General features: G+C 41.9%; 5 protein-coding genes and 1 non-coding gene across 7 annotated transcripts; 5 read left to right on the forward strand and 1 right to left on the reverse strand.

Moving 5' to 3' along the window:
- Positions 1-1,324: 1,324 nt before the first annotated feature.
- LOC105094515 (olfactory receptor 8A1) lies at positions 1,325-2,287 on the forward strand. The gene has a single exon (XM_010986567.3). It carries the CDS (start codon positions 1,328-1,330, stop codon positions 2,285-2,287), a length of 960 nt encoding a protein of 319 aa, XP_010984869.3. The 5' UTR covers positions 1,325-1,327.
- A 9,235-nt stretch (positions 2,288-11,522) lies between these two features.
- Positions 11,523-12,462, reverse strand: LOC105094477 (olfactory receptor 8B12). The gene has a single exon (XM_010986515.3). It carries the CDS (start codon positions 12,457-12,459, stop codon positions 11,527-11,529), a length of 933 nt encoding a protein of 310 aa, XP_010984817.3. The 5' UTR covers positions 12,460-12,462; the 3' UTR covers positions 11,523-11,526.
- Positions 12,463-20,751: 8,289 nt separating this feature from the next.
- Positions 20,752-21,705, forward strand: LOC105094474 (olfactory receptor 8A1). Its single transcript, XM_010986514.2, has one exon. It carries the CDS (start codon positions 20,776-20,778, stop codon positions 21,703-21,705), a length of 930 nt encoding a protein of 309 aa, XP_010984816.1. The 5' UTR covers positions 20,752-20,775.
- Positions 21,706-33,628: 11,923 nt separating this feature from the next.
- Positions 33,629-33,735, forward strand: LOC116150266 (U6 spliceosomal RNA). Its single transcript, XR_004133982.1, has one exon. It is a non-coding gene; the product is annotated as a U6 spliceosomal RNA (small nuclear RNA).
- A 6,592-nt stretch (positions 33,736-40,327) lies between these two features.
- PANX3 (pannexin 3) lies at positions 40,328-47,435 on the forward strand. The gene is made up of 4 exons (XM_010986513.3): positions 40,328-40,576; positions 41,835-41,977; positions 44,928-45,142; positions 46,796-47,435. The coding sequence occupies exons 1-4, from the start codon at positions 40,396-40,398 to the stop codon at positions 47,433-47,435; spliced, it is 1,179 nt and encodes a 392-aa protein (XP_010984815.3). The 5' UTR covers positions 40,328-40,395.
- Positions 47,436-51,439: 4,004 nt separating this feature from the next.
- TBRG1 (transforming growth factor beta regulator 1) lies at positions 51,440-60,556 on the forward strand. Of its 2 annotated transcripts, none has more exons than XM_010986511.3 (9): positions 51,440-51,822; positions 53,503-53,573; positions 54,215-54,447; positions 55,025-55,161; positions 55,452-55,598; positions 58,477-58,574; positions 58,855-58,965; positions 59,378-59,520; positions 59,996-60,333. In XM_010986511.3, the coding sequence occupies exons 1-9, from the start codon at positions 51,673-51,675 to the stop codon at positions 60,037-60,039; spliced, it is 1,134 nt and encodes a 377-aa protein (XP_010984813.1). In that variant the 5' UTR covers positions 51,440-51,672; the 3' UTR covers positions 60,040-60,333. The 2 variants fall into 2 exon arrangements, with proteins under 2 accessions (XP_010984813.1, XP_010984812.1); XM_010986510.3 differs by having other exon boundaries at positions 51,443-51,822; positions 60,195-60,556.
- The last annotated feature ends 880 nt before the right edge of the window (positions 60,557-61,436 follow it).

Raw genomic sequence — 61,436 nt, forward strand, 5'->3', positions numbered from 1 at the left:
TTTCTCATTGGATAGAAAAGAGAAATAAAGAAAAATCATCACAAGAAGATGTGACTCCCAGTGACAGGAGTTGCTTCTCAAGACCCATTTAAACTGCTGTTTTGAATTAGATAAACCAAGATTCCTTCCAGGGACTCTCCTGGGCATCTACATGTAATTACCATCAGCTAAAAATCTTCTCTTCATTGATCATAGGTTGACTCTAAAACTAGACAAACAGTAGGTAGTAATTTGGAAATCAACAGCATAGAAATAGCAAAATGGTGAAACAATAAGAGAGATGTGATTATTATAGAGGATACACTGGGTATGAGGAGAGTAAGTGGCCAAGGATCAACTGACAGCTAAGGACACCGAGATTTAAGGACATGCAAAGAAAGGGATAAGGGAAAATGCCCATTTCTTACTCAAATCATTTTGCTCTTGATCTGTAGGTTGCATTGTACTTTGTTTCTGCTTCTACCTACTCCTAATCTTGATCCAACCTGAACTTTCCCCAAGTCCTTTCAACACAGTGAAGAGAAATAAATCTCAAATTGTTTCTCAGGAGCTGTATTTCACTCAGCATAAACTGCACTCCACGCCAGTGTTTCAAGCTACAAAATTATTCTGGTTCCAATAAACACAAAACTTAAAAAATAGAATCTTAACTACCTTTAGCTGAACTTTGCCACCTGCCTGGAAACAGAGCTCAGTGCCCCCAAAATGCCAGTAAATCAGAAGTACCATACGTACAAACCTGACATCATTATTTTTTAAATGTCACCAGGTAGTCATTGTGTGTAATCAGAACTAAGAATAGCTATCCTAGGACCTCAGGTTCAGTGAAAAAAAAATTTACTAATGAAAATTTACATTTGTAGAGCAGCTGAATATTTGGAAAGTATTTCCATGGATATTATTCCATTTTTTTTTTAACTTTGGAAAATGATATTATAACTCCATGTAATTCTCAAATGTGAATATTGATATGTCACTCAGTCACTGGCAGAGCTCACAATTGTCTGAATCCTAGAAAACATTAGAAGGAGTGAAGAGATAAACAATCAGGAAAAAGTGAGTTCAAGATCACTCACTCAGGAACAGAGGCTGATACCCAGCCTTACCAGAAAAGCTCACGCATTCATTCCTTGATGTCTGCTCTGCCAGTGCTCAAGTCTCTCATTTGAAATGACATAGTACAGTGAATATAGTCAGCCCTCTGTGTCCTCAATCTGCCGTTGGTTAAATTCCGGGGTGGAAAAGCTGCTGATACCCAGGGCTGACTGTATATAACCTTTCATAGGCTCTTCTGTCTTATCTCCACAGGGCTCCCAAACAGAGGAGAATGGCTGCAGAAAATCACTCTGCAGTGACAGAGTTCATTCTTGGAGGTTTAACAAATCGGCCAGAGCTCCAGCTCCCCCTCTTCCTCCTCTTCCTTGGGATCTACTCAGTCACCATGATAGGGAATCTGGGTGTGATAACGCTGATTTGTCTGAATGCTCAGCTTCACACCCCCATGTACTTCTTCCTCAGCAATCTGTCGTTCGTGGATCTCTGCTACTCCTCTGTCATTACCCCAAAAATGCTGGTGAACTTTGTGTCAGAGAAGAACACCATCTCCTATGCAGGGTGCATGTCCCAGCTCTACTTCTTCCTTGTGTTTGTCATTGCTGAGTGTTACATGCTGACAGTGATGGCTTATGATCGCTATGTCGCCATCTGCAGACCTTTGCTTTACAACATTATCATGACTCATGGAGTCTGCTCCCCGCTGGTGGCTGTGGTCTACGCAATGGGGCTCATTGGCTCAACCATAGAGACAGTCCTCATGTTGAAACTGCCCTATTGTGAGCACTTCATCAGTTATTACTTCTGTGACGTCGTCTCACTCCTGAAGCTCTCCTGCTCCAGCACCTATGACATTGAGGTGACAACTTTCTTTTTGGCTGGATTCAACATTGTGGTCACCAGCTTAACAATCTTTGTTTCCTATGCCTTCATCCTGTCCAGCACCCTCGGCATCCACTCCACAAAGGGAAGGTCCAAAGCCTTCAGCACCTGCAGCTCCCATCTTGCAGCTGTGGGATTGTTTTATGGATCTACCATGTTCCTGTACTTAAAACCCTCTGCAGACAATTCCCTGGCCCAGGAGACTGTGGTCTCTCTGTTCTACACCACAGTGATCCCCATGCTGAACCCTCTAATCTACAGTTTGAGGAATAAGGAGGTAAAGGCTGCCATGCAGAAAACCCTAAGGAGAAGATTCTTTGGTTGCAAATGTCATTATTCTTTCTCAGGTTGAAAATTGGGATAGAAATATAGGGGAGAAGCCCTTTACAAGCTTACACGCACATGAATAGAAAACAGCCCCTTCTCAGCATGACCTGTTGAATGCATTTACTCATTTTTCCCTCTTCCCTTTCTCCCTTTCACATCTTTCATGTCTTAGAGCTTGAATCTTGCTGGTTTCAAGTTCATGGTTTTTTTTTTTTTCCCTTTTGTGATCAATTGTTTGTTTGGATATCCTTTGCTCTCTGGTAAACATGTATCTATCTTGATTGCAACATAAATTTAGAACTTTCAGCAATGAATTTAAGACAGCTGTCCATTGATTTACCATCTTCTATAGAGAAATATTACCCAAACTAATAGTTAAGTTGCACTTGAGAGAACACAGACAAATGGAGATGAGTTCAAAAGTCACAGGAAGTCACAAAGTCTTTCTCACCCAGATGTATGCCTTTATTCTCTCTCTTATTATGCTGTTACTATCTCATTTGTGCTAAGATTATTTAAATGGCCCCTTCACCAATTATTGCCATCATCATCATTAGGTTTTTGTGCGGCCATAGGTTTCAACTCCTCTGGGTAGATACCAAGGACCACAATTACTGGATTATATTGTAAGAGTATGTTTAGTTTTGTCAGAAACTGCCAAACTGTCTTCCAAAGTGGCTGTGCTATTTTCCATTCTCATCAGCAATGAATAAGATTGCTATTGCTCTGAATCCTCACCAGCACATAGTGTTATCAATGTTCTTGATTTGGTCATTCTAATACATGTGTACTAGTATCTCATTGTTGTTTTAATCTGCATTTCCCTAATGCCACATGATATGGGGCATCTTTTCATATGCTCATTTGCCATCTGTCTATCTTCTTTGGTGATGTGTCTGTTAAGATTGTTCCTTTCCTCTTTTTCCCATTTTTTAATTGAAATATATTTGACATATAACATTTTGTAAACTGAAAATCTACACATGTTAATTTAATTTATTTATATATCTTTAATATGATTGCCACTGTAGCAATAATTAGTACTTCTATCAGGTCGTATAGTTGTCCAGTCTTTTCAGTGATTGAAATAATTGAGTTGTAATCTCTTAGCAAATTTGAAGACTATAATATAGTATTGTTGTTAATATTCAACATACTGTGCATCAGACTTATAGGAATTATTTACTACTCATTGCAAAATTGTACCTTTAATAACATCTGTCCTATATCCTCACACCCATCCTCCAGTAACCACCATTTTATTCTGTTTTTAGAGTTTGGCTTTTTTAGATTCTACCTGTAAGAGAGATCATGCTGTTTTTGTCTTTCTCTGGCGACTTATCCTCAAGATCCATCCAGAGTGTATCTACTTTGCGTGACAGTTCTTCATCAGATATGTCTTTTGCAAATGTTTTCTAGTAGACTGTGGCCTGTCCTTTCATTCTCTTGACAGTGTCCTTCTACAGAGTAGAAATTTTTAACTTTATTGAAGTCCAGCTTATCAATTCTTTCTTTCATAAACTGTGCTTTTGTTCTACCTAAAAAGTCATTTCCACACCCAAGGTCATCTAGATTTTTTCATTATCTTCTAGGAGTTTTATCATTTTTCATTTTACATTTAAGTCACTGATACATTTTAAGTTCATTTTTGTAAGCCGTGTAAGCTCTAGTCTAATTTATTTGTTTGTATGCTGATGTCCAGCACTGTTTTTTGATAGCACTATCTTTGCTTAATTTTTTTTTTTTTTGGCCACTTTGTCAAAGACCAGTTGGCTATATTTATGTGGGTCTATTTCTGGGAACTCTGTTCTGTTCCATTGATCTACTTGCCTGTCCTTTCACCAATACTATACTGTCTTGATTACTGTGGCTTTGTAGTAAGTCTTGATGTCAAGTAGTGTCAATTCTCCAACTTTCAATTTAGTTCTACTTCTTCAATATATGTTGGATATTCTGAGTCTTTTACCTCTGCATATAAATTTTAGGTCAGTTTGTCTATATCCACAAAATAACCTGGTTGAACTTTGGTTGGAATTGTATTGAGTCCATAGATTAAGTTCAAAAGAACCGAAGAAATCTTGACAATATTGAATCTTCCAGTCCACAAACATGGAATAGCTCCATTTATTTAGTTCTTCCTTAACTTATTTCATGAATTTTGTAGTTTTCCTCATGCAGATCTTCTACATATTTTTTTTTTCAATTTATACTTAACTATTTCATTTGGGGGGAATGCTGATGTAAATGGGATTGTGTTTGTAATTTCAAATTCTACTTCATCTTTGCTGATATAGGAAAGTGCTTGACTTTTGTATGTTTACCTTAGATCCTTCAACCTTGCTGTAGTCACTTATGAGTTCCAGCAGTTTTCTTGTTGATTCTTTCAGATTTTCTGCATACACTGTTATGCTATCTGTGAACAAAGACAGTTTTATTTCTTCCTCCCCCATCTGTATACCTTTTATTTCCTTTTCTTGTCTTACTGCATTACTAGGACCAGTACTATATTGAAAAGCACTCATGAGATGGAATCCTTGCCTTGTTTCTGATCTTAGTGTGACAGCTTCAAGTTTCTTACTGTTAAGTATGATGTTAGCCTTAGGTTATATGTAGATGTTCCTTTTCAAACAGAGGAAGTTCCTCCCTAGTCTTAGTTTATTGAGAGTTTTTATCCTGAATGGGTTTTGGACTTTGTCAGATGCTTTTTCTGCGTCCATTGATATGATTATATGATTTTTCTTCTTTAGTCTGTTTATGTGGTTATTATATTAATTAATTTTTGAATATTGAACCAGCCTTGCATAACTGGAAAAATCCCACTTAGTAATGGTGTATAATTTTTCTATATGTTGTTGGATTCTATTTGCTAATACTTTGTTGAGAATTTTTGCATCTATGTTCATGAGAGATATTAGTCTCTGTACTATAGTTTTTGTTTGTTTTTCTTGTACTGTCTTTGTCTACTTTTAGTATTAGGGTAATGCTGGCCTCATAGAATGTGCTAAGAAGTAATCACTCTTCCTCTGTCTTCTTAGAGAAATTACAGAGAATTGGTATAATTTTTTTAAATATTTGGTAGAATTCACCATTGAACCCATGTAAGCCTGGACAGGATGGCCAGAGTGGGCTGGAGTTGGGCATTTCCTTTTCTCCACATTGGAGGGCTACACCCAGCTGGCGCTTTCCCCTATGATGCCTGCCAGGAAGCCTTCATAATTGCCTATGGTCGGGCCTGAAACATCATGCATAGGTTTTGGCCTGGAGCAAGACTCCTCAGCTTCCAGGGCCCATGCAAGCCTCTTCTCTGGCTCCATCCTTCCGACAGCAGGCTACACTGTTGGTGCATTTACTCCAAGGGGTGGTCAGGAAGAAGCTGTATGCAAAGGATGTGGATGGCAACTGGGTATATGGACTGGAGGTATTTATACTTTGCAAATGTGTCGGCCCCTCACACTGTAAGGGGGGTAGGAGTGACAGGCAGAAGGAGTAGGCTGTGGCCCACGGGCAGGCACCTGGGAACCAGGGTGGCTCTCCCTGTGCTACCACCTTTTTGTCACAGAACTTTAAACATCTTAGGACCCTCTGTTTTAATCAGGCCTTCCAGAGTTGTGAAAGTAGTTTGTCAAGGTAAGAGGTAGGAACATATTTTATTTAAAACTATATTAGGTTTATTTTTTATTTACTTTTTATTGTGGTAAAAAAGCACATAACATAAAATTTCCCATCTTAACTATTTCAAATACATAGTTCAGGGATGTTAACTATGTGCACATTGTTGTGAAACAGAGCGACTGTATTCATAATTGCGCAAAACAATTTGGAAGCAACCAAAATGTCCTTCAAGTGGTGAATGGATACACAAACTGATCTATCCATATAATAGACTATTATGCAGTGCTAAAAAGAAATAAGCTATCAAGCCATGAATAGACATGGAGGAAACTTAAATGCATATTACTATGTGAAGGAAGCCAGCTCTGTGACAATGTGGAAAAGGCAAAACTATGGATCATTAGAGAGATCAGTGGTTGCCATGGGTTCTAGGGAAGAGAGGAATCAACAGGTGGAGCACGGAGGATTTTTAGGACAGTGAAACTACTCTGCATGACATTGTAAGGGTGTATAGATGTCATTATACATTTGTCCAAACCTACAGAATGCACCACACCAAGAGTGAACTCTAATACAATCAATGGACTTTGGGTGAAAATGATGTATCAATGTAGGCTCATTAGTTATAACAAATGTACAATGGGGGATGTTGATAATGGGGGAGGCGATGCCTGTGAGGGGGCTAGAGATATGTGGGAAATCTCTGTACCTTCATCTCAGTTTTACTATGAGCCTAAAACTGCTCCAAAGAAAAAGAATGTCTTTTTTAAAAAATAGTTTTTTATATTCACAGTTCCCAGGAGAAGGGAGCACGCCACACTATGAAGGCCACATAGGGAAGCACCAGGATTGGTCATGAGGCAGAAAGAGGGGGAAACTGGACATGAGATTCTACTGTGTTTTCTGCAAGAAAGAATGGGCAGGAAGCATAAGCAGGTTTAGGGTTTGGATAATTTGAATAATTTCAGCTGGTTCTGGGACACAGGGGTTTTCCCCCAGTTGCCTGGATTTGGGATAATTTGGACAAGTGGATAGTGGCCCAGAGTTTGAGAGCTGGATGAATAGGGTTGTTAAGGGTATGGACCCTGGAGTGGTTGGTTTGCATTTGCAGCTACACTTATAGGCTGAGGGAGTCCATCACTGCTAAACCTGCTTTATAAGAAATGCTAAAGGGAGTTCTTCAAGCTGACAAGAAGTCACTAATTAGTAACATGAAAACATGAAAATCTACAAGGTAAGTATATAGTCGAATTCAGAATACTCTTATACTGTAATATGGTGATGTCTTAACCACTTTAATATAAAGGTTAAAGAACAAGATTATTAAAATAGCTATAGCTGCGATAACTGTTAATGGATACACAGATGAAATGAAGTAAATTATGACATCAAAAAGTTATAGAGGGGAGAGTAAAAGGGTAGAGTTTTTGTATGCAATTGAACTTTAGTTGCTGTCAGTGTGAAATAGACTGTTGTAGCTGTAAAATATTTTATGTAGGCCTTGTGGTAGCCTCACAAAGCAAAAAACAGAAAAGACACACAAAAGATAAGTAGAAGGGAATCAAAGCAATACCACGGAGGAAAATTATCCAAAAAGGAAGGTAACAAGGGAGGAGGAAAGGTACAAAAGAACTACCAAACAGCCAGAGAACAATAAGCTAGCATCAATAAGCCCTTACCTGTCAGTAATTACTCTTAATGTAAATGAATTAAATTCCCCAATCAAAAGGCAGAGTGGCTGGATGGATACAAAAACAAAACCCAACTATATGCCACCTACAAGAGACTCACTTCAGTTTTAAGGACATACATGGGCTCAAAGTGAAAGAATGGAAAAGGATATTTCATGCAAGAGGAAGTCAAAAGAGAGCAAGAGTATCTATACTTATATCTAATAAAATAGACTTTAAGTTAAAAATGGTCACAGGGGACCAAAAAAGGGTCATTATGTGATGGTAAAGGGCCAATTCATCAAGAAGGCGTGATAATCACGTAGGCACTAAACATTGGAGCATCTGAATATGTTAATGAAATACTAACAGATCTGAAGGAAATCGTTGACAACAACCCAGAAAGAATACAGGGTTATGATACCCCGCTTCCAACAAGGGGTAGATCCCCCCCAGAAAGAAAATCAATAAGGAAATGTTGAACTTGAACTATGCTTTAGACCAAATCAACCTAACAGATGGAATATACCGTCGCACAATACACATTCTTCTCAAGTGCACACAGAACATTTTCCACGATACATCATATGACAGGTCATACACGAGTATTAGGAAATTTAAAAAGACTGAAATCATACCAAGCATCTTTTCCATCTACATTGGTGTGAGACTAGAAATCAAATAACAAGAGGGAAGCTGGGAAACTCGCAAATAAGTGGAAATTAGACACACTCCTGAAAAATTGATGGGTCAAGGAAGAAAATTTTTTAAAAATCTGGAGACAAACAAAATAGAAGCACAAAATACCAAAACTTACGGGCTACAGCAAAAGCAGTTCTATGAGGGAAAAGTTCTATGAGGGAAATTTATAGTGATAAATACCTACATTAAGAAAAAAAGATAATGAAAAAGAATATGAAAAGAATATACGTATGTATATGTATGGCTGAAACATTATGCTGTATACCACAAATTGACACAACATTGTAAACTGACTATACTCCAATTTAAAAAAAAAAAGTGACAGGGGGAGGGTATAGCTCAGTGTGTGCTTAGCATGTATGAAGTCCTGGGTTCAATCCCCAGTACCTCCATTAATAAATTAATAAATAAATAAACCTCCCACCAAATAAAAGCTTAAAAAGTTAAAAATAAATAAATAAGAAAAAAGTTGTAAAATAAACAAGGTAACTTTACACCGAACTAGAAAAAGAACAATCAAGTACAGAGTTAGCAAAAGGAAAGAAATAATGAAGATCAGAGCAGAAATAAATGAAGTGGAAACCAGAAAAATCAATAGTAAAGATCAATAAAACCAGGATATGGTTTTTGAAAAGATAAATAAAATGAAAAATGAGACATTACAGCTGATACCACTTTAGAAATACAAAAGATTATATTCCATGAACAATTATATACCAACAAATTAGATAACCTAGAAGGAATGGATAAATTCATAGAAATATACGACTTACCAAGAGTAAATCATGAATAAACAGAAAATCTGAATAGATCAATAGCAAGTACAGAGGATCTATCAGGAACCAAGTCTGCCAGCAAAGAAAGGCCCAGGACCAGATGGCTTCCCTGGTGCGTTCTACCAGACATTTAAAAAAGAATTAGCTGACTCTTTGATGTCACATAGGTGATAAGTTTTTTTTGTCAAGAGGTCATGATTTTGGGGGAAATGATAGAATTAAAGAAACTTATGAAGGAAAAGCTAAAGAGTAAAAAGTGCTTTGAGGTATCGACATTAGGATTATCCAAGTTAGGATGATCGAAGAACAAAGAGAAGAGAGAGGGCTGGAGCTCTCAACCACCTGTCAACTTAGCAAAAATATATCTGAGACAAGAATGATTGAAAAACATATTTCTAAAACACGTGGGTCAAAGAAGAAGAAATTATAGGGAAATTTGGAAACACTTTGAAATGAGAAAAATGATGAAAATAAAATAAGAATCTCTCCGATTGCAGCAACACGGATGCTCCTGGGGAAGGTCGTTCTAAGTGAAGTCAGCCAGAAAGAGAAGGAAAAATACCACATGAGATCGCTCATATGTGGAATCTAAAAAAAACTTAAAAATGAATGTAAATACCAAACAGAAACAGACTCAGAGACATAGAATACAAACTTGTGGTTGCCAAGGGGGCGGGAGGTGGGAAGGGACAGACTGGGATTTCAAAATTTGAGGATACTGACAGGCATATGCAGAATAGAGAAACAAGATTATACTGTACAGCACAGGGAAATATATACAAGATCTTGTGGTAGCTCACAGTGAAAAAAAAATGTGACAATGAATATATGTATGTTCATGTATAATTGAAAAATTGTGCTCTATACTGGAATTTGACACAACATTGTAAGATGACTATCACTCAATAAAAATGTTTAAAAAAAAAAGAATCTCTCCTAAACAAAAATTTTAACACAAAGTGATAATTATAGCATTACTTACAGTAATAAAACATTGGAGATCTTGACACAATTTTAATTTTCAGCAATAGGAAAAACTTAAGTAAAATGACTTACCTACAAGATGAAATCAATGAAAAAGTATAATTCAAAAAATATTTATTGATAAGTAAGTGCTCACATCCCACATGTCCCACAGGTCTCCTGAATTCAGTTCTTTTTCCTTATTCCATACTGACTTAAAGCAAAATTTTCCCCCCAATATTTTCAGTTTTGTAACTTCACCCGCTTTGATCTGTGTCACACTAAGTGGCAAAACTAGATACTGATCCAAAGTTTTCTTTTTCCCGGAAGAAGAGAACTTTCCCAAAGAAAAGCTCATATGACAAAGCGGCTCCCCAGCACTTAACATGTTAGTGCGTTTCCAAAGAACCTCCATTTATTACTAACAAGTCATTGAGATCGAAGCACTCTGATGTATCCTACACCTTTTTACCCAACGTGGTGGATGTATAAACCAGTCAAGGTGAATTTTCTCTTTCCCACAAATGCTTGTATCTTCTCATGAAGATCAGTGCAATCTGCAATGCCTTAAAATTCTGTGGAAATGGCCTCTTCTGTGTGGCTTGGTACTACCTTTATAACTAATTAGATCCCCCAAATTATTTACTCTTCCTTAAGAACTTACAGACCATTAGTTGATTATCCTGAACCACAGATTTCTCCATCATAGCTAAAACACCCAAACTAACCCTTTGGAAAAAAATTCTAAATTCTGACTCCCTTAGTCTTGAAATAATGTATAAAACTTTCCACTCAGCATCTTTATAACCCTTAACCCTACAGAAATTCTAATTCACTAGACTGGGTCCCTTGGCTTCCACCCATAACTTCAGGAATTACCATGCTTTATCTGCTATCTGGGACCTACATTCTTGCCACCCATACACCACAATCTTAACACAACTGTCTTTCATTTGGCCAAGATCAAGTTCAGTAAATTTTTTGTCCCCTACTCTCTTAGAAAAAAAAGATGTTATATTCAAGAATCATTTATTATAAAGTTACATTAAATTACTATAAATAGAATCAGACTTTAATATGCAAATGTAGCATATTTTCAAATTGAAATCTGCAAGGGCAGTAACAAAATGAAACAAGAAAACATGGCATAAAGCAAAATCAAGTAGATTGGAATTCAAGGGCCTGGATTCCGACCCTAGTTGTGGCACCAGTTAGTTGTGTGGCCCTGGAAAACATACATAATATTTCTAAGTCTATGGTATTTATTAAATCAGATTTGATTAAATGATTGATAAAGCTCATTCAAGATTGACTGATCTATGATTGTAGAAAAACTTGCATAAAATAATCTTGGAATGTTAAGTCAAGGAGGGTCAAGGGACAGGGAAAATAGATCTTCACTAAAGACTCATCCAAACATAAAGGCTTATAATTCTCTTTCTGTACAAGAGACCGGAAAACTGGAACTTGCATCCTTTATTAAAAACACACACACTAGCAAACAACACATTGCATCTCCTTCTTCAAATAGTACTCTTTTCTCAAGAAAATATTTTCCTTCCCAAGGTTTTCCTCAGGGCAACTTTGACATCCTTGTTCCTCAAACTGTAGATCAATGGGTTTAACATGGGCACCACAATGGTATAGAACAGGGAGGACACTTTCCCTTGGTCAAGGGGCAAAACAGAAGGTGGCTTGAGATACATGAAAGCCCCAGAACCAAAGAAAAGAGAAACCACAATTATGTGGGAGCTGCACGTACTGAAAGCTTTGGACCTGCCCTCAGTGGAGGGAATGTGGAGAATGCTGCAGAGGATGAGAGCATAAGAGATGAAGATGGTGCCAATGGGCATTCCAATGTCAATGGCCACAACTATGAAGACCACCAGCTCGTGCACATAAGTGCTGTTGCAGGAGAGCTCAAGGAGGGGAAGGATATCACACATGAAATGATTGACAAGGTTGTTGGCACAGAAGGTCAGACTTGCTAGGCTTCCCATGTGGGCCATGGCCCCTGAAAACCCCATCACATAAACACCCAACAAAAGGAGTAAACAGACCTTAGGAGACATGGTGACCGTGTACACCAGTGGGTTACAGATGGCAACATAGCGATCATATGCCATCGCGGACAGGACGAAGGACTCAGAGATAACAAAGAAGCAGAAGAAAAAGAGCTGAGTCATACACCCTGAGTGCAAGATGATGTTCTTGTCTGAGACAAAACTCATCAGCATTTTGGGGGTGATGGTAGTGGAGTAACAGAAATCTATTAGGGAGAGGTTGAAGAGGAAAAAGTACATGGGGGTGTGCAGGCGAGAGTTCAACCCAATCAGCGTTATCAAGCCCAGGTTCCCCACCACGGTGACCACATAGAAACCTAGAAACAGGAAGAAGAGGGGCGTCTGGAGTTGTGGCTGGTCTGTTAAGCCTGCGAGGATGAACTCTGTCACAGAGGAGTTCTTGGCTGCCATTGTCCTCTGGGGACGGTTCGGGGAAGGGCAGAAAAGAGAAGAGAATGACTTAGAGAGATGGAAACACCACCAGCAGCCTCCCAGCATCCTCCCCCACTCTTGAGAATGGACTCCATCTCCACAGAGAGATTTTAACTTTAATATGGAGGGAAGGTTTTCACTCTTTAATGTGTGTCTATCTTCCTAGCCCAAGTGACTTTAACTTCCAGAGAACAGTAAGAGGCTAAACTTTTTGCCTCCAGTGTGAGAACTCTGCTTCTAGAGAAAGCAGTAATTTATTCATATTCCAATTCATTCAAAAATAAGACAGCTGTCTTTTAAATATTTGTCTGTTCATTTTTTGTGTCCTTCTCTCTCCTGCCCCTGCCTCAGTTGCTGAAACCTGGGCCTCTTCCCTGGAGAGACCCTGACTGGAGAAGACACTGTGACTTCTCAGAGCTCCTACCTCTAGGTCACTGCTATCAAATCAAGAAGGTTAGATCACACTTTTCCAAGATCTTCCAGCTCTAGTGGCTTTAGTGTTAATGATAAATGTTTTTAAGCAAGCACTTGTTTAAGTGGTTATTATATGAGACTGTGTACTAAGAGCTATGTGACAATATTATTATCCCCATTTTTGCAGATGAGACAACTGAGTTGAGTAACTAGCAGAGATCCCCAAACTACCAAGTTGCAGCCAGAAGATGAAGTCGGGCAGTCTGACTCTCACAGTTTGCACTTGTAACCAACATGTTACATGACTGACTGGTCAGGCAGGCACTTACCTTCCTTTAGTTAAGAGCTGTAATGCTGTGTTCTACTGTCTCTTGTCCACAGTTGTCCTGGGAAGGAAAATGACCATAGTGAATAGAAGATGACAGCTTTGAGCTCAGAACTCTCTTTTCCCAGTCTGGTTCAAAGAATCAGAACTTCTAATTTATCTTGCATCTCTTTCTGCATTGAAGAGCGTGATTTCCAGTTGTTGATTTGCCCAAAAGCCCTTCTAGCTACACAGAAGGAGACAGTGTCTTTTCCTGACCAGTGGATAACAGGAGAATAGAGTTTTATTAGGGTTACAGATCTCAGTGACTTGTTTATTAAGACAGAAACTCCCTCAAGACCATTTCCTCAGGAAATGTTTGTTTATACCATGGTATTTCCCAAAGGACACTCAATAATGTATTCATATTTCAATTCATTCCAGGAATAATTGCACTGTGACAAAAATATGACAAAAGAGGCAAGATATACAAGGGAGAAAAGACAGTCTCTTCAAAAAGTGGTTTTGGTGAAACTGGGCAACTACATGTAAAAGAATGAAATTAGAACATTTTCTAACACTATAAACAAAAATAAACTCACAGTGGACTGAAGACCTAAATGTAAGACTGGAAAACATAAAATTCCTAGAGGAAAACATAGACAAAACACTCTTTGATATAAATTGTAGCAATATTCTTTTGGATCTGTCTCCTAAAGCAAATAAAAGCAAAGATAAACAAATGGGACCTAATTAAACTTAAAAGCTTTTGTACTGCAAAGGAAACCATCAACAAAACAAAAAGACAACCTGCTCAATGGGAAAAAAATATTTGCAAATGATATGACTGATAAGAGTTTATATCCAAAATATATAAACAGCTTATACAACTCAATATCAAGAAAACAAATAAACCCAATTTAAAAATGGGCAGAACTGAATATACATTGTTCCAAAGAGGACATGGAGATGGACAACAGGCACATGAAAAGATGCTCAACATTGCTAATCATCAAGGAAATTCAAGTCAAAACCACAATGAAATATTACCTGACACCTGTCAGAATGGCTGTCATCAAAAAGAACACAAATAAATACGTTGGTGAGGATGTGGAGAAAAGGGAACTCTCCTACACTGTTGATGGGAATGTAAATTGGTGCAGCCACTGTGAAGAACAGTATGAAGATTTTTCATAAAACTAAAAATAAAACTACCACATGACCCAGCAATTCTACTCCTGGGTGTAGATCCAAAAAAAAAAAAAAAAACCCTCAAAAATGCTTATTTGAAAAGATACATGCACTCCAATGTTCAGAGCAGCATTATTTACAATTGCTGTCATTGTAAATACAGCAGTTGTAAATAATGATATGTAAATCATTTTGCATATCTGTAAATAAATATGGAAGCACCTAAGTGTCCATCAACAGGTAAATGGATAAAGATGTAGTATATATATATATATATATATATATATATATATATATATATATATATATATATATATATACAATGGAATACCACTCAGCCATAAAAAATGAAATTTTGCCATTTGCAGCAACATGGATGAACTTGGAGGGTACTTTGCTAAGTGAAATATATCAGAAAGATAAAGACAAATACTGTATGATATCACTGATATGTGGAATCTAAAAGATACAACCAACTAGTGAGTATAACAAAATAGAAGCAGATACACACGTATTGAGCCCAAACTAGTAGTTACCAGTGAGGAGAGGGGAAGGTGAAGGGCAATATAGAAGCAAGGAATTAAGAGATATGGACCAGTATGTATAAAATAAACAAACAACAGGATATATTGCACAGAGACTATAACCAATATTTTATAATAACTATAAATGGAGTATAACGTTTAAAAATTGTGAATCACTATTGTACACCTGTAACATCTAATGTTGTACATCAACCATATCTCAATTAGAAAAGGAAAAAAATAAAAAATATTTTTTTAAAAAAATAAAAAAGAAACAGATTTAAAAAAAAGAAATACAATTGCAGGTGGCTTTGTCAACCTTGACAGAAATAAAATATAAAACCTTCAAAAAAGATAATTATGCTGTTTACCTTAAACTTATACAGTGCTTTATGTCAATTACAGCTCAATGAAACTAGAAGGAAAGAAAAAAGACTCCAAGAATTACATAAAGTTACAGTAATCAAAACAGTGTAACAGTGAAATAAGGGCCAGTAAATAATGAGGCAGCACATCTAGAAGTAGACCCATATGAATAAGGTCGGTTGATTTTATACTGTTGACACATGTAATACCAAGGTTAATCTTGAAAAGAAACAAGAAATTAGTCTGGAAAATTGCACCAGGAATACACAAAGTAGAGTTTAGAATCCTAAGCCTAACGGCAATTATTAGCCAGTGAGTAACCTCTAATAGTCTTTGAATAAGAGAGAACATTCATTGATCCATTCAACAAACATTAATTGAGAAACTACACGTCTGGCACTGTTCTAGGAACTGCAGATAAAGCACAAGACAGAGCTCATGGAGCTTTTACTCTAGTAGGGAAAAGACACACAATAAATAATTAACTTATGTAATATTTAAGAAGATAATAAGAGCTATAAAAAAACACAGCAAGGGATGTGGGTTGTATGTTTAAATAGGACGGTAGATTGGGTGAAGGTGACATTTGAGCAAAGACTTAAAAGACTGTGGTGTGCTGTTAATATATCAGCTACTCTTAATGGACCAGTGAATTATTGTCCTCTGCTTCAGGCAAACAGCTTCACCATAATCTCTGGCTCTAACATAGGATGTTTTGTACCTAGTGACAGGTTAAAGAGACGGAAAGACCTTTCTGATCTTTTTATAATATCACAGGTCACACAGTGAAGGTCACTGTCCACACACATTTCTGGTCTTTAAATAGCTTGCACCAGCTGCTTCAAATTCCCTTTTCAAATCAGTTCTCAGAAAGGGATCTGAAAATATCCTTTGTACATAGACTAATTGAGCCGGTATGTGGTTACCTACATGCAAAATTCTTCCTTAAGTCATTTATGGTATTTTTACCAAAGACGGAAAACCTCTAGTTGGAGAAACTCAGGCCTCAGTGAACAGGTGGGTAAGCTATGTTTTTTATCAGGGCTTCTCATGAGAAGTTTATGCAATCACCACAAAGGCAGAACCCTTATCAAGTCCAGCTGTAATCACTGCACCAGTCACTATGTTTATGTGTGTGCACTTATCAGTGTCTGCTTGCTTAGCTACCTCTGTGAGACATTTTCGGTCAATGCTCCACAATCATGGTGTTTTATTTGTGGATTTACCCTTAGAATCTTGCTGTGTCCTGCAGTGACTCTAATGAATCCCAAAACCTAATCTTAATCCCACTACAAATAAGTTATAGATGGGGGAAAATAATTAACTGTCGTAAACTCTCCTACGGACCCGCAGGCAAACAAGACCTCAGGGACTCATTAAAACTTGAGTTTTCTCTAGGAGCCTTACAGCTCTCTCGTCTGTATGACGCAGGACCAGGAAAACTTCCTCTGAGTTGATGTCACTTCAGAGACAATTGCTGTGAAAATTTTATTGTAAATGCATTTCACCCATGGCTTCTCCAAAGTCAGGTTTACAGATGTCTTGCTCCAGCACAAACAGAAAAGAGTACAAAAAAAGAAATATTTTGACTATATATTTTGGTACAGAACCTTCCCCTTTCCAAAATCTGAATCTCTTATTTTTGGTTTCTTTGCTTTAGTTACTTCTAGCACATGTCTAATATATGTACATTGATACATTATATACATATATGTGTGTGTGTATATATATATAAAATATGTAATGTAAATGGATGTCTGATACATAAGCATGTATACAATGTCTTTACATCCATGTTTTAGGGTTGTGGTAGATCATCAGATAGCACTAGTATGAGACTGGGTGAATTGTTTATCACTACACCTGAGAGAAACACAAGAACAGGCATAAATTCCAACAAGAAGAGGCATAGATCCTGGCTGGAGAGAAAAGAAGGTGGCTGATAGGTCTTCATTTGAAATGGTCTCAAGTCCTAAGAAAGTGAATAAAATTAAGGTCACTAAACAGAATTCAGATGGGACAGCATTCCATTTAATGTTCAATTTGCCTTTAATTTGTACATTTTTTAGTATTTAAAACTCTAAATTTAGGGCCAAAAACATCTGGTTCATGCCTTAGAGGAGCTTACTGTCTAACAGAGGCAGCTCTCATTTGCCTCTTGTTCCTTTTCCTCTCTCCCCATATTTCACCTTTCCCAACATCCTATGTCCTGCTTTTTCTTCTTTAAGTGCTTAGTGAAGTCATCTGTTCAGCAACCTCCTCCGTAAGGGTGGCTCTCAAGCTTGTGATGTTAGTTCTCATCTTTCCATTAATTCTCGTCTCTCCAGGTGATTATGCCTAGTGGGGAATAACTGATGATGAGTAACAACCATAAAGGCAGTGACTGATGATGATGGTCGTGGTAATGATGGAGGTGGTTGTGGTGGTGATGGTCATGGTGGTGGTCCTGGTGATGATGATGGTGATGATGATGGAGGCATTAGACTCTATGTGTCCCAAGCTGCAAACTGACTCTGGATAGTAAAGGAAAATTAACACACCTGGGAGACAAAATGTGATTCACAGCACAGATGTAAACCAAGACTCTAATTGCTCCTTACTAAGAACTCCAGTCTCTGAAGTGCCGCGTCCCGGGAGAAGTTCTGCTCACATATATAAGTACATAAACAGACCCCCAAGTCTCCCAATCTCAGTGACACATTTTTTATGAAGGTGCCGGCTCCTTTGAGTAAATTTAGGACTAGATATAAATCTACGGTCCTCTCACTTCCTGATATTTATTTCCTGACTGTTGAAACCAAGACAACCCTAAAATTTCCAGAAGGCCGTGTTCCATTTTTTCTCAGCACAGGTACTTAATTACAATTTAAAGCAATTGTATGACAAAAATATTTCCTCTATGAATTCCTATTTCTAATGCAGGCTGTTTTCAACCATATGCTTACTTCATCTCTGAGTGGTTTTGTGTGTGTGTGTGTGTGTGTGTGCTGTGTTCTTATCCACAGCAAGCCTAGCCTCTGAGGGACTGGTAGAACTAGAGATAATAATTGTAGTAACTGATATCAGATACGTCTGTCATGTTTCCCTATTTTATACAATTAGATAATTATGGGAGTAAATATTTCAATCAGTGCTGTCTAGGATTTTCCCATCTGCACTGTACAAAGGGAATGGTGTTCACTCTGTACTGCTCTGCAAAGCACTTTTATGTCTGCTAATGGTATATTCAAGGTGGATTTTCTATGTTTCTTATTATTTTGAGAGGTGGAAATTGAGTAGAAGGGCATATATAAGGTATTTCTAACCTACTGTTGTTACCTAGAAGAAATTTTTCTCCTTTGTAATAAGAGAAAATAATATTCAAAAAAATCTTAGCTACTTGTGATAGCAGTTATTATGAGGTCAACAATTAACCACCAATAATTTAACATGTAAAGTTTACAATGCAATGCGTATTTTCTTGTCTTCAAACCACATCCTAAGGATTTAAAGACTCTTACCCCTAGAAAAAGAAATATAATTAGTACTAGAGTTATAATTATAGGAATAAAATGTAAAATGCTACATTAAAAAATTTTTTTAACTACATAAATTCTTATACACATGTAAATATAAAGATGCATTGAAAAATCTATATGGATAATCATGACCATTGTTAGTCTCCAAGGAGCAGAAAAATGGTATTTTATTTGGAATTGTTTGTATTCCTGATTTTCAATAATGTACATATACTACCATGGTAATTTTTTAAATGCATCTGAAATTAGCAATAAAATCTACTCTTCTGTGTCCAAAAATTCAATAAATTAAGTTTACTGAATAATAATAAAGTGCTACACACAAGATAACCTACAGTAAAACAGCATAGCTTAGTGGAAACAAAGCAGACTGCTGGTCAGAAAGTCCTGGGTTTTAGACCCAGTTCTGTGTCTTGCTAGTTTTATGACTTTGGGTAACTTATTTAACTTTTAGAACTTCAATTTCCTAGAGAATAGGAAAATAATAAGCATTTCTCTTTCTTTACATGCTATGCACAAACTGAGACACTAAAGCACATTCAATCTCAACATTGCTTAGACCTGTAGGTGTGCAGATGTCCAAGGCTACACACCTGGGGCCAAGGGAAGCAGCTCATGATCAGAAGAAAGCAGTTGATAGTTAGGAGGCCTTGGGCAAGTCACTTAGCATCTGGCACTTCAGTTTTCTCGGTATGAAAATGGAAATAAAAATTCTACTCTAGATGCATTTCTCCTCACACCAGATTCTTCTAGGGGTTGTTAATGAGCTTGACCTGTGAAGAGCATGATACCAAAGTTAGTATCTGTATATGAAAGCAAATAAAATAGTGCAAATTTAAAGTTTTTAGCTTAAGAAATACATGTCAAGAAGGGATATCTATAAGTGTCATATCCAGCAATGACTCTCCACACTTCTTAGGTACAAGTCTACGATTTGAGTACTTTATCATTAAGGAGATAATGGAGCCATGGTTTGATATTATGATCTGAAAAGAAAAACAATAGTAACAATAAAAGTAGCTATTGAGTACTTACTCTGGACTTAGTATGTGCCGGGGCCCAGGCTTCACGACAGACAGATTAAATCAAAGACCCTGTGGAAACTTGATAAATGATCCAGGTGATTATAGTAGGCAGCCAATGTTGAGAGCCACTGCCTTAGGGCCTAAGTCCAGTACAAAACTAAGAACAAATTCCGGACACCTCATAACAACTCACATGTTTATAGGAATTGAGTTCTTGAAAAAGTTTTTGTAAATATGCAGTATCTCCTATTATTTTTACAACCACCTTTGGAATTGATATTACTAATTGCTTCATCGTTCAGATACAGAAGTTGACCTGTAACTCAATGATACTGTTAATAACTACCTTATCGCCCTGGCACAGCATCAATCTGAGATAAATACTCGTATGTTCACATTTAGTGAATAATTAGAACTTGAATAGACCACAGGGAAATTTCATTTCTGATGCAAAATACATCTCCAACTACAAAATGTGAATTATCCTGCTTATTACCTATAGGATTGAGGTTCTCAAACTTGAGCATGCATTATCATCACCTGGAGACAGCACTAAACACAGATTGCTGGGCCCTGTCCCCAGAACTTCTGAATTGGTAGGTCTGGGGTGAGTCCTGAGAATTTGAATACCTAATGTCTTCAAGTGATGCCCATGATGCTGGTCCAGGGACTTCACGTTAAGGACCACTGCTCTAGGATATTTGAGAAACATGAAAATGATAAAAGTTCCAGATCATTCCTCTTTTTCTTCTCATCTCCGGATCTTTGAAATGCCCAGGGTGTGGTCTCTTCCCAAAACAAACAGCAGGAAGTGGAGAGCATCCATCAGGAAGGATCCCAGGACCACTCAGCTGGCCTCAGATGCTGAAAACTAGCTTCACCAAGCAGTACAAGATGCAGCCTTTCACGGAGTTCTTCTCTACCCTCTTCACAGGGCTCCCCACCAGAGGAGAATGGCTGCAGAAAATCACTCTGCAGTGACAGAGTTCATTCTTGGAGGTTTAACAAATCGGCCAGAGCTCCAGCTCCCCCTCTTCCTCCTCTTCCTTGGGATCTACTTGGTCACCGTGATAGGGAACATGGGCATGATAACACTGATTTGTCTGAATGCTCAGCTTCACACCCCCATGTACTTCTTCCTCAGCAGTCTGTCGCTCGTGGATCTCTGCTACTCCTCTGTCATTACCCCGAAAATGCTGGTGAACTTTGTGTCAGAGAAGAACACCATCTCCTATGCAGGGTGCATGTCCCAGCTCTACTTCTTCCTTGTGTTTGTCATTGCTGAGTGTTACATGCTGACAGCGATGGCTTATGATCGCTATGTCGCCATCTGCAGACCTTTGCTTTACAACAACATCATGTCTCATCGAGTCTGCTCCCTGCTGGTGTCTGGGGTCTGTGCCATGGGGCTCATTGGCTCAACCACAGAGACTGTCCTCATGTTGAAACTGCCCTATTGTGAGCTCCTAATCAGTCATTACTTCTGTGACATCCTTCCCCTCATGAAGCTCTCCTGCTCCAGCACCTATGACATTGAGATGACAGTCTTCTTATTGGCTGGATTCAACATTGTGGTCACCAGCTTAACAGTCCTTATTTCCTATGCCTTCATCCTGTCCAGCATCCTCCGCATCAGCACCACACAGGGAAAGTCCAAAGCCTTCAACACCTGCAGCTCCCACCTTGCAGCAGTGGGGATGTTCTATGGAACTACCGCCTTCATGTACTTGAAACCCTCCACGGCCAGTTCCCTGGCCCAGGAGAACGTGGCCTCCGTGTTCTACACCACAGTGATCCCCATGCTCAACCCCCTGATCTACAGCTTGAGGAACAAGGAGGTCAAGGCTGCCATGCAGAAGACTCTGAGGGGAAAAATGTTGTGATGCAAACGTTATTATCCTTTCTCAATTTTAAAAATAAGTTGTCATAAATACCAGAGGGAAACTCTCTGAATGCTTGCCCTTCGGAGATGGGAAACAATCCCCTCTCTACCTGGCTGGGTGACTGCCTCCTTCCTCCTTCCCTCTCCTTCCCTCCTACTCTCTACTCCCATTTCTGTCTGAAACCCGCTGATTTTGAGTTCATGTATTTTCTCATTTGGGATCCATTCTCTATCCTGAGCCCTTTGGTGACTGTACTACCTTATTTGTAATTTAACATAAATTTAAACTTTCACGGACTCTATGGAGAACAAAGTAATGGTTACCAGTAGGCAGAGGGAAGTAGGGAGGGACAAGATAGGGGTAGGGAATTAAGAGGTACAAATTCCTATGTATAAAATAAATAAAAATGAGATATAGTGTACAGCACAAGGAAATATGACTTACTTTACAACAACTTTAAATGGAGTAAATTGTAAAAATATTGCATCACTGTTGTACACTTAAAACTAATATAATATTATAAGTTAACTATAATTCAATTAAGAAAAATTTAAACTTTCAGCATTGAGTTTGAAAGTTATTCATTGTTTTACTACTCTCTATAGAGAATGCGTTACTCAACCCAGTTCCTACTTCTTTGCACTCGGGGGTACACAGGGCAGAGAGGGTCACGTCACCCAGAGGTGACACCAAGGGCCTTTCTCATCTAGACCTTTTCCTCTCCTCTCTTTCAGTCCTCTCTTCTTATTCCTGCCCAAGAACAGCTACCTGATCCCTTGATGTGATTTCCTTAGTAACAGTGATAATAACACCAGCCACTAACATGGTTTTGGATTCTTGCTCTGAGCCAGGCCGCTCTTCTAACTGCTTTTTGTGCATTATTTCAGTTACACCTCACAACAGAGCGGTACTGTGGAAACTTGGTTTAGTAAACAAACAACTGGACCCTGGGATTGAGCATCACCTGGAAAGTTGATAGAAATGCAAATTTGAGGTTCCTGCTCCAAGTCTACGGAGTTACCGGGTGGGGCCCAGCAATCTGTGTTTTAATGGGTCCCCTGGCGATTCTGATGTTTACTGAAGCCTGAGACCCACCTCACTTCCACCTTTCAAATCTCACACAAAAGCATTTCATTAGTGGAAACATTCACATCCATGGCTCCAGCTGCAAGGGAACCTGGGTTATGTCATTTGTAGCTTTTTAACCTGAGTGGAAGGAGACTGGAATGGGCGCTGAGACAGCCACTCCCAAGTGTCTCCTCTACCTATTTTTTCCTGAGCCCTTTCCAGCAAGAGATAAGGTCTACCACCACGGGTCCCCTCTACTTAGAAGAAAAGGCAGGGAAATCTCTTTCTTATCTAAAGGTGAGGAAACCATAAAGCCAAATAAACTGGTGTATTTATTCTGTCAAAAACTAGGGCTCTTATTCAGCAAAGGACACCAGGGATAGAGTTAATAGAAACAACACAGGATGGAAGAAGATTTCTAACTAGCATATTTTAGAAACTTCAGCAGCAACAGAGAAAATGGGCTTGGTATACGGAACAGTTGACAGAAGAGAAAACCTGAAGTGCCACTGAGCACAGGAAGAGATGCTCAAACCAATGACTACTCAGAGAAGTGCAAGATAAAGAAAGGTGTTTCTGTACACCCACCACCAGGTAACTAAATAGGTAAATTGAAGTGGAGACGTGGCCTCAGTTAGGAGCAAAGGATTAGCTATAGGAAATCTAGCTAAGAGCTGCAGTGCTGTGTGAGAAAAGAAAGATCATGAGACATAAAACTCAATATTACTTATGTATATTTCACTTACATGGACACAAACCGAAAAGAAAGCACATTTATAGAGGAAAAAAAACCATTATTAATAAAACACATATTGAACAGGTTAGAACGGTTACCCAGAGAGATAAAATGCATGGAAGGAGGGAGTGTGAAGAAGGGAAACAAATAAAAATTCCTTTTCCTGTTCCACTCCCAGTTGCATGCCATCAACTCACTCAAGGCCCTGGATCAGAGCTCCCATTGAACCGCTGGGTAGGGAGACAGGCCAGCTTACTTTTAATATTGCAGGGCCGGGAGATTCTCTAAATATTTAGAAGTTAAAAATTATGCTTACAAAACATTAAATATTTTCTTCTTCTTACCCTGATGAGTGTATCTTTACAACTAGCTGCAAGGCCACGTTCAAATTTAGAAATCTCAAAATTCTAAGAGTCTTATGCCAGAACATATAACAAACTGGCGGTTACCAGTGGAGAGAGGGAAGAGGGGAGGAGGATAGAGGCATAGGGGATTAAGAGGTACAAACTATTATGTTTAAAATAGGCTAAAAGGATATATTGAATGACACAGGGAATATGGCCAATATTTTGTAATAACTGTGAATGGAGTATAACCTTTAAAAATTATGATCACTGTTTTGTACACCCCTAACATATAATGTTATACATCAACTATACTTCAATAAAAATATAAAATAAAATAAAATAAAATAAAATAAATACAATACAGGAAGGCTCTCTCTGGTCCCCAGCCCCCTGCCCACAGCCACAGCCTGGCCTGTCCACTTCCCACTCTGCCATCTGTCCCAGTCCATCCATACCCCTGAACACAACCACTCCCTGGCCATCCTTTGGTCTGGGAACAAACAGCCAGCTGTGTGGTCTCACTCTGGGGTGTTGGACTTTGGGAAGAGCCTTAGAAGCAGGTGCAGTGTATCTGGGCATGGAATTCTGTATCCCAACACTGAAGTCAAGTCCAGAAGGAGGTGTAAAGCCCTTGCCTGTGCACATCCCCTTGGATCCATTCACCCCCTGGGGAGGGATACAGCCAGAGAAGGGCCAAGGACAAGTACCTGTCACCAAGTCAGAGAAGGTTACAATGACTACTGTGCAGAGAGGTGACCTTGCCTGTGTGTTGGCCCATAGCTGCTGCTTCTCCCCACCACTGGCCAGTCCCGCAGTTGAGGTGAGATGTGTGTATCCCTCATATTACAGTTTACAAAGCATCTTTTTTATAGTGAATTCTGATTTATATGCAGAAGACCATTCTTTGAGGGAAAGTCACATTAAAGTTGAGACAAATTTTATTTCAGCTTTGTCAGGATATTTTTTCCCTTTTTATCAGTGTTTTTCATAAAAAAGGAAATCTATGTGAGTGCGTATTTCATGCTTCTCATTCATTTTTTTGCATTTGTTGTTCCTGAAACACTCCTTATTACAAATAGAAGAAATGGAGCTAAGTGACCTGTCCAAAGTGTGGAATAAATGAAGGCCACCAAGTGAGGACAAGCAACGTCTATTTATCCAGAGCTTGCTTGATCCAGCCACCATCACTCACCTTTGGCAGAGACTCGCAAGCAGGCAGGGAATGGGAAAGCTTTGTAGTGAAGAAAGGGGAAGGCGTCATGTGTGCTCTGATTGGAGGTTATTGGCACGGGGAAGCTGGAGGGGGGCTAACGACAAGCAGGGCATCCTTTGTGATAGGTTTGGTTTGGGAGCATATTTAGCTTTTCCTGATTGGACCCAAGTTGGAAGCAGAGGTTTAAAAAAAAAAAAATTGGGAAGCTGGCAGGCAGTGACCAAGTCCTGCCCATTCTGGGCTGATTCTTGCAGAGACTGTAGTTTGGCTTCCCAAGCTGGTTGCTACAGGTTGTGGGTAAAAATTCTATTTTTACACATCGTCTGGCCATTACGTGTTTGTATATGCAGTTTCTCAAAAGTCACACAGTGAGAAGCTGGTACTATCATCCTTGATCTTTTGATTGCAGGTTTCAAAATTCATGCCTTTTCCACTTCTGTACCCCTCCACGCATTCCAGAGTTTTCAGAGGAGTTCATGTAGTTTAAACCACTTGGAAAAAGTCCAGGGTGGGGCGCGGGAAGGGTAGCCTTGAGCATCGTTAAACACCACAGCAGTTTTGGAATAGGAACCACAGTCCTTCATCAGGAAGAGGAATAAAATGCAGGTGTAACAACCCCAGGCAGAGTCTCGGGGCTCCATTCTCATTCCAAACCACAAAATGAGGGACTTCCTCACAGTTAAACAATTTTCACACCAATTGCATAGGGTCTCTAGCCCTATAGGCTGGCTTTCCCCATCACTATACTAAAAATTTCTCATTTGGGAGTGTTTTGCACAAAAGAATGGTGCTCAGTTGGCCCAGGGACGGCTCAGGGTAAGCAGCCTGGCACCAGTCCCAGCTGAAGTTCTATTCTCCTCCAGCAAAGACCAGCTCAAAGCCAACCAGGCCAAGCCTCCCTCTAATTAGGAGGGGCCTGGCCAGTTATTTAGAGAAGCATCTCCTGCCCCTAGCATAGATGACTGCTCAGAGCCAGCTGCCCAAAGCCTTTGTGTCCTCAAGGGATCCTGGAACCCCTTCTGCTGCCTGCCACCCCACCCCCATGCTCAGCAGATCCTGTTGAACATGCAGCTGCAGAGCACATACCCTTGGAAGCCCTGGTGCCTGACAGAGGCTCACGTTCACAGCTGGGAGCTTCCCCCTGCCGCAGGAGCTCCTGGCCAGGAGTCCCCTCCAGTGTGGCTGCACTATGTGGTCCCCACCACCCTACTCCTCTCCCTGCATGGGATTTGGAGTAAGGCAACTCCAAATGTGAATCATATGCTGACCAGCTTTCATTTGGGACAGGCCTGGAAGTCATGAAACAAGCTGATGAAGGATGTGCTTTCTCGGTCTGGACTTTGAGAAGTAGACAAGTGCAAGTATGACAAGGATAATGAGGGTGAAGGATGAAACCATCCCTGGTTATAACAGAAGCTAGCCAGATGGAGCGCCCGAGGGACAGGAGGGGAGGAGGGCACCCAGGCTGGGGAGCTCGCGTTCATATCCCGAGATGGGTCTAAGGCCCCTGGGCTGTCTTCCTGGTAAAGTGGAAACGGCCCTTCCCTCTCCCTTCCACATAATACTCATGTATTTATACTTGTTTTTCCCTTCCAGGCTCTTTTATTTGGTGTATTAAAGGGAAAAAATGTACACACGGTCCAGATTCCAGAGATTATTATTCTTCCAGGGAGTGACATCCTTGGGGAAAGGGGAGGGGAAGTCTGTAGGCCATTTACCTCGCAAGAGCCCCATTTTAAAGACGATAAACCAAACATTAATGCTCTAATGTCAGCAAAGCAACTATAAACATGTTTGCAACATAGATATCTAGTATCTATATAGCAGCTCAAATTTTACCGGTAAGGGAAGGGTGTAGCTCAGTGGTAGAGCGCATAACTAGCATGCATGAGGTTCTGAGTTCAAGCCCCAGTACCTCCATTAAATAAATAGATGAATAAACCAAATTACCTCCCCCCCCAAAAAATTTTTTACTGGGAAGTGTTTTAAAATAATTTAATACATCCCCAAAATTATTTCCAAAACCACTAAAGCTAATGACTTCATTGTTGTTTAAATGTTTAACATGTGGCATAGTTAGCATGTATATTTTAAATACTCACTGTTATAGTGGAGGCCTATGTTTCACGTGCATGCACAGACACACACACATACACACACACACACACACCCCTTTGGTTGTCTGTTGAGGTGCTTTATGTAATCAGTACAAGGAGTAGCCCCTTTTATAAAACTTATTTTATGTTTTTATGTTTTTAAATGAGCATAGTTTATAATATGTGGTGTGTCTTTACTTTCATGACAGATAATTAGCCATGCCTTTATCTTATATTCAGTCTTCACTCAGAAACCATGTCCTATTTTTTGACATCGTTGCTATGGAAACACACAATCAGGTTTATGATGTGCTAAGACTCATTGCCCTGAGTCCTGAGTGATAAGCAGGTGACCGGCAGAGGGATTTCCAGGCAGAGAAAACAACATTAAAAAAAAAAACATGGAAATACAGAAAAACCCAACTATGTTTAGGGAAAGGTTGGCAATATTAAGGCTAAATCACTGAGACTAAGTCATCTGAAGAGTGAAATAGGAGAGCTTCAGGGAAGAGTGGTGTGACTGGTAATTTTATGTGTTGGTTGGCTGAGTCATGTTAGGTGGAAGTATGGATTTGTTATCGTGTTTATATGAAGACTAAGTATGGTTTAAGGAGATGTATATGGAGGCCTAGCTGACAAAGGGTAGACCATGACAGTTAATTTTATGTGTCAGCTTGGCTAGGCTGTGGTGTCCAGTTGTTTGTTCAAACACTAATTCCAGTTCTGTGAAAAATGTCTTTGGTAACTTGATAGGGATTGCATTGAATCTGTATATTGCCTTGGGTGGTATAGCCATTTTAACAATATTGATTCTTCTCATCCAAAAACATAGTGTATCTGTCCATCTGTGTCATCTTCAATTTCTATCAGCAGCATCTCAGTTCTCAGAGTACAGGTTCTTTGCCCCCTTAGGTAGGTTTGCTCCTAGGTATTTTATTATTTTTTTAAATTATTCTTTACTTTTTCATTTTTGGGGGGTGGGGAGGGGATTAAGTTTATTTTTTTTAAGGGAGGTACTGGGGAATGAACCTAGGACCTCGTGCACGTGCTCTACCGCTGAACTATATACACTCCCCGCCGGCATTTTATTCTTTTGATGTTATGGTAAATGGGATTGTTTCTTTAACTTCTTTTTCTGGTATTTCATTGTGAGTGCATAGAAATGCAACTGATCCCTGCATATTACTTTTATATCCTGCAACTTTACCAGATTCACTGATGAGCTCTAAGGAAAGACAGTCTCTTCAGTAAGTGGTGCTGGGAAAACTGAGCGGCTACACATAAAAGAATGAAACTAGAACATTTTCTAACACCATGTACAAAAATAAACTCAAGATGGATTAAAGACCTAAATGTAGGACCAGGTACTATAAAACTCCTAGAGGAAAACATAGGCAAAACACTCTTTGACATAAATCGCAGCAATATTTTTTTGAACCAACTCCTAGAGTAATGGAAATAAAAGCAAATAGAAACAAATGGGACCTAGTACGACAATAAAGTGATTTTTTTCCTCTACAGATATTATATATATTTTAAGTATCTAGATGTTCCATTTAAACAATATCTTCTATTTCTTTTGGCATGTTTATTTTTTCTTTAAATTATTGAGCATATTGAGTGTATTTATAATAACTAATTGTAAAGCTCTTACCTGCCAATTCCACCATCGCTGTCATTTCCAGAATGTTTCTGTTTACTTATATTCCTGCTGGTTACAGGCTACATTTTTCTGCTTCTTCCATACCTAGTAATTTTTGATTGGATGTGGACATTATTTTAAAATTTTTAAAAATGTTGTTGAATGCTGGATTTTATTGTATTCCTTTAAAGTGTGCTGCACAAAGCTATATCATAATTAAATTGCTGAATACCAGTCATAAAGAGAACGTTTTAAAAACAACCAAAGGGGGAAAAGCACATTACATAGAGAGGAACAAAATAAGAATGACTATAGACTTCTCATCAGAAATGATGCAAGCAAAAGATAATGGAACAGCATCTTTTAAGGGAAGAAAAATATTGTCAGCCTAGAATTCTGTCTTCAATGGAAATATCTTTCAAAATTGAAGATGAAATAAAGGCTTCTACATACAAACAAAAGCTTGGAAAATCTGCTGCCAGATGACTGTACTACAGGAAATGTTAAGGGAAGCTCTCCAGGCAGAAGGAAAAAAGATACCAGATGGAAAATTAAGGAGCCCCTAAAATTGTAAAAAGTAAACTTAAAGATACCATGTAAGTGTAAACTTACATGGGAGCACCTAAAATAGTAAAATGTGTGGGTAAATATAAAAGATGTTTTTCTCAACTTTTAAGGAAAGATGGTAGAAAAAAAGTATGGGCTATAATTTTAAGTAGAGTGGTGAGAAAAAGCTTCATTCTGAAGGTAATTTTTGTACCACGGCCAGAGTTACGCTCAGCAATGTCAGCTATTCTAATGTGCGCTTGGGTAAACACAGCCCAGTGAAACATCCCTCAAAGGCAATGCATTTTTATCATGTGCTTCAGCAACCCTTCCTTAACCCAAAGCGCTGGCTCTAAGGGAGAAAATGTTAGGTATGGTGAGAGGTTAGAGGCGCTAAAGACCTTTCTGAGCATTTTAAGAAATCATAAATCATATAATGAAGGTACCTATGCACACCTGATTCTGTTCTCCAAACACCCAGCCCTGGCTCCTTTAAATTCCATGCATTGTATAACTGACTTCAGGAAGGGTTTCTGATGGAGTGATTCCTTCCAGGACTAATAAAGCTGGTATGTGATCACTTGTACTCCACATTCCTTATTAAGGACACTTTTATTTTAATGAGGATAGACTTTTTAGCCAAAGCAATAAATCTCACTTTGGGGAAATTCAAGCCTCAGCGACTGGGTGGGTTAGACATATTTTTAGTCAGAGTTAAGTGCAAGCGTCCCCTTGGAGAAATTATGAAATCATAACACAAAAGCCAAAACCCATCTTATTCAAGACCTGTTTATGTTTATATGTACACACTTGTCAACGATTGCTTATCTTTCTTTGTAGCCAGTATTCAATGAAGACTCAGAAGTAATAGAGCTTCATTTATAGATTTTTCCACTTAGAATTTTGCTGCATCCTTCAATATCGTTAATAAATCCCATTCCTTGTCCTCAATCCCACTGCACAAAATTTACATTAGAGAAAAATAGTGCTTGCTTCAGCAGCCCATATACTACAAATAGAGAAAAGCAATTCATTATCACAAACTTCAAATAAGCCCCAGAAGGCAGTCTCCTTGGGACTCAAGAGCAAATAAGACCTCGGGGATTCATTAAAAGTTGACTTTTCTCTAAGAACCTTTGAGGTTTCTTGTCTGGATGATGCAACTTCAGGGAAAGTTCCTCTAAGTTGATGTCACTTCGGAGACGGTTGCCATGGAAGCATCATTTCCAATGCATTTCAAAGCTGTTAGAGCAACCCCCTTTTTTGTGTTTTTCCAAATTTTATTTTTACTTTTTATTGAGGTAAAATTCACATATCATGAAATTTGAGGTAAAATTCACGTATCATAAAATTATCACCATGTTAAGGTGTACATCCTGTGGGTTTTACTACATTCACAATGCTATGCAACCATCAGCACTAAATCCAGAACATTACATTGTCTCAAAAACAAACCGCATATCCATAAGCAGTCACTCCCTGTTTTTCTCTTACCCTCAGCCCCTGGCAACTGCTAATGGGCTTTCTGTCTCTACTGATTTGCCACTTCTGGTCATTTCATATAAATGGAATCATACAACATGCAGCCTTTTGCGTCTGGGTTCTTTCACTCAACATAAAGTTTTCAAGGTTTGTTCATGTTATAGTATGTATCAGTACATCTTTTCTAAGAGATGAGTAATATTCCATTGTATGGATGTGCTATACATTTTATTTATCCATACATCAGTTGATGGCCATTTAGGTTGTTTCCACGTGGGGGCTATTATAAATAACGCTGCCTGCAGGTCGGCCAGAGGTGAGAGCTTAGGGTCTTCTCAGGTCTTTTCTGAGCGTGTGCCCAGCCCTAGCCATGTGTGTGGTCTTCTAGGGTCTCAGGAATCTGCGGGATCTTTTCAAAGTTATTTCCAAAAACATCACATTCCCTAGCCTTTCCTCCCAAGATTTTTGGTTAACCTATTGTTTTCGCTAACTGCCCCAGGTGGTAGTGACTAAATACATTTGCGTTGAAACATTTTCCACAAATGGCCTCCTCCCTCCGTGGCCCCATCAGCCCTGGGAGAGGCCCAGGTTAGGGGAAATAGAGGGAAGCCCTTTGATGGTCTTTCAGAGAGCCGTAGACGGGTCAAAACAAACCACCACAATTTTTGAAAAATAAAGTCTGTCATGCTCCCTCCGGAACTGGTACTTATACCAAGGGTACAGGCTGTTGTCTTCAAGGCCAGCACTGAGCTGGGAGCAGAAGATGTATCCAGGATAAGTTAAAATGCCACAAAACTCTCTTACCAAGACTTAGGGGTTTTTTCTTGATTATGTTCCCCTGGTTGCTACAAGTATTCGGTTAATATCCAGAGTTCCAAGAAAGTTGATTTTGAAAGTTTTTGCCAGTTTACTCCTTGCATTTGTGGATGAAAGGCCTTTGGAAGTTCCCTACTCTACCATTTTTCCCGACATCACTCTAGACTCACCCCCTTTAATATCTCATATGTCCCAGTGGAGTGACAAATTATATGGCCCTGCCCAGCACTGGGAAAATAAACCTTGGAATCAGTCTGATCTCAGTGCCAATCCTGGCTTTGCCACTTCCTAGGTGGATGACAGTGGGTAAATCTGTTTAACCTCTTTCTGAACTTCAAATCTCTTATATTAAAGTGGGAATAATAAACACAACTCAAGAGTTGTAGTTACGACTGAAGGGTACCATTTCTGGCACCATAATTTAAGGTATCAAGCTTATAATGCAATGTGGATTTCCCTGTCTTAACCACTGCAATCTGAAGCCTAAAGAAGCATGGTTGGGCAGGTATTGTTAGAAAGTATGTGTGCAGTGGGAGGGGAATTATATGGAACTGTGTGTTTTAAAAAGCAACCCAGCAAAGCAAGTTGTAAACAGTATGTATAGTATGATCCCGTTTCAGAAAGAAAAAGGCATATGTATCCAGACAAAATATCTGGAAGGAGAGACATTAAGTAGTTAAAAACATAGAGGAGATATGGTGTTTTTAATTTCTCATTTTTCCTTACCTACTTATATTTTCTCATTTGCTTCATACACATACATTGCTTTTGAAATCTTAAAAAAAATGCTTATGAAATACAGTGATAAGATCTCGTTTATCCCCCAGAAATTCAGTAAACCTATTTTACTTAAAAAAAAAATAATAAAGTCCTATACAAAAGTAAGTTATAGCAAAACAGCATGTTATAGAAAGGACAGGATGGGCTGGCATTAGAAGTCCTGGGTTCTAGGTCATGCCCAGGTCTGCCCCTTGCTAGCTCTGTGACCTTAGGAAACCTGAGTGACTTCTTGAGCTTCAGTTTCCTAGAAGATGAAAACAATAATGCAGCATTCCTCTTTTCCCCTGTGCTGTGCTGATGGTAAGCCATCGCTAGTAAAGCATATGCCTGAGAGACACAGGCTACAGATGTAAAGGGCTACAAACTAGAGCAGTGATTCTCAAATGTTAATGTACGTTGGAATCACCCAGAAAAGCTGTTAAGACTCAGAGTGCTTGGCCGTCTCTCCCGAGTTCTCAGGAGGTCTGGGGTGGGGCTCAAAGATTTATATTGTAAGTTCCCAGGCAGTGCTTCTGATGCTGACCTGGGGACCACATGTTGGGAACCTCTGAACAAGAGGCAAGGATGCAAACACATTCTTCAGGTTCAAGTTCCAAGTCACCTCTCCCAGTTCCTGTGACTTTCAACAAATCTCTTCATCTGTCTGCACATGAGTTCCTTCACCAAAAGAAAAAACGTATTACAATTCCTGCTAATAAATACCATCTGCCCCTAAGATTTTTATGAGGATTAAAAGATTTAAACTTGTGAAAAGAATGCATAAACTCTACTGAATTATGCAAATAGCATTAATTATATAAGTTAGGCAACTAACGTAGCTAGAATTTAAATTATCTTTATTTTAAGAAATACATCTCAGACACAGAGATGTCTGTCAGTTTAGATTCCCAACAGTAGAGAGCCACACTTCTGGAAAGCATGTTTGAAACTTGAATCCTTTGCCACTGTGGATGGAAATAATGGTTCCTTGGTTAAGTACCGTGACGTGAACATGTAAGTAATAAGAATAATAAATACAAGAGTTACAATTTGTTGAATACTTACTATTTACCAGGTACTGTAGTAATTTAAACCTCACAATCCTATGAAGTAACTGCTGTAATAATTCCCAATTTGTAGCTGAAAAAAGCTTAGGCTTCAAATGGCCAAATCATTTGCTCCAGGGTCACACAGCAAAGATCAGAAGCAGGGTTTCTAGCACTCACTTCGGCAGCACACGTACTGAAACTGGAAGGACACAGGGAAGATTAGCGTGGCCCCCGTGCAAGGATGACATGCATGTTCGTGAAGTGTTCCATATTTTTGGGGAGTTCGAGATTTGCAGATACTAACTAATATATATAGAATAGATAAACAGTAAGTTCCTGCTGTGTGGCACAGGGAATTATATTCAGTATCTTGTGGTAGCTTGTGGTGAAGAAGAATATTAAAGTGAATATGTGTGTGTTCATGTATGGCTGGAGCTTTCTGCTGTGCACCAGACATTGACACAACACCGCAAACTGACTATACTTCAATAAAATGTATCTACAAAAAAAAAAAAAAAAAGAAGTAGGGTTTCTAAATAATGTGCTTACACTGCTATTTGTTGATTTGTCTAATTTAGACATTATTCATTGATTCAGGGCCTGGAATAGTAGCTAACTCATAATAGCTGTTCCATCACTGTTTGCTCGGGGAATTACTGGCAATTCGATCTGATTGGGATTGAGTTCTCTTACATTCCCCCCACGCCGAGGTCTCCTCTCCTACCCTCCCAGTACGAGTACATCACAGTTTTCATTTCTCCACACTTAGTGTTTACTGTACTAAGATGACATTTCCTGACTTGCTCCATTTTATTCTTCCCCAGAGTAAATATTGTCCCCGTAGTTTTCTATGTGCCTCTTCTTAATATTTCCACACCCTCCCATGTCAGGGGTAGAATGTGAGATGAGAAGAGGAAGTCAAGGACAGGCAGACTTCTTGGGATCCCAACCCAAAGGGCACAGAGCATCTGGCTCCCCCACTTACATCATTCTCTTTTGATCTGTGTGTGTCGTAGTCTATTTCTAGTTCCACCTACTTCTGACCTGACCTAACCTGAATTTTCTTGAGCTCCTCTGAGCACAAGAGGAGCAACAGAGCTCATCTTTTTTTCTTAGTTCCCTCATTTTACTCAAAATAAACTACATTCCAAGCCTAATTTGACCAACTTTTTAAGCTACAAAATTATTCTGATTCCCCAACTTTTCAAGCTACAAAACTCTCAGCTGCTATAATCTGATCTTTCTTTAGTAGAATAATGCCTTCAGTGTAGAGTCAGAGATGCTGGCTTTTCAGCAACCACAGGACTTAAGCCCAATTACCAATTTGTTGGATTCAATTTTATATGCAAAGCAAACCTAGTTATTGGCATAAATAACACAAAGTGCTATTCCTATTTCTTTTCATCTTTTATTTTCAACACGTACGCCCACAAGAAAACTGTATACAGTTCTTCACAAATACATAACTGTGATGGCATGCGTGTTTTTGTCCGTGTGTATAATTCCTTGTTCTTTATTCTTTTCCTCCTTTTTGGCTACCTCAGGCCCATGCTACAGACGGGCCACATGCAGGCACCTAAAACACAGTTTCTTCATGGTCTTCTTTTACATCTGTGTGCGTCAAAATTCAGTTAGTCCATTAGTCCATTCATACTGATACGCGTGGCCTGTCAGGGTGCAGACTGCGTTCCCGTTTGGGATGGTTTCTCAGCCAGCGCCCCGTGGTGCTCTCGCCCCAACCACTGCCCTCTGATTTAGCTGGTAACTAACCTCCCCAAAGCAGGAAGATACCTGCTGAGTTACATCACAGAGCTTCAAGTCCAGGGAGAAACTAAGGTCAGTTTCCAGATGCCTAGTGACAATTCACATTTCTATAGCGACTGAGCATTTGGAAAAATATTTCCATGTGCATTATCCCGTTTTGTGCTTACAAGACAACTTAGGAGTTGATATTTTTGCTTCTCATTCCGTAGATAAGGACATGACTTGTCTTTCAGTAAATGGTGTAACCACACCACGCTGGACTGCCCGGATCTGGGATAATGTCAGCTTCACATGATAGTGTGCTGGTGGATATTTTGGAATTGGCTATAGGATACGGGAGATTAAATTTCTGAAGCAAAATTCATGTCCACAGCCAAGAAATAAAACAGAGATTTTTATCTCTAAATATATGAAGAAGTTGTAGGCAGTAAAAACTCCAGAGTTTGCCTGTTTCCTCTAACCATGGTGGTCTCTGAAACAGCGCCCACCTGGTCTGACTTCTAACAAACAAGCAGTGGTGAGATGAGCAGAACACAGGAAGCAGTTCAGTGTGGGGTGATGTCGTACCGGCCTTATCACAGGCCTCCCACCTGGAAGAGAATGGCTGCAGGAAGTCACCCTGCAGCGACAGATTTCATTCCCAGGGAGTCAAGCAGGCAGCCAGGGCTCCAGCTCCCCGTCTTCCAGGGACCAGGGAAGTCAGTCTTGAGATTGCTCTAACGTTTCTCAATTCTCAGCTTCACACTCCACTGTACTACTTTCATCAGAAAGTCATCATTTGTGAATCTCTGCTCTATCATTACCCCTAAAATGCTGATGAACTTCATATCAGAGAAGATGATCATCTCTGAGGACGGCTTGTCCCAGCTGTACTTCTTGCTTGCATTTGTCATTGCTGAGGGTTGCATGCGGACCCATGAAATACTAAACATCATGCAGCCTCCAGGAAAGTTTACATTCGTGCAAGAATGAGAGTTAAAGACCAAACAGTGCTCAATATTAGTGTGAAAAGAGTTTTGACCTTGCAGACCCACTAAAAGGGCTTCAGGGACTCTCAGGGATTCCTGGACCACATTTTGAGAACCCCCGCTTAACGTCCGACAGACTAAGAAAAAGTTTTAAGTTGGATGGTGCTAACTGTTGGTGAAGATGTGGGAGTATGGGAACCTTTGTGCATCACAGCCATTCTGGAAGCAACACGATACCACGTAAGACAAGTTAAATATATGCTGCCCTGTGATCCAGAAATTCTAGTCCTTGATTTACACCCCAATCGGATTCTTTTGTAGGGCCCTAAGGGGAAATGTGCATTCTTTGTGGTCAAGGACTACAGGCAAAATGAATGCTTATCAACAGGCAAGCAAGTAGATAAAATGAAATATTTTGCAGCAATAGAAACGTGATCTGTGTACAGGGCAACATGGATGAACTTTCGAAGCACAATGCTAAGTTAAAAAAAAAAAAGGTAAAAAGCAATAAGACATAAGACATACTTAGGTATATTAAAATTATAATGCACAGACTTACGGGCAAAGTGCAGCATGTCATAGCAGGCAAATTCTCCTGCAACAGCAAATAGAAAAGGCTGTATTTGTTACAAAAACGATGTTCTGTAGCTGTCAGGAATTTGTGGAAGAAATGGAGACAAAATGAATTAAAATTCCACAGAAGAGAGAACCATTTGAGGGGTAAGAAGACAATCTCCAGGAATTTTTCCCCTGGAGGAATTTTTTGCTTCTGGTCGCCAACTCACTGTTGGTCTCGGTCCAGGTGGAGGGCCTCTGTTAGGGAAAAATAAACCATCGAAGCTCTCAGTGGTTGTTACAAGGGTGGAGTGACAACTGGAAATTTGACAGACTTCAAATGCATGCCCAGTCTTCCCTACAGGACAGTTACTGAGTGCTGGGGCTGTGTGGACTAGACTAAAACTTCCAAAATGTAAAGTGAAATCTCCTACACTGTGTGGTAATTAGGAAATGAATACACTACAAAGGGAGGGGTCCTGCATTAAAGTCACTGACAGACTCAATGAACCAGTCTCCCCTTCAAAGCGTTTGCCAGATTGAGAAGCTAAATGCAGCGAAAGGCTAATGTGCTAAACTGAAATCCTCTGAAGAGGATAATAGAACCTCTCACAGGCTTTCAGAGCTTAAGAGGCAAAGACCCAACAGACTCAGTCAAAATCCTGGCAGGATCAGGCTCTAGGAATAGGAAAAACTAAATGTAGATTGACTCTTACTAAAACTCCAGCGCAGACCTAACTCAGCTCAGACCCTGACTGCATTCAGTGGTCACTCCTCATCCTATGCACCTAAGAAAAGAAAGAAAAACCATCTTTGCTGAAAGACAGCATTCTCTAGAGCATCTCTGGTTCTTATGGTCCTTTATCTACAGTGTTCAGCAATGCAAAATTACAAACAGTGATTTTTGCAAAAAGTAAACCGGAGAAGCAGATATCCACAGATCACCCCAGCTCTGGAGTTAGCAGGAAGGATTTTAAAATAACTGATTAATATGCTCAAGAAAATAGAAGATGGATGAGTTAGATGAAAGTATGTAGATTTCTCACCAGAAAACGAGGATCTCTAAAAAAGAATAAAGTAGAATTTTCTGGAGTGATGACGTCCTAACCTTGATGAGGTGTGGATTATGCAGGTGTGTGCATTTGTCAAAATCTGTGTATGCACACTTAAGCTCCGTGCATTTCACTGTACATAAATTTTGCCTGAAAAGAAACAAACTTTTAAGCAGATATTGAAGTATAGTTAGTGATCTGCATCTTGAAGTATTTGGGGAGAAATACATCGATATTTACAACCGACTTTGAAGTGTATCCAGGAAAAAGTTTAATGGTTTATGGGTGGATAGATAAATAGATATGTAACAAAGCAAACCAAGTAGAATGCTAGTGACGGAATTAACTTTCATAGATATTCAATGGAAAAGTCTTTCAACTTTGCTGTATTTTTAAGTTTTTTCATATTACAGTAATATAACATAATGAGAGAATATTATGAATAATGGTATGCAAATAAATTTGACAGTTTGGGTGGAAAATGGACAATTTCCTCAAAAATTTAACTTATCTGATGTAGTAGTTTAAAATATTACACAAATTCTTTGGCACTTCCTTCAAAATGTGGAGCCCAATTCCTCTCTTTGAATATAGGCTGGATTTTGTGACTTAGTTCTATTTTTTTTTTAATTGAAGTATAGTCGATTTACAATGTTGCCTTAATTTCTGGTGTACAGCATGGTGATTCAGTTATACATACACATACATTCTTTTTCATTATAGACCATTACAAGGTATTGAATATAGTCCTCTGTGCTGTACAATATGACATTGTTGTTTATTTATTTTATGTATATTGGTTAGTATCTACAAATCCAAACCCCCGGTTTATCCCTCATCACCCTCTTCCCCCTGGTAACCATAAGTTTGTTTTCTATGTCTGTGACTCTGTCTCTGTTTTGTAGTTAAGTTCCTTTGTGTCCTTTTTTTTTTTTTTAAGATTCCACGTATAAGTAACATCATATGATATTATTCTTTCTCTTTCTGGCTTACTTCACTTAAAATGACAATCTCCAGGTCCATCTGTGTTGCTGCAAATTTCATTCTTTTTATGGCTAAGTAGTATTCCACTGTATATCTAAAAAATTAGAAGTTATAAAAATCAAGCTAGCAAACTGTTAAATAAAATACGTCCTATCTGCCTACCTTCAAACACACACACACACACACACACACACACACACACCATCATAATAATCAGGAATGCTAAGTTAAATTTAGAATCCTTAGACTGTCCAGGTCCCTTCTTGCCAACCCAGCTAAGTCCCACAGTGCAAGAAGACTCACAATTGCATGTGTGAACACCCAGGACGTCTTAATTCTATCCAGACCCCCTAATAAGAGCCATTCATTAGGCCAAAGGGTGCACACCAGCAGCATGCTCTGCCTGCTGATGGGAGGATGCACCTGGACAACGGCCTGCACAAGCCCTAGAAGCAGGCTGAGGCCATCTAGGCATCCCAGGTGCTAGAGGAGGGCTGACACAGGTGCATGAGCCCCAAATGCACACATCCCTTTGGCCCCATGGACTCCTTGCCTTGCGGAAAGGCCGCAGCCGAAGGGGACCAGCGTGAAAGACAAGGTCAGGGCCTCTCTTCCAAATCTAAGGGCAGAACTAGGGACAAGAGTGCCCTACGTCCCAGTGTTCACTTTTCCATCCACTCAACCCTACCAAATTAAAGTAAGCGGTGACATTTACCCTACACTTTACAAGCATCTTCCCACAGGGTGCTTTTCAATCCTCACAATTTTATACGATCACTATCATACCATTTGATAGATGAGAATACTGAGCCAAAAGTGACTCCCTGCCATCACACAGTGAAAAAAACGAGTAATGTTAGGTCTCCAGTGGAAGACTTGCCTCCAAATTTCAAAAGTCGTGTTCTTTCCACTACTCAACACTGCCACACATCCCGCAGCTTTCTAGAGAACTGATGGGGGCTAAAAAAGAAAAGTGTAAACACACAGAGATTGTAAATACGTGGCTGAAACACTTTAGGAAAAGACCAGAAGCGGGGAAGGGAAATAACACCAAATACGGATCAGTTTCTGGGAAAAAAGCTGGACCCAAGGCAAAAATCATCACTGGGACAAAGAACGCTATGTGGGAGCAGCAGCTCTAGCTGAGCTTTGGGGGCTCCATTCCCACTCCAAACCACAAAATGAGGGCCTTCAACACATTGAAGCAATCTCCACCCCAATTCCACACCAATTACACGGGGGGCCTGCTCCACAGCCCTCCCCCTCTCCACCACCCCACCAAAAATACTTTATTAATGAGAGGGCAGCATAAAGCCACGGGACTGTATCTGCTCAGGGGCAATCCAGACAGCAGCCTGGCACCAGCCCCAGCTGACACCTGACCCTCCTCCAGCGAGGACCCACTAGGCTATGCCACCCTCTAATTACCAAGTGCCTGGCTCAGGGCCTGGCCAGTTATTTAAAGAACTAGCGCCCGCCCCTTGCACAGATATCTGTGAGGCCGGGGCTGCAGGCACTGTCTGCTGAGAGCCAGCTGCCTGAAGCGGCTGTCTCCTCACTCCTCTATCCCAGGACCCCTCCCACCGCCTCTGTGCCCCAGGCTCCCGGGCATCATGTCTCTCGCACACACAGCTGCAGAGTACATGCTCTCGGATGCCCTGCTGCCCGACCGCAGGGGCCCGCGTCTCAAAGGACTGCGCCTGGAACTTCCCCTGGACCGCATGGTCAAGTTCGTAGCCGTGGGCTTCCCCTTGTTACTGATGTCGCTGGCATTTGCCCAGGAGTTCTCCTCCGGTAAGTGGCTTCTAGACCCAGTGTGCAAGAGAGACTCTGCTTGGTTTCGTTGTTTGTGTGAGCTCTGAAGTGGGACAGCTCCCTCCCTGTCTAGATTGCATAGCTTGGGCCAGGCATCACCCAAAAGGCAGACCAGGCATGAGTTTGGGGCACCAGGAAAGCAGAGGTGCCAAAAAACTTTGAAAGTCATTTCCAAAATTTTGCCATTAAAAATATTTAGTTTAACTTGAGGATTCACATATTTTATGTCACTGCAATCATTAAACTTTTATTTTGAATTTCATGTGGAGGAAAGAGATTGGGATCCTGTAATCTTCTCAGGACCTGGGACCTCTAAAGGTCTTACTTAGCCATGCGTTAGACAAGTCTCATCTTCCCAGAACCTTCTTCCCACTCCCCAACTTCAGGATTACCCACTTAAGAACATATGTTAAGTGTCTGATAGAACCTGGCACATCATAGGTGCTGAATAAATCTACTCCTTCCTCTCCATGAACCCCAGCCACATATACAAACATTAACAAACACATACGTATCGTGCTCTGGGTGCTAGATTAACTCAGCAAATCTGCCGTCTCTATTAAAAAGAATTTGGACCCCCCGAGAATTGGAATTTCTGGCTTTCTGTTCTGGCTGTGTGATGAGCTTACTACCTAGCCCAAGGAGGTGTGTCAGCCTCCCACTGCCTCTTCCTTCACCCACAGGTGGGGAGAAGTCTTGGTTCCCGCTTCTGCCTCTTTCTAGAGAGCGATGGGAAAATCAAAAGCAGAGACCCTTCCTCCAAACCCACTCTCCTTCCAGCCCCACTTGCCCCGCCCCCTTTCTTGTTCTTGATTTGGGCTCAGAAGTCCAGGAAATTTATCCTCTAAATGTTAGAACCTTAAAGAGGTCAGCTTTCTCAGGAAGGAGACATCACCACCAAACTGCAAGCCCTCTGGTGCCAAACTGCAGGAAGGCGAGGAGCCCCTGCTGCCTGCAGGTCTGGGAGTCCAGGGGGAGCTCGGAGACAAAAGACCTGCCCCCAGACATCGAAGGCGAGTTAGTGCGCTGGCAGGCCTGGGCCAGCAGGCCTACGGTGATGGTGAAATGGCAGTGCCAAACCCAGAAAGCTGGGATCCGGGAAGAAGAAAGCACCCGCCAGATACAGAAAGTGGCCGAGTGGCGGAGGTGACCCCGGAAAGCTCTTAGCTGACTGTCCCCTGGATTCCCACTCCCCAGCCCCAACTCAGGGCTGCCTCAATGCTCGTTCCTGTTCCAGGGTCTCCCATCAGCTGCTTCTGTCCCAGCAACTTCAGCATCCGGCAGGCTGCCTACGTGGACAGTTCCTGCTGGGACTCGCTGGTTCACCATGAGCAGGAGGAGTCTGGCCAGTACAAGACCAAATCCCTCTGGCCTCACAAGGTAAAGTGAGCTGCGCTCCATCAGGCTGGCTTCACGGCTGAGTGGAGGGGACGGAACTGCACCGCTAGGCTCTCTCCTGCCTCTCCACCACCTGCCCCTGCCCTTTCATGTTGGCCATGGACTTTCACGTTTCAGACATTCTTCAAATATCTGGTGATATTCAATGGCCCACTTTTGTCTGATTGGAAGTTTTGTGCCTGGGGTGAGGCTGTCCATTTAAGGTGATCCCTTTGGGCCATTTCACTGTGGAAACCTCAGGTATCAGTATCTGAAATCCTTTCTCTGAAGCTGGTCAGTTTTCCCAAGAAGAATCATTCAATCTCTAATTTGTGCAGAGAGGGCAGGGGACAGCTGGTATCCAGTTCAGCTGCCAACCCTCTGGGAACTCAGCTGCAGGTCTCAGCAGTCAATATTCATACAACTCATCCCCATTCTCAGTATGGTCCCCCTGCTCTCAATGGATCTCTCTGGTTGGATATTTCCAAAGAATAAACCACGAGCCTTCTGCTAGGGGAGGAAGACGGTGGTTGACTTCTTGTAGAAAAACGTGTTACAGCTCAGTGTTATAGTTTAGTGTTACAGTTCAGTGTTACAGCTCAGTTGTGACAGCAACTTGGATCTGGGCGAGAGACCAAGCAGCACTCTGAGAGTTGGAGAACTCAGGTTTATTACGCCAGTGAGCCCAGAGGAGTTAACATTTTAAGCTCTGGATTCCGTCTGTAGGCTTACATAGGCTTTTATAGGCTGCCAGTTTACACTTTGTAACATCATATGCAAATAAGGTATAACAAAAGTTGACTAATTAGGAACAAGTTTTGTAGAAATGGACCAATGAGGAGGGAGAGAAATGACCAATCAGGATTGAGCCCCATGCAAATAAAGTACTACAAATGGACCAATCAGGAATGAAAGAAAGAACCAATCAGGAGTGAAGGAAATGACCAATCAGGAGTTAGCTCAGGGAACCAATAGAATTTTAGGGGTAAGTTCCACTTTCCTAGAATTAAGCCATTTCAGAGGCAAAAAGTGAGAGAGAGCCCCTGGGCCAGGGAACCGGATGGTGCTGGCAGAAGAGTAATGGCCCTGCCCGGGTGTCCTGCCGGTCTTTTTTATGGGACTTCCCACCTCAGACTGAGTGTATTATCCTTCAGAAAGGATCTGTGGGTTTGTTTTGTCAAGATTCCTGTTTCCATCCCCATCTGCACCCCTACTTTCAGACACACCTGGTATCTCCAGTTCCTGAGTCTTTCTGATTCCATGGTGAAAAGCAGCTTGGCTGCACCCACATCAACTCCCCATCCTCTCCACAGCCTGGTATCTTCTATCACGCAACTGCTTCCCAGTTTTCAACACTCTGTTGCTCTTGTCTCCTCTCCCATTTTCTTTGTCCCTGTAGGATTATGTCTTTTTTGTCCCTGAATCGTCATTCTAGTGGGGTTTCATGAGGGAGCAGAAGTAACATGTATGCGCAATTCACAATCTTAATCAGAAGTCACTCATACTATTTTCTAGTTACGACAATTGACAGGGCCTCAACGTGCCACAGTTCTAGGACCCAGACAACACCAGAGACTTAATGGAAAGAGGTGTCTGTCCGTGTAAGTGTTCAAGAAGGATCTAGATGGCAGCAAGTTCAAGGCACTGCAGAGGGGATTCCTGTGTCAGAAAAGAGTCAAATTGTCTGATCATCAGGGTCACCTGTGAGCTCTTTAAGCCCAGCTCTGGCTCCACTCCAAACCTACTGAAACAGAAGGTCTAGGGTGAAGAGTTCATTTTCAAGAAATGTCATTTCTTAGACAGGAGTGGAAGGGTTCTGATTTTCTCTCATGGCCTAGAATACCTTCCCTAACCTGTCACTCTTGTTTGGTTCAGATATGCGCGCGCACACACACACACACACAGACAACCTTTCTCTGCCTAGATGCACCAAATATCCACCCTCTCTCTGTTTCTTCAAACTCCCCTCTAAAATAAAAGGCATCTCTGGTTCAGGAGAAGCTATAGTCGAGTATTTGTTAAGGGAATAAGACCTCAAGTCAGACTGCCTGGTTCCAGCCCTGTCCCCTCGCCTCCTAGCTGTGTAACCCTGCACGGGTTACTTCACATTTTCATGCTTCAGTTTCTTTGTCTGTAAAATAGAGATACCAAAAGTACCCACCTGATGGCCCCCTTGTGAAGACGGAATAAATGCACGTTGAGCGCCCAGCACAAATGTAGCTTAAATAAGCCTCTATAAGTAGAGTTTTTACTATGAGCAAAATAGTGGGCCCACCCTGTTAGGTGTGCTCAGTGTGACAAGGAAAAGTCCCTTATCTCAGGTAGCAAATTATATAGTTGAGGATCCTAGACTTCTGCTTACCTCGGTGTCAGGTTATACACGTACAGATCAGCAACAGCCCCAAAGGAGTCCAAGACAGTGCCTGGTGATGTAGTTTGGCCTTACCAAGAATCCAGAGATGAGAAAAGACCACTGCACACGGGAGGAGGCACGGAAGGCCACGTGGAGGAAATGGGACCAGACTCCTCTCAGCAGTGTGGGGGCTCCTGGCAGGACTTTGAATGCTAATGGGTTCTGGAGCAGTCCCGGAAAGAAAAGTGGAAGGTTGAGGATGAAGATGCTCCCCACGAAGATGCCATGACTACTGTTGGCCATGATTTCCAGTTAGCTCCCCAGCCTAACCTGCATTGGGAAGGGGAAGCTAGCGCTCTCTCCCTCTCTCTCCCTCTCCCTCTCCCCCTCCCTCCCTCCCTCTCTCTATCTCTCTCTCCCTCTCTGTCTCTTTCTCTCTCCCCCACCCCCACTCTCTCTCTCTCTCCTTGCCACCTCTATCTCTCCACCTCTGCCTCCCCCTTCAAGGCAGAAACCCGGGAACAAGAGCCCCTTACTCAGCACTCTCTCCACAAGGTGTCAGCCCCCTGGCCCCGTCCTCAGCTCCCTCTCGCCCTGCAGGCCCTCCCCTACTCCCTGCTGGCCCTGGCCATGGCCATGTACCTGCCGGTCCTGCTGTGGCAGTATGCGGCTGTGCCTGCCCTCAGCTCGGACCTGCTGGTCATCATCAGCGAACTGGACAAGTCCTACAATCGCTCCATCCGCCTGGTGCAGCACATGCTGAAGATCCAGCAGAAGAGCTCGGACCCCCACGTGCTCTGGGATGAGCTGGAGAAGTGAGTTGTCTCTTGCACTCCTTTCTGAAAGACTCAGTTGGACATCAAAGTGATATCTCTGCAGAGTAATCTTTAAACTCTCCTCTGTACCACCCGTCTCAAGAATTCAAAGTGCTTAACACCTCATCTCATTAACCTTCCATCATTTCTGTACAGGGAGAGGATAAGGACTCTGCCTCCAGTTGACAGGGAACCCACTCCGTCAGACAGGGGTTAATCTCTGAACGGCCACTTTTTCAGACCCTCATCTAGCTCTCCCCAAGCCTACAGAAAACATTTCCAAAGTCTCCCAAATATGTTTCCCAGGCCTTCCATACACTGTCATCAACTACTTGTTCAAACTTCTCTCTAACTAGCAAGGGACGGACACCTTCCCCTCCACCTCGGCAGCCGCCTTCTTTCCTCCTGAGCAAGTGGTTCATTCATTTAAGGATTGAGCTGTCATTTCCCAGCACCCGGCACTGCTCTGGGTGCTTCGGATATGTGTCTGTGTCTGTGTGTCTTTGTGTGTCTGTGTGTGTCTGTGTGTGTGTGTGTCTGTGTCTGTGTGTCTGTGTGTGTGTGTGTCTGTGTGTGTCTGTGTCTGTGTCTGTGTGTGTCTGTGACTGTGTGTGTCTGTGACTGTGTGTGTGTATGTCTGTGTCTGTGTGTCTGTGTGTGTGTGTCTGTCTGTATGTCTGTTGGGGGTGGGGGCACTTATATTCCATTGAGGGAATACAGACAATGAATAAGCAGGACACATCAGTGAATTACACGGTAGAAGGAAAGCGGCAGGAAGAAAAGAAAGGCAGGAAGGGGCTCGGGGGAGCTGGGAGGTGGCGGTGGGGTGCAGTTCTAAATAGGGGGGCCAGGCCAGGCCCCTCAGAGCACAGCTGAGCTAAGATGTGAATCCATATTCTGCCGCAAGTTTGTGCACATCTCTGTCCTCTGGAAACAGCTCTCTTCTTTCTGTCCTTCTGAAGCCTGCCTACATTTTGAAGGCCAACCGGAGACAACACTCTCCGCAGAGGTTTCTGAGCACCCCGGCCCACACTGTCACGTGTCTCTCCTAACCTTCACAACTACCATGGTTTGTAGCCATCATTTTAGCAACAAATCAAGCACTGCTTTTACTTGACATCTGCATGTCTCATCTGCCCCTTTCCCACAAGCCAGGCTGTAAGCTTCTCCAGAGCAGAGACTGGCTTCCGTGTACCTGAACACCACGGCTCTCAACAAATACCTGTTAGCACCATTTGGTTTCATAAAATGAATGAACTGGCCGAAAAATCATACACAAAGAAAACAGACCGAGAACCAGAATGTGGTTACTTACACTCCCAGTCCAGCGCTAATTTTAAAAGCCTCAACGCTTCCTAAGTATCCTGCTTCAGCCTGGAGATTCAGTCTGCCTTGCTGGGCAGACCTCCAGTGTGACCACTCATTGATCATTCACTGGGTTTACTGCACTGCACTCGTTTCTTGGAGAATGAAGGTGCACGCGCACACCTCTTTTGGGGGAGAGGCGTGGTTATGCGCAAAGAAGGCAGACAGTCATGTGAGCCAAGGATGCCGTGTTGGATGCACAGACTCTGCTACCTCCTCACATAGCTCTCTCAGGATGTGGTTCTAAATGGTCCCTCCTAATCTTGCCTCCTTTCTTCCTCTGCCCAGGGCTCGGAAAGAACGATACTTTGAATTCCCCTTGCTAGAGCGGTACCTGGCCTGTAAGCAGCGCTCACATTCACTAGTGGCTACCTACCTCCTGAGGAACTCTCTCTTGCTCCTCTTCACCTCAGCCACCTACCTGTACCTTGGCCACTTCCACCTGGATGTCTTCTTCCAAGAGGAATTCAGCTGTTCCATCAAGACAGGGCTGCTAAGCGATGAGACCCACATCCCCGACCTGATCACATGCAGGCTGACCTCCTTGTCTGTCTTCCAGATTGTGAGTCTCTCCAGCGTAGCAGTGTACACCCTGTTGGTTCCAGTGATAATATACAACCTCACACGGCTCTGTCGGTGGGACAAGCGGCTCCTGTCCATCTATGAGATGCTCCCCGCTTTTGATCTCCTCAGCAGAAAGATGCTAGGATGTCCCATCAATGACCTCAATGTGATCCTTCTTTTCCTCCGAGCCAACATCTCTGAGCTCATCTCTTTTAGCTGGTTGAGTGTCTTAAGTGCACTGAAGGACACAGACACCCAGAAGCACAACATTGACACAGTGGTTGATTTCATGACTTTATTGGCTGGCTTAGAACCCTCCAGACCTAAACAGCTCACCCACGAGATGTGTGATGAAAACCCATAGTTAAGAAACCATGAAGCAAAAAATTTTATGGAAAGTAAAAATCTCTCCCCTTTTCCACAAGCCTCACACACTAATATACAGAAACACCCACTGTAGGATTGCTAAGCTTGGATTTAGCTGAATCATACATCCTGTATTATGTTATCCCAAAGGTGAGAAGACATAATCGACATATGGAAACAAACCTGAAAGTTGGGGCTGATGCGTCAAAAAACTAAAATCTAGGTCTAGAGCATAATATGAAGACAAGGGAAAAAAACTAAAACTAAAGTTAAAGCCTAGACATTGCACAGAGGAGGAAGTTTCTACAGGCTCTTTACAGAGGCAGGGTCTTCTCACTGTATTTACTCTGTGGCCTTCCTAGGATACACAGGTTACCCCAGAGAGCAAGCTGGGTAACGTGGTAAGAGAATAAAGGTATAAAATCCCTGATAACCCTTTGGTGTGGCCTCAAATCCTAGGAATTTGCCCAGCTTGTTTTGTGGAAGTCACCAACCTTGCGCAGGGACTCTGTGGCCTGCCAAGTGGGCCAGGAGCTACTGATGGCAAGAGCTTGTAATCTGCTCTTGGGGCCTAAGGACAGCATAGAACAAGGCCAGGGCCGTTCGTCAGCTGTGAGTGGAGCCTTGAGGTGTTCGGATATGCTTTTTCATCATCTAAACTAGGGACTCACTTCCCCAAGGGCTGGGATTATGGGCTGCAGACTCCTTCACAATTCTTAATGGGTCCAGAGGTGCTTTCTTTGAAAAAATACATTGAGGGAGGGGGGTTGGGGGAAGGTAGGTAATTTTATTTATTTATTTTTTAAATGGCGGTACTAGGGATTGAACCCAGGACCACATGCACGCTAAGCATGTGCTCTACCACTGAGCTGTACCCTCCCCACCCCCCATGCCTTTAACAGCCCAGGGGATGCTCTACCTCCACTTACAGCCAATCAGCAGTAGTGACTACTCAGACCTAAACAGGAGTCAGGAAATGCTGCTGTCTCCAGCTCTCCCTTCTCTGATTCGTTGCCCCATCTTAGCTTCTAACTCCCATTCCTATGCCCTGATTTAATGGAACCCTGATCTGACTGCAGAGGCCACGCTTAGCCCCCAGTGCTGTGCTGTCTCTTGTTTGCTATTTCTTTCTGGGGCTGCACGTTACGTATTTCTTCAGGGAATTTCTGCCTAGGTCATTTAGACCCTTCTTCATATAGGTGAGTAGAAAAGTTATGTTGCCTCTAACAAATTCAGATAAGTTTACCTAAAACAAGCAAAGGGGGTGATATACAGACATTCATCAATGCTTACTGTTGTCACTGGGTTAAAGCCTAACTTCAGTTGGCACACAAGACCCTTCACAATCCAAATCCTGCCTGCTCCTTCGGCCTCTCCTCTCACCTCCCTCCATAGTCACCTTTCACTCTAATCCACAACTCACAGTTCTTGTGTTTCTCATGATGCTGGGCCTGTGACGATGCTGTCCCCACTGCCCACGGTGCCCTCCTCTGTTCTTCGCTGGGCCGCTCAGCCCCTCTCCGCCTCGAGATTCTGCTAACTCTCGAAATCTTTCCCCACTAGCTCTCCTCCAAAGTCTGCTTCAAGAAGCTTTCCGAATCTCCCTCCTTTCCTAACTGGGTGTTTTCATATCATCCAATACCTACCTCTGAGATAAAACTTATTACACTGTAGTAATATAGCTTTATAGTATTTGTCTTTCCCTCTTAAATAAGTTTCCTAAAGGTTGTGTCATCATTCTTACCAAATAAATATTCTTCTGAATACATAATTGACGGAATGAATTGCTGGAGAACATTACAATATCTGGAGCACACAGACCCAACTACTACATAATCCTGTACTGAAAAGGCTTTGTGCACAAAAATGTACTTCACAGCAATGGATGACCAGAAAATCAAACATGGAAATAATTATGTAAAATTATTCTGTCATAACTGGAATATTAAGCAGCCATCTAAAATTGCATTTATAAAGAAATCACAGTAACTTTACAAAATGGCTATAATAAAGTGAACAAAAAAACAAAAGATTATATTCGGTATGATCTAACCTATATAAAAATGCATTAAAATATTAAACATACAAACTACTATATATGAAATAGATAAGCAACAAGAATATATTGTATAGCACAGTGAATTACGGCCATTATCTTGTAATAAATTTAATGGAGAATAATCTGGAAAAATACTGAATCACCATGCTGTACACCTGATACTAATATAATATTCTAAATCAACTATACTTCAATAAAAAACATACATGTTAAAAGTGATTCACTTCATGTTGCAGCACTATATAGATTTTTAAAAACCTTTTTTGTACTGTATTTTCTAAATTTTGCATGAAATGTTTTATAAATTATAAGAAAATGTTTCTAATGAAGAAGAAACAATAAACATGTTAATGCAAATTCCACTGAAATCCATTGGCCAGAGCAGTTTGCGAACAAAGGCAAATGATAGTACTTCCGTCCCACTAGGTATGATACATGTGTGTGAAGAGGAATACTGAAAATAAAGATCACAAAGCCTGCATGGACAAAATATAGCTGAACAGCAAATAAATCAGGCAGTTGGCAAATAGAGTGTTAAAAAAAAAAAAGAAGAAGAAGAAGAAGAAAAGAAAGAAAATCTGTTCCTGTCAGTCAGAATTACCTGTTTTCATGTTCGAAGGTTAAGTGCCAAGCTACAGCATAAAAGCCTTGAGTATGGGTATTTTGTAGGCTGAAAGTGTTCCTGGCAATTGCCAAAAATGAATCTTGAGTATGTTTGTCAAAGCACACTGGAACCATGAGGAACTGCTCTTTTAAAACCTAGCCATGTCTAACAAGGCAGTTTACAAAACGGATGGACATAAAAGGACTTTCATAAGCCTTCTCTCTGTGTTTAAACCATTTTGTCAAGATTCTTGTCACTATTCTTAAAATTTTCAGAAATTCAGTACCTGATCTACCAATTCTAAACCTCTTTTTTTAAACTCTGATAGTTTCTTATTTTAGCTTAGCTTTAAGATTTTTCTCCAGTAATTTAATGAACTAACTTAAACTCTGGACATATTTTCCTTAACTTCCATATACAATTCTAGAAGTCTAAATTTTGAATCTATGTAACAGGAATTATGTATCAGTGGAGTACCTTTCAAACTCTTACTCACCTCCATTACTCTAAAGAGTATGTTCAGTTTTGAGAGGAAAAACCTTTGACCCAGCGGCTCACTCAGCTAGCTAGTGGCATTGCTGGAAGAGGAATGAGAACCTCAAGGCTTCTGCCTTCCAGCGCGGCGCAGTTACCAATACCACTTTCTAAAGAATTGTCTTTCCTACTTATTTGATTTTTTAGACAGAACTTGTTTACAAAATTACAGCTATCTAAATATAAGTGCAGTCACATAAACATACTTTCGGTTTCATTAGGCAAATTATTTACTGAGTACCTACTTAAATGCAAGCATGTTATTAAAACTGCTGGTTAAATCTTATCTTCCCTACTAGACTCTCTTCTGAGAGCAGAGGTCTTTTTTCTAATCACCACTGTAATGCCAGCTCCCAGTAGAACCCAGGGTAACAGGCCCTCGAGTTCTATAAAGGAGGGGAGCAAGGAAAACCGCAGTCCCAGCCGTTGAACACCGTTGTTCAAGTGCGTCGCACAATCGGGGACGGCCAGTCTGTAGCAAGTGTGAAAAGGTGGCGCAGAAACGAAGTGGGCTTGGGGAGCGTGTACGAGATTGGCGTTCGGAAGACTTCTGTACGTTTGTCCTCAGCTCAACGATAACGCGTACGCACACGCGAGTCACAGTGGGTCGTTTCCGGCGGCCGGCCCTCCTGTCCGGGACCGGCACTCGCCTCCCGCCCCGCGAGCCGAGGACCCGCCCCGCGAGCCGAGGACCCGCCCCGCGAGCCGAGGACCCGCCCCGCGAGCCGAGGACCCGCCCCGCGGGGAAGACTCCCAACCGCTTCCAGCCCCGGAAGTTACACGTGGCCCGCGCCGTTACGTAACTTCCGGACAGGGCTGACTTCCGTGGCAGACGCGGAAGTGCAGGGAGGCCCCGGGAGCCGGGTCCGCTTGCCAGACTTCGGGCCCTGCTGTGCGCCTCGGGAACGTTCTGGAGAGGTTGATTCCTAGAGGCCGCTGCCGTCAGCACAAACCAGACGAAGCCAGCGCGGGGGGCCTCTCCCCGGCCTAGGAGCCGATGCCGGCCGCGCCCTGGAGCCCCCGTAGCGGGGCCGGACCATGAGCCTGCTGGGCGGCCTGGCCTCCTCGCCGCGGACCCCGCTGCAGTCCAGCAAGGCCAGGATGAAAAAGCTCCCGAAGAAGAGCCAGAACGAGAAGTACCGGCTCAAATACCTGCGGCTGCGCAAAGCGGCCAAAGCCACGGTGTTTGTGAGTGTGACCGTCGCTCAGCCCCTCTCCGCCTCGAGATTCCCCTAACTCTCGAAATCTTTCCCCAAACTGCTCCCCTTCCTAGAGTGGCAGTGTTCATACAGTGTTAGCTTTTGCAGTATAGATTACTTCTTGTTTGCCTTGTGCCTTGGACGGTTCACGTAATTTCTTTATCTGCAGCTAAGAGCTAATAGCTAACCTTGTAGAGTTAATGAAGATTGAATGAGGAAAGTAAAGTGCTCGGTACCTAGGAGATGTGCCAATAAGTTTTAGTCATTATCGTTATTACCTCAAAATTCTTGGAAATAGGATTCTCTAGAGATCCCTGAGAATGAGGCACTGTTTTTTAAAGTGGCAACACTGAAGCCCAGGGAGATGATTTGCTCAAGGAGATAACTTGACTGACTCCAACTCAAACACCTTGATTCTAGTTTATTACTTCCGCTACACAGCTGTTTCCCAAGCACCCCACGTCCCCATAACTGACCCCTTCCCTGAACAAGGCACATGAAGCTTTCAGTAATCTCCCCGCTCCCCTCACCGCTTCTGACCTCTTTTGAGTCTTGCGAATGTTTCTGCCCATCTTTTATTGTAGGGGCACTGGGTTTATCGAATAATGAAATGGTTTGCCAGCCCAACTAAGTATTAAAATACTCAGTCTTGCACAAGCTCACCTCACGGCACGGAAGTAGCAAGTGAAGTCCTCAAACATTTTCCCGCATCTGAATCACCACCTTACCTCTTCTTTCTACCAAAAACTTGAACAACCCTTAGCATTTTTGGAAGCATAAGGAAAGGCTTGGAAATTAGATCATTCCAAAAATATTCACTTAGCACTTGCCATGTGCACTGGAGACAAATAAGAAAAGTAGAATTAAGAGGATTTGGTATCTAACTGATGTTACCTTTCTTTTATCCCCTAAATGTCAAAGGTACCTAGAGCTTGGCAGCTATGTTACTAGATGGATGTTGGTTCTGTTGTTACATTAAGTGCATGAAGAAGGTTTTGTGAAGAAAAGGGATATTGTTTTGAACATTCAGAGTCTGAGGTCCCAACTATGGAACATCAAGATGGAGCATTCCCCTGAGGACTGGTGCTTGGGAAATAGATTGAGTCATCAGTATTAGAAAGGTGATACTCAAATACACTTAAGTAGATTATGAAATTAAAGAATTTTATAGAGTAGACTTGATTTTTTCCATCTGGTTCTTCTCTTTAACGTTTATACTGCATGAGATGCTTTGGGTTAGGTTGGTTTTGTAAGCTCCGTAAGACACTTGGGAATGGACATTCCCCATACTTACAAGGATTGAGTTTAAGCATCTATGGATTTGAGCAGTATGCCCTTTTCTCTGCCAAAGGCGACCCAAATTAAGATGGCGTACGTCTTGGTTTGCCTAGGACAGCCCTAGTTTGCCATATTGTTCTGACATAATCATTAACAGCCCCCTCTTTTCAGTCAAAGGTGCCCCATTTTCCATAGATTAACTGCTCAGCCCCTGGTAGAACTTGGCCCTATCTTTACCTGTAGGTTAGTTTACAGTTTGCCGGGGAGACTGGCTCTTCCTTCTCACCCAGCAACACAGATTACTCTGGTTTGTAATGTGTCTCCTCTTCCAGGTGTAATACTTTGATCTTTTACTCATTTTATGTGATTATATTCAAAATTTTTCTTAAAGGAAAATGCTGCTATTTGTGATGAAATTGCTCGTCTTGAGGAAAAATTTCTTAAAGCAAAAGAAGAAAGACGGTGAGCTGGGTTCATTTTGTGTTCAGAATCACGTTTTTGGCGATTGATGTGGTGTTACTGCTCTGGGGACTTTTCCTCCAGTGGGCTTTTTGTGCTTTGCACAGCCCACTGGCTGCTGATCTAGTACAGAGAAACTTTCAACTGTGGTCCTGGTTCCCATTTCCCTAAGTCATGTTAGACCGTGGTGATGCACAGCTCCATTCATCTTTCTGACAAAACCCTCTTGCCACATCTAGTAAGTAATCTTGTTATAACTCTACAGTCAGAAACACCAAGGGATAAAAGAAACTGCATTTCTTTTTTTTTTTTTTTTTTGAAACTGCATTGTATTCTACAAATAATTTATTCAGTACGCACTGCTCTGTGAGTGTGTCTCCGTGTGCAGTCGTGGTAGGTGCCCTTCAGAAGCCTAACACCTTCCGACATCCAGGTGGAAGGGCCCTCCAGGTGCAGCAGAGATACGTTACAGTCCTTTATCCTTGGCTTCTTGGGATATTACCCTCTGGAGCTTCATTTTTCCCAGGGTCCAGTAAGAACCTTATTTTTGTATATAGTTCTGGCTTTTCCCAGGACTGGACTAAAATGTGGCATTGAGAGAAAGCGGAAGCTCATACCTCTGCTCCCTCTCCTTCCCGGCTCAGGTACTTGCTGAAGAAGCTCCTGCAGCTCCAGGCTCTCACGGAAGGGGAGCTACCAGCTGCTGCGCCTCCCCACAGCTCCAGTTTGCCCCTGCCTTACGGTGTGGCCAGCTCTGTGGGAACTATACAGGGAGCTGGGCCCGTTTCTGGGCCTAGCACTGGGGCTGAGGAATCATTTGGGAAGAAATCCAAGAAGGAGAAAAAAGAAAAAGGCAAAGAGAACAACAAACTGGAAGGTACCTTGGGGAGAGGATATCAGATGCCCCAGCAGCTCAATGACTGATGGCAGAGACCTGGTACTAACCGGTAGATACTTGGCCTGGCAATGACTTACACTCTCACCTGGTCCTGAAGCAGCCCTGGCAGCCCCTGGAAACCAAGTGTGTTAAAGCCCCTCTGGGTGGAGGAATTCCATTTAGACCTGGTCAGATGTGATGGGAGCAGGCTGAGGCCTCCCCCTTCTCCCACACCCCAGTTCTCTGGGTGCCTTCTGTGGAGTCTTTCCTAGAGGCAGGGGAATGGGCGAGGTGGTCTTTTGAGCACACAGATGGCTTGGGAAATTTTTGATCTTATAAATGAAGAGGCCTTAAAAAGAATAAGGCTTTCAGGTTCTAAGCACCAGTATTAAAATTGATTACTGCCAGGTGGGCGGTTTAGAAAGCTGATGCAGGGCTTTGGGGAAAGTCCCATGTGCCCATTCAGTGAGTATACAGAACCGGGATTGGCTCACTGCTTTTAGCATCATGTAAACTTTTCCCTTCCCCTCAGCATTGGGAGGGGCCTAAAGTGGGTGACCGCAGATTTGCGTTTCAGTTGTGAAGAAAACATGCAAGAAAAAGAAAATGGAGGGAGGTGCTCGCAAGCTGGTTCAGCCCATTGCCCTGGATCCCTCAGGACGGCCTGTGTTCCCCATCGGACTGGGGGGTCTAACAGTATATAGCCTGGGGGAGGTGAGTGAGACCAGCGAAAAAGAGAGAGGAGAATGAGAGAGAGGGGAAGAGGGTTGAGCCTCCCCTCCCTGGTCCCATCAGCAGCAGCCCCTTGCTGATCCAGACCAACCCCAGAAATCTCCAGTCCCTGAGAAACCAGGTCAGTCTTGTCTGCGGTACCGCCTGCACTCTTTCTCTGATTTGAGTCACTCTTTGCGGCCCCACGGTGGTTCTAAAGGCTGCCACAGCACCCTGGACTTCTAACCTCTCCAGCGGCCTCAGTGGCAGGTTGGGGGAATCTTTTTTTATAGATCATCACCGACCGACCTGGCTTCCATGACGAGAGTGCCATCTACCCTGTGGGCTACTGCAGTACTCGGACCTACGCCAGCATGAAGTGGCCAGACCAGGAGTGTCTGTACACCTGTCAGATCAAGGACGGTGGCTCGCAGCCTCAGGTGCCCGCACTAGGAACACTGCTGGTTTCTTTCTTTCTTTTTTTTTTTTTTTTGCCAGCCTTCTCTGTGACAGGCACTTAATATTTCTCACCTATTCAGACACTTTACAGGGTAGAGACTATAATCACCATGTGGGTAACCCCAGGGTGCAGCAAGGGATTGGCCCCGAGTCACCCCTCTGCTAGCAAGGGATGTGACTTGAGCTGGGATGTGACTCTGCACTTCTGTGATTCTCCTCCTGACACCCTTTCCTGCCTCTACTGTGACCATATGGTGACCACGTGAGGCTTGATCAAGCTGCTTGTTCCTAAAGTGCAGGCCCACGTGCAGGGGAGATTAGTGCGACACTCGGTGGTTCAGGTAGGTCCAGAACAGAGGTAGCAAAGGAACTGCATGGTTGTTCCTGACTGCACGCTCTCTCAGGGACCCGGGAGACCTGAATCTAGTCTCTAAATACACTTGTTCATCCTTCTCAGTGCTAGATTCAAGGCAATTCCTTTTCTCAAGCCATCACCTCTGATCATTGGGGAAAAACAGACCATTTCCACTTTCTGATGATGTTACAGATCACTCAAAAATTGGGTGGAAAGAGAGAGAAGCAAGGGAAAGACCCTCTGAACAGAAGCTGAGAGCCTGCCCGACACACGTGGATAATGTCGCATGGCTCCCATCTTGGTTAGAACGCTGTGGGACGCACCTGAGTGTTTGGATGTTGTTGGCCAGACAGCGTTCCTCTTTAGAAAGTGCTCTAACACAGAGACTCCATATTGTAGCAATACACCCGACCTATAACAAATCTATCAACTCAAGGCAAATGTAATCAAAATCCTAATAGAGTGTAAATGCAAATTGACAAGCTGATCCTTAATTTCCTCTGAAAGACAAACTGCCAAAGTATTTTTGAAAAAGAAGAGCCTGTAGGGTTTTCGGTTTCCTTTTTTTTTTTTAGCTGTTAACCCTCTGGACATTATTTTCAGGTACTTTGTAAGCTTTAATTATTTTCCCCCAACTAACACCAAGTGACATCTTTAGTTATGTACATATAATACTTGAGCGTGTTTCCAGACGATTCTGTTTCATCTATAAATGCCAATATGGCTTTTAGTTACTTTAGTTGTATAGAATGTTTTATACTATAAATATGTTAAAAGAAAATGTAGAAGAATATTTTTATAATCCTAGGATAAGGTGAAAAGGTTTTCTTTAGCAAAGACATGAAAAGAAGAAACCACAAAGGAAAACAGTAAGAGATTTGACTATTAAAAATTTAAACACTTCTGAATGACCAAAAACACCATAATCAAAGTTAAAACTCAATCAACAAACAAGAAGAAAATATATACAGTGGATTAATAGCCAGATAAAGTGCCCTTATGGTCTAAGATAGAAAGCAGTCAGATGAAACAGGCATTTCACAGAGACAGTGCAGGTGGCCAGTAAGAGCAGACCTCACTAGTAGTTAGGGAAATGCAAATAAAACAAAAAGATCTTAAATTTTTCATGGGCAAATATCAGAGAGATTGATAATATCAGGTGTTGGCCAGAGTGTAGGGGAACAAGTAAATACGTATTAGTAAGCTTGAGAATCTGTAGTCTTTCTGGAAGGCAGCTGGGCAGTATCAGCAATTTTAACATGTATGTCCTCTGATCCAGGATACTTTGAGGTATTCTAGTATTTCTTAAGGAAATGTGGAAATGTGAACAAAGGAGTTACATATGACAATGTGATTGTGGTATTGTTGGCAGTTGCAGGAAATTAGAAGTAGCCTAAATACCCATCAATAGGAGAATAGTTAAAAATTAAAATATATCCTCCTAGGGTAGTAGTATACGGCAGTTAAAAGAACGACGTAGATTTACACATACTGACAGGGAAGGATCCCAAGACCAAAATAAGACATTTTGGCCTTTTAGTTGCTCTTTGCTCACATAGGATATATAGTGTGCACACAGCACGACCAATACCAAGTAGAAGAGGAATCCTGAAATATTTGAAGGTAATTGTTCACAGTTTTTTCGTGAATTAGCTGAGAAATAAATATAATCATCAGAATCTTAAACTTGCAACATCATCAAAGGAGCAAAGCCATTGACTAAAAAGGTACTCACAAAATAATTTATTATTGACAAAATTGAGAGATCTCTAAAATTTGACACAGGAAAATTGAATCACATGAAATAACAAGAAAACTAACAGTAGAATCTTAATAAAGTTTGTTTTGGATTCTAAAAAAATGATCAGTAATATATATTATTGTAAATATACATATGTATACAGAAAATAAATTAATCCTGTGTGGACTGATTTGATTGACATAAACATTGAAAAGCTGAAAACTGCGTAACTGAACTTTGTAGAAAACTGGTCAAGGAATTGCGTTGGCATTTGTTACAAAAGTACATTCTTGGCAAAAATTCCCTAGTATTAGTATACTTTTGATTTAACAGTTTCTTTTTATAAATAGTGAAGGTATTTTACTACTCAAAAAATAAAGTGAAATGGGGGTTTGCAGTCAAAGTGGCCTGTACTCTTCCTCAGTATTATAAACCTAAGATTATGTGGAGAATGATCTCATTTGTTTTTAAAATCCCATTTGTATCTGTTCTTTAAGATGTAATTAAGTGGATGGGAAAGTGTCTGGAAAGGTATGTAACAAATTGTTGACATCTGGAGAGCAAAGAGTGTAGAATTGAAACTGTCAAAGGACTTCTCTCTGTTTCCTTGGCTTTGAGTTTTTAACAGCCCCCTAGTAAATTGTACCTGCCTCCTCGCTGGTATACTCAGCTCCAAGTTGCAGAGGGAGGAAATAGTTACGGCACCGGTATGACTCTACAACTTTCCCCTTGACTGATCTCATCGCTCCTTTATCTTTCTCAGTTTGAAATTGTTCCTGAAGACGACCCCCAGAACGCCATTGTCAGCTCTTCTGCAGACGCCTGCCATGCAGACCTGCTCAGGACCATAAGTGCTGCTCTGTAAGTTGACCCACGGCTTGGAGACAGGCTGAACCTTCCCTCTTGGTTTTCATGAGCCCTTCTCTTGTTCTTGGTACAGTGAGACCTTCTCTCTTAATGAGGGGAGAATCCTTGTTTTATAGAAAGCTCTCCTGTGTCCTTCGAAAGTCTTAACAGCTGCAGTCTCGGGAGGGTCCATGTCAGGAAAGCTTATTCTGTGTGTTCACACCGACCTCCACTCCCAAACCTGTTCTCATCTCCCTCTCAGGTCTCAAACCCAAATTCTCCCTCTCCTATTCAGGGGGAGGCCAGTGCCCAACCTGCTTCCATCTGGAGCTGACTTTTTTGGGTTTTCTCATCCAACCATCCACAACCTGATCCAGAGTTGTCCGGGAGCTCGAAAATGCGTCAAGTAAGTGAGGTCAAACCCATTCCCTTGAAAGAAGCTCCCTGATCAGTCGGCAGGGACCTAAACTGGCAGCTGCTGCTCTGCACATTTGTGTGTTTGTTGAGCTGCTTCAGTGCACAGGGCACAGTTATCGGTCATCTTAGCCCTCTGGACGGAGAGGGAGCCGGTACCCCACTGTACGAAAGTTGTTAGCCCTTTCTGTGTGCACCATGACAGCAAACAGGTTGGGAAGTCCTGCAAATAGAGTATGTCACTGAAGAAGCCTGTCTGTCTTCCGTGTTTTGGTTAATATGTAAATACGTGTTGTAGATACATGTGGGAGAGACCGAAAGAAAAAATACCTGATCCCTTTGGAGGGAAGAAGTGGGTGTTATGGCCAGCAGGTAACTCAATAGTGATCCCTTTGGTCCTGCAGTTACCAGTGGGTGAAGTTTGATGTGTGCAAACCTGGGGACGGGCCACCGCCTGAAGGACAGCTGGAGAACGACGCAGCTACGAGCTTTGAAGCCTTTCAGAGACACACCTTCGATGAAGATCACAGTGATCCCATTCTGCAAGGTATCTTCTATTTTTCTTTCCTGATTTGAAAACTGGTCATTTTTAGGCAACTTCCCTCTTCATTCATCACTGAGTACCCCGCACATCTGGGCCCTAAGTGACTCTTTCCCTGCTCCCGCCACGCAGAGCCCGGGGCCCGGAGGGTCTGCTGCCTGTGTGGCCCTCCCGTGGCCCTCGCAGAAGTCAGGGGCGTGGCTGCGGTCACAGCGAGGCAGGGCCCACGGAGGAACCAGGAGGTCTCATTTTCTAACCTAAGCAAGACCCAAGCAGAACTAGCAGGGAGGGTTTACTGTGGGACTGAAATTTCAGATGATGTAAAGGGGATCCGGTCATGGCCTTGGTCCTGCCTGTGTTCTGTGGACTCCCTCCCACAAGTGAGTGGTCGGGGGACCCGGCATTGGAGTCACATAGGGAGAGCTCTGGATGGAAAGAAGACAATTCAATTCTCTTTGCCTAATATGCTCTATAACCCTAGGCAAGTCGCTGCATCGACTTCAGCCACAGTTTTCTTCATCATAGAAGTAAATCTCTGTCCTGCCTCACCTAACATGGGCAAAACTGGGCTGAAAGATGCAAAGGAGCTAAAAGAATTGAAAGAACATATATGTGTCTGATCAAGCCTGTCGCCCAAGATGTCTAGGCAACAGTGGAACTCAAGGAATTTTTTTCTCCAGGATCTTTGGACCTCCCGGAGCTTCAGCCTGCAGCCTTTGTGTCTTCTTACCAACCCATGTTCTTGACACACGAACCCTTGGTAGATGCTCAGCTGCAGCACTTGAAGTCTCCTTCGCAGCGTAGCCCAACTCAGTCTTCAGACTGAACAAGAAGGGATCAGATACCACCTCATTTTCACCATGATGAATGGATTAACTTAGACTAAAGTTTAAGACCATATAGAAGAAGGCAGCAACTCGGGAGTGAAGAAGATAGTAAATTAACGCATTTTGTCATGGAAGTTCCCATGGTGACAGCTTTCCTGGGAAAAACTTCAGCTGCTTTATTTTTAGTAATAAATTTCTGTTGACAGTTCTGCTTATTTTCATCGTGTTGTAATCAGGATATAACCTTTCTGCTTAGCTCTGTCTGTGGTAAAGTCCTTTATAAACCAGAGTGAGAGACGGCTGCTGACGCATGAGGAAGGTAGTTAAGATTCTGACAGCCTTCTACCCTTGGTTCTCATCCTCGTTCAAGGAGTGTTAAGTCCCCACCCCTGCAACCAGCTGCTGCTTTATGTTCTTGTATCATCAAAATCAAGTCCTGCTTATCCTGAAGCTGGAAGGTCCAGTCCAAGGCCCACTGTTCATCTTTTTCACATTTGCAGATTCTTCAAGGGGATCAGAAAATCCTCTGTAACCCTTTCTACCTCCCTTTTGTGGTTTCTTATTGGAGAATGTGCTTTTAGCTAAATATGTTGAAACCACATAGTAACAGCTTTAGATAGAACATGACTGGGGATTGGTTCCCACCCTCCATAACAGACCCCATCAGCTCATTAATCGTGTAGTAACGTGACTGCATTCTGGCTAACTGGATTTTTTGGACCCTACTTACGGCATAAAGGTAGACACTTACCACATCCCTAACCCCAACCCACAGCTCCACGTACCTCGTGGGATGCCTTTGCTGCCCATCCCACCAGGTAGCAGGGCTGGTATAACGGGAAGGAACCAAAGGGCCCCAGAAGCAGAAGGATGGGGAGGGAGTGGTGAGAACTGGGCTGTCACTGCTGCGACTGCATGACTGCTAACTGGGGAGAAAACAAGTGGGACTAGCAGCCCATAGGAACAGACTTGGACAGCAGAGGGAGGGAACCAGACAGCAGCATTTAGAGGACATCACACTGGCCGTGGTGAGGGATCAGAAACTGAAGTGACTGATGTTTGTTAGTTTTATGACTCTTAATATAGTCTTAAAAG

The sequence above is a fragment of the Camelus dromedarius genome, chromosome 34 (assembly GCF_036321535.1).
Source record: "Camelus dromedarius isolate mCamDro1 chromosome 34, mCamDro1.pat, whole genome shotgun sequence".
Lineage (NCBI taxonomy): Eukaryota > Metazoa > Chordata > Mammalia > Artiodactyla > Camelidae > Camelus > Camelus dromedarius.

What these genes read in the sequence shown, in the direction of transcription:
- LOC105094474 (XM_010986514.2), top strand. Translation starts at nt 20,776, where the DNA reads ATGGCTGCAGAAAATCACTCTGCAGTGACAGAGTTCATTCTTGGAGGT.
- LOC105094477 (XM_010986515.3), bottom strand. Translation starts at nt 12,459, where the DNA reads ATGGCAGCCAAGAACTCCTCTGTGACAGAGTTCATCCTCGCAGGCTTA.
- TBRG1 (XM_010986510.3), top strand. Translation starts at nt 51,673, where the DNA reads ATGAGCCTGCTGGGCGGCCTGGCCTCCTCGCCGCGGACCCCGCTGCAG. An exon ending in CGGCCAAAGCCACGGTGTTT is followed by an intron (nt 51,823 to 53,502) that starts GTGAGTGTGACC and finishes TTTTTCTTAAAG; the next exon opens with GAAAATGCTGCTATTTGTGA. An exon ending in AGGACCATAAGTGCTGCTCT is followed by an intron (nt 58,575 to 58,854) that starts GTAAGTTGACCC and finishes TCTCCTATTCAG; the next exon opens with GGGGAGGCCAGTGCCCAACC.
- LOC105094515 (XM_010986567.3), top strand. Translation starts at nt 1,328, where the DNA reads ATGGCTGCAGAAAATCACTCTGCAGTGACAGAGTTCATTCTTGGAGGT.
- PANX3 (XM_010986513.3), top strand. Translation starts at nt 40,396, where the DNA reads ATGTCTCTCGCACACACAGCTGCAGAGTACATGCTCTCGGATGCCCTG. An exon ending in TGCCCAGGAGTTCTCCTCCG is followed by an intron (nt 40,577 to 41,834) that starts GTAAGTGGCTTC and finishes TTCCTGTTCCAG; the next exon opens with GGTCTCCCATCAGCTGCTTC. An exon ending in CTCTGGGATGAGCTGGAGAA is followed by an intron (nt 45,143 to 46,795) that starts GTGAGTTGTCTC and finishes TCCTCTGCCCAG; the next exon opens with GGCTCGGAAAGAACGATACT.